The sequence below is a fragment of the Ammospiza nelsoni genome, chromosome 8 (assembly GCF_027579445.1).
Source record: "Ammospiza nelsoni isolate bAmmNel1 chromosome 8, bAmmNel1.pri, whole genome shotgun sequence".
NCBI lineage: Eukaryota > Metazoa > Chordata > Aves > Passeriformes > Passerellidae > Ammospiza > Ammospiza nelsoni.
In genome coordinates this window covers 6375186-6447274 of record NC_080640.1, presented here as the reverse complement: position 1 = coordinate 6447274, position 72089 = coordinate 6375186, and the positions used below count along the sequence as shown (strand labels likewise).

The window sequence follows — 72089 nt, the reverse complement described above, 5'->3', positions numbered from 1 at the left end:
AGAGCATTGGACTCTGCTCAGGGTGCTCCAGAGGCTCCTCTGACTGTGAGAAAGGGATTTCAGTGAGATTCCAGAGTCCTGCTGCAGCAGGGATGGGGATGGAAATCACCAGCTGGAGCTGATGCTGTGGCACCTGCATTTCGGGGCTCACCCGCAGCCAGGGTGAACAATTTCCCCTGTGCCAGTGATGTTCTCATCAACCCTCAGTGCACTCTTTAGACAGTCTCATTTCTGTGTGTATTTATAGACATTCTCTTTCATGCTGTCTGCAGCATAATTCAAGTACTTTTGTTTCCTTTGTTTCTGACTCCACTTTTTTTCTGCCATCGTTTAATAACACAGTTTTCTCTCAACATAAAAACACATGCTGCATATTTAAAGGTGAAACACTGATCAAATAAATACACCTGGGAAAATGAGATGGGAGAAGAGTTTTGCAGTCCTTGTTACTTCCTACCACCAGGCAGAGCTCTCTAGAATAAAGGCTCAAAATCTCTGCAAATATTCTACTATTAAACACATCTCATTCTCCTGAATTTGGAGGAAATATTTCTGTTTTCTGCCATGGAGAAGACAATTTTCCATCAGGAAGGACTGTTTGCTGTCTGTTTACTTCTCCAGGAGGATTTTTGAGGGTAGCATGGCTGATTAATTGAAGCACACATTATTCACTGAACTAAAATAAAAGATTTCAGATGATTGAGGTGGAAGTGGTGAAGTGATTAAATAGACTGAGAGCTGTCAGCTCCATCAATTAGGATCAGCGTCAGCCATAACCTTGAATCTCTTGGCTTTACTAGGTGCAACAGTATCATGAATGCTTCAAGATAATTTTTGGGAGTTTTTTTTGACATGAAGCATAATAAAAATACTTCAGAGACACTGCTTTGCAGTCCTGGGCAAACACATGCAAACAGTTTTTAAAGGATTTGTTATTCCCCCATTAGGCTGTCAGAGCTCTCTAAGGATAAACACTGATTTATAAAATTTATTGCAGCTCTGTATAATTTTCCTGAGAAGCCACAATAGGTCCTGCAGCTCCAGACAGCCACATCCATAATTTCCAAGAGAGCAGCCACATATCAGAAAATCATCTGAATGTTGGTAAATGTGTAAACGTACCACATATGTTTCTCAGTGCAGTAACTCAGCTGTTTCATTTCTCCCTTTTGCTCAATATTCAGCCCCTTGAGAGCTCCGACCCTGGCTCCACTTTGGCAGTTTCACACACATAAAAGTCTTCTTCGTGCAACTTTTGTGAGCCACCAGACAAAAATAAGATTTTTTTTTTTTGCTGACTTTTGTTTTTCTTTTTTTTTTGCACTGCAAGGATAAATCAGAAAACCACAATTGTGTATGCAAAACATAATCAGGCCCAGCAGCACCCAGGAGGAAAATTTAGGATGTCTCTTTTCCTAAAGGATCTTCCCCTCTAAAATCTAAGGTCAGTTAGAACTAATCAGTTTAATAATTTCATCACACCTAACAGTTTTATTTTATGGAAACACTGAAGCCAAAGATTTCAGAATTATTTACAATAGCAGCACCTATTTAGACCTGCCTAATATTTCTACACTGTCCCATCTTAAGAATGAAACATTTCAATTCAAGCACATTTTACAAGTGCTACTCAGACTAACCCTAATTTCTTTTTCACTATATTTTATTTATTGGTTGTTGACAGAGTAATCCAAATTTACTAATTGACACATTTAAAATAAGAACTGCTCCAGATAATTTTTTCAGGCCTGTGAACAGATTCCCAAAATTTTGCTTTGTAAAACATTAGAAGTCACGGGCAGTTGCCTCTCAATTCTTTTAATAACTTCAGAGCCCAAACTGAACGACAATCTGATTTTTATGTATTGCTTGCTGAGTGATCCTCATTTGAGGATTGTTACTGGGCAGAAATTGTTTTCTTCACTTGGTTTATCCGTAGAAAGTAATTACAAAACAAAAGGGAAAAAAAAGGAAAAGGAAAAGGAAAAGGAAAAGGAAAAGGAAAAGGATAATAATAATAATAATAATAATAATAATAATAATAATAATAATAATAATAATAAATCAATTATGAGGAATTATATAAATTATAGCAACAGTCTCTGGATGAGTCTGCAAAATTCAAAGGACAAGAGGAAAAGATGCAGCAAAGTCACCAAAGTTGTCCAGACATCAGATGCTGCCCAAAACAGGTTCTCACACAGAAATGGATGCAACTAAATCTCACAAGGAGTTGCACAGTTGCAGCAAATGAAAATTTTCTAGAAAAAATCGTGCAAATTGTGTAAAATTAATTATATCAGACTGTCCCAACAACTGTGAGAGCTCCCCATCTCCTGCTCACTGTGTGTTTTAATGAACATTAAGCTCTGAGCTTATGCCAGTCCATGCACATCCAGCCCTTCTCCCTTTCCAGCATTAAAACCTTCCAAAAAGAGGTTGAGAATCAGGGATGCACACTGTCCTCACTGAGAGACCTCACTGTTTTACTGACTCCTTCCTTCAGTTTGCTGGGAATTTAATTGCAGGGGAAAAAATAATAAAAAATGAACCCATGAAGAAAAGAAACCAACATGAAAAATACAGGGCCTGATTCCTGACACATCAAATTTCACTGAAAATTCAGGGGCACAAGGAATGTGTAAGAGCAGCAAAAAAGCTGAATTTCCTTCAGTTCCATGGGAGATTTATCTGCCGGTACATGCAATGCATTGAAAAATTTTGTGTACCAAAGGCTACCTTCAAAAGGACAGTGCAAAAGTGAAGGAAAAGTCAAACTAACAAAAACTGCTGTGGAGGAGGTGGCTGACCACTTTTGCCATCCATCTGTTCACAGATAATTCCCCTTACCTGGGGGCATTTTCCTGAGCACCTCTCCTTGCCCTGCTCCTGCAGCCACTGTGAGCAGATCGCTGGGGAGGGGAAATCAGAGTGTTCCCCATCACGAGCAGAAATCAGAGAGGGTACAAAGTTTCACTCAGCTTTAGATTAGTCTAAATTAAAGAGAGTGGCCTGGGGAGGGGTCCCAGCCTGCGGGGCAACCTGATAGTGAAGCTAGAATCACAGTCTATCTATGTTCTAAATTGATGGCAATGAAAATAATACTCCCTAGACACAAAAGTACACTTGTTTTCAGATTAATGCATCCTGAATGTGAGCTTTTCATCTCCTTTCTGAATGACTTAACGTGTGCTCGTTCGCCTCGGCCAGAGGCTGAACTGCGGGTTCATTATTTAGAAACTGATTTGTGCTCAAGTCCATCAGGCCAGTGGCTTTGGAAGATGAAAACTGCTTTCCACAGGCTCTCATTTTGGGAAAAGCTGGTTGCCCTGGGCTGCCAAATGCATTCCCAATGAGCTCCTCCATGTGAAATGGAGACAGCAAATACCAAACTGCTGCCAGGCCTGATCCAAAGACCTCCAGTGGCTCCTTGAGAGGGCAAATGATGAGTATGAAAAACAATTCCCTGCATGTTCCCTCTGCTCAGAGAAGAGCATTCCTATCTGCCAGAACTGCCAGATCCCAGGCTCAGATCAATTAATTCCTGGAGTGCACTGTCAATTAATATGTGTAATGGATGATAATTTCACAAATGCTCTAGCTTCATTTTGTGTTTTCCAAACTGCTATTAGTACAGAATTACATTGTTCTTTGATTAATAAAGCGGCACATTTTTTTTGTGCTTTCAGATGTTGCCATTACAATAGTGCAACTCTGTAGTTTTCTCACTTATCTGTGGATAGAAGATGTAAGATAGAAGAAAGTTGTAAAATACATCTGACAAGATGTGTTCAAAGTTACTGTCCTTTCTGTAAATGAAGAATTATTACACTAATTCAGACACAAATGCTTTGCTAGATTTAGCTTCAGTTCAACGTGGAATTGAAAAAACAAAAAAGCATCATCAGTTCATTCCAAAAGATAGATTTGGTACTGTCATAACATTTTCAGACATTCTGGCAACACCTGACTTTGCAAAGCGCTTCGCTTCTGATAAATGATGTGTTCTGAGAGAGCACATCTCGTGCATGGTCTCTTAAAAGCTCCTCCAGTCAGATGTCATTTCACATTTCTCTTTAACAATAGACTATACAAATAATTGGGATTTAATTGCAATATGTTTTTCCCTGCTATTATAACCCTGCACGAGTGACTGCATTAGTTTTGGCTGACAGAAACTCCCCCAGCACATCCGGAATCAGCTCTGTCAAACCAGACCTGCTGTCCCTGGCCTTGTTCATTCACATTCCTTGGTCAAGCCACCTTCTTTTCCCCAGCATTAGCTCATTATCTCCCTGCTATCTGTGCCTGTGGCTGTAACTCCATCCTGGACAACACTAACTCCCCATACTGAGAGCCAAAGGAAAGTCCCACAAGTTCTTTTTCAGAGCCCTGGACAAATGGCAGCTGATTCACTGATTCCTGCCCACCCAAAATGTTCTTTATACTCCATATTTTCCCTGCAAGTTCCACTCCTGGGTGTGCAAGATTGCTGTGCCATTTCCACAACCAGCTGGCTTTTGGAAATCCTGGCTTTTCAAACTCACAAGGTCACTTTGACACACGGAGAAAGCTCCTGAGTGATTTTTATTTTTCCCCTACAGTGATGATAGAGTAAATTGAAGATAAGTTGAAGAACTGAGAAAAAAAACTCTTTTTCAGTTTGTGAATTCTCCCTCCCACACTGGCATTGGTGTTCAGTCAAGGAACTGAAATCTGGGCTTGCATCAGTGGAACCCTTGCTAGCAGTAAGAACATCATGCTGCAGGACAGGAACTCAATGGCACAATTCAAATTCCTTCACTGGTAAATCACAGAATATCATATTTTAAGATCCCAAACTCTTCACAAATAAATGAGCTTAGAATATTTTATGACGTTTCTGTAAGCTATTAATTTATTGTGGTCTATTTAGTGATTGCCCTTTATTACAGGGCACATTTCACAGTTGTCTTGACTACAGAAAAAACAGGAAAAATAAACAGGCCTATTTTCATGCATTCATAAATAGAGCAGATCTAAATTTAGCTTAATAAGGGCTGTTTATTCAAGTACTAAAATGCTTAGAATGGAACACTTATAACCTAATAATCATGTAAAACTCTAGACTTCAAGGTTGCCTTGGCACGGCTCTGGTTCACCGCTCACTTTTGACTTTGCAAAGTGAGGTAAATTCACTCTGTTTCTCATCTGTGTCGCTGAAACCCTCTGCCCAGAGCACAGAACCACATCTAAACCAAGGCTTTTATGCTAAAGGCAAAAATATGTAATACAAAATTAGCCAAAACTGGTGAAAAATAAACATAAACAAACCAAAACCACTTCATTTCCATTGGTATTTTGGCTCTGACTTGGGGAAAATGAAGGTGTGTATCTCCCTCTCTTTGTGGGATTTTTTTTGTCTGCATTCCAGCATGGGCACTGGAGAGCCACTGTGAACTGAATGATCTTATCCAGTTAATTCTTTTAGACTTCATTTTAGCTAAATTTAAAATTAAAATTAGTCTCACAAATAAAAATGTTGGGATATTTGAATTCACTGGAGCTTTTGAACACTGGTTAAATTTTAAAATCGATGCTGGTTAAACATGAATTATCATTTTACTTATGAATTACTTTTTAAAAATATTACAATATAGAAGAACTGTAGAGCTACACAGCCACCCACTAAAATGAGATTTCCCAATCTAATAATTATTTGACTGAGCTAATATTGAAACATTTAATAGCACTTAAACAAAAAATGTTCAAATTTCTTTAAAAAGTAGTACTCTGATCATGAGATTTAAATTATCATATTCATTAGAGAAATCCTGTGCTGCGAGCGAAACTCTAACATTGTAGTGAACCAAATTGACACACAGAAATATATTTGCCTTAAAAAGAAGATAGACACTAATGTGGGGTATATTGGCACATGGAAATATTCTCTGTCAGGGCTACTGTATTTTTTTTTTTTCCCCAAGTTATCATTTAACTTTTCCCCCTTTATTTTCTAAATTGAAAATACAACATTTTGAAAGAATGAAACAGCAGCTTCAAACAGGAGCGGGCAGCGGAGAAACGCATCTTCACTTCCACCCAAACCAAAACACCGGCGTTTATTTTATTTTTCAGCCCGCAGACCAGAGCATCGAATTGATCCTACCTGGGAGACAGGTGAGGCAGAATAAAGGGCCTTTATGCTGGGATGGGCTCTGGAATTGCCTTGAACTTGCCAGGAGTTCAGGTGTGGCGTCCCCGTGGCCCCGGCCCCGCAGGAATGCCGCTCCCGCACCGGCCTCGTGCGGCCCGTGTAGGCCCCGGCTCCATTTCACCAGAATAACCTGCCCATTCATCCACGGCCAGCTTCAAATTGTACTTTCTCTTAACACAACATTAACTCTCAAAGGGCTGGGAATTCAGTATTCTGTTCCCCGAGCTTGGATTCCAAGTCAGTCACTGAGAACATTATATGAGCAGTAATCCCATTAAATATATCATCTTGCAAATATCTAAATCCAGTTAATTAACTTGTATTGCAAAAGAACTCCAAGATATAGCTTTCACTGAGCAAACTTACATTTTAGGTTTCTAATTATGTCAAAAATAACTTTCCTATCTCCTTTTCACTCAAAAAATTAAAGTCAACTACCAATCCATAAGCATCAGCAAAACAGGTGTCATACAAAAGTTTTTAAAATCTGAATGTTCCTTATTAAACTCTATTTTTGTGGATAGATTTTATACTCTAGAATAGAGGACCCATAAATGTTGACAAAGACTGTCTAAGAAATTTGAAAACATTTTGTACTTATTAACTAAACAGGAACAAATGAGTGGACAGGAGAAAACTGAGGTCATTTTGTTTGAATGCAGTATTGCAATTCCTCCACTTGGAAATCTGTTTACTAAAGGCTAGAACTGGAGTAAGTTTCCCATATTTTTTTATTCTTTTAATGATTCTTGACAAGGTCCTTTTCTCTACATGCCAGGCAATGTTGCAACATCACTTAAAACCAGTACTGCTTTATGTCCATAAATAAAGTCACACATGATTTTAAACACAACTCCCACCAGTTTCAGGCATAAAGGACCAGGCCCTTTATTTTCAAGTTGTGGATAATGGCAAAGATTTAAAAAATGGGGCAGAAGGGATAAACCCTGCTGTCTTGAAAAGATTGACCACAACAAATGACATATTTTCCTATTAAAATAGAAAAGAGGATATTTTAGAAACAAATCAGCCACAGTATGTGGTTGGTGTATTATTAATTGAATTCTGCCCATATTAACAAGTATTACTACTTTTTTTCCTTCAAATTATTCCTATTATGATTTCTCTTATGAAAATAATGATTCATGTTTCAGACTGGGCTGTGTGGACATGAAACAAAAGCAGTATGGAGTAAAACTGAAAAGAATTCTGAATTATTTCCCTCCAGTTTATCAGTACTTCAGGTCACAGTCCACTCACCAATTATCCAGATGGTACCCAGTCTCAAAAGAGCTAATAACTATTTATTCATCAAAGAGAAGCTTCTGGGATTCACAAAACCTCTGTAGCCACATCCTCATTTTAAACTGCCATGAGCTGTATCATGGAGCTGCAGCGTTGCTGGCTGAGCATCACAAAAAGTCAGGGATGCATGAACAGTGTTATTTACCCCCTATTTTGTGGAAACTTATCTCCCTTCCTGGCTGTCCAATCTCCTTTTGCCTTTATGGGTTTTGCTGTTGTGGTTTCTGATCTGCTGGCCTTGCTCAATTCCTTCTGCTGGGAACTCTCATTTCTCCCAGCATGTAGGACATCTGCCTCAGGGATAATTCAGAGCTCCAGGATTCCTTCCTCCAGGAATCTCTCCCTTTGATTTGATGAAAGGTTTCTAATTTTGGATGTCCTAGAGCATCCAATAACTGGGGACATCTGATGGCAGAGCTCCAGCCTACCTAACCCTCTGAGTAACTCTGTACGTGTGCAACCCAAAAGGTTCAAGTCCCCTTCCCTGGTTACCTTGAAGATGACATGATTTTGTTCCAAACTGCCAGAACAGGCTATCTGCTCCTGAAGAACAAAACATGAGCTAAAACCCATCCAGAACAGTGAGAAATCCACTGTCTGCCCTGGACAGAGCAAGTTTTAGACAGGGATGCTGAGTCAACTTGGACCTGAGATCCAAAGTCTTGGACCATTTAAGCACTGATGAAAACATCAAAGAGAATCTAATCTTTAGCACCTCCAGCTGTAGCTGCTTGTGATTTTGTATCCATTTTGGATATGGGGAATGAACATCCAGTCCTCCAAAGTAAAGAGAAAGCCTTGAGGTTATGTTACAGCATCATCTGCAGATTGCAAGTTATAAAAAAGTGCAAGTATTTTTCACCTCATTGATTAAACAGCTGCTTCATGAGTTGAAAGTGACCTTGAACAGCTCTGCTGTCTGCAGCCCAGTGTTGTTATCTGCTCTTGGCTCCTTTCAATGATTTGGACAACTCAGTGCCAGAAACTTCCCCTCACATTTTCCAGTCAAGCAACAATTAGATCAACCATAAGGCACATTTTTGTTCCCTTTTGGCTACCTTGAGAAACACACATCATCATTCCTTTATCTTTGGCCTCTGACAAGAAGGCACAGTAGCCAGGTAGTTTACTGTTCAGTATTGTTTACTACTTGAATTTAAAACAAGCAAACAAAAAACCTGAGAATTTTTCAGAAATATCAATGATATTATGACTTGACTATGAAATAAAATTTGTTCTTTCAGCTTGCCTAAATATCCAGCTGTATTCCCAGTGAAAGGGTTAATACATGTATTTTACCCTTTTTGGATCAAGTTGTTGAAAGAGGGAAAGCTTCATGCACCGCAGGAACCTGCACTAGTACCCTAATGACAGTATAATTAGAAGTATCATTGTGGTAATGATTCTTTTCATCTGGCAAGAGGCCTCCACTAAAAAAGATCTCTTATTCACTTCGTTTCACCTGCCCATTTGCTTACCTCTGCAGCACTCCTTTTCTAGGTCAGCACCAGAAGTTAATACTGGGTGTTTGACAAGGCTTCAGATTTTGTGCTCATCAAACTAATTAAAGAGAAACACATCCAAAGCCGAGTGAATTATTTTACTTTTTAAAAATGCTGCCCATTCATCTTGTTTAAAGATTTACCTGGCTCAGTGGGTTTGATTAATGAAAAGGACAATGGGGCTCTTGTCAGGGTAACCTGCAGTCACTTGGTTCAGGGTCAGCAGGTTGAGGGAGAGGCCTCCATGTCTATATTTAGTCTCTCTCTACTTTAAAAATCCAAAGAATTGAAATGTGGCTGATTTTATCATTATGCCACAGTTTGGAGGAAAAGACGAGAATTGCCTCGGTCTCAAACTCCATTCAACTTTTTTTGTTTGTTTCAGTTAAATAGCACACAGCAGGTTGTTCTGGCTGTGGATAGGTAGGATGGTTTTATGACAACACCAAAACCAAGTCTAAAAGTGGGGTATGGGATTCAAGTGAACTTAAAATAGAAATTCTTTTAAATTGCTACTGGGAAAAATTTACAATAATATATATGTTTTGCATAAACTCTGAAGGAACAAAGCAAAAACAAACCAAAAGGAGGAGATATTATTATTTTATTTTTTAAAAATGCTGCCTATTCATCTTGTTTAAAGATTTACCTGGCTCAGTGGGATATTTAAATGACAGTGAGGTTATAAAATAATCATGAATGCCTTGATCCTGTGAACATTTTGGTATACAATTAGCAATAGTATCACAAATACTCCTATTAATAGATTGGAGCTTTGATTCTGCCATAAATTGGAAACCAGATAAAAAGCCACGTTCCCATACTTCCAGAAACAGCAACAAACAAGATTTCTGCTAAAAGCCAGAGTGTTCCCCTTTGTTTCAAGGGAAGGATGCAGCTCCACCTGCCTGGCTGGCCTCTGGCTGTGTGTCCCTGTCCCTGCTCTCTGCTGATGGTTTGGGCAGGGCTGAGTTTGCCCCTCTGCTCCCCACCTGCTGCTGCTGGGAGCTGCTGCCTCCCTGTGCCACAGGCAGCCAGCAGGGATTATAATCTGCCCTCTAGTGATTCATACAGCTCACATTTGGCAACATTTAATGTTATTTATGCATTACATAATGACACCATCATTGCATAATGGCTTCATTACGCAACAGTGGCTGTGCCTCCTGCTTTACACCTTTCCAAGAGGCTCTTGAAGGCAATCAATGGACTGAGCATCCAGCAGATTGCTGATAATGGTGGCTCGTGATCATTAATAACTCCTTCTAGTGATGGGTTTATAGGCACAGAAGACACAAATCATGCCTAAGCTCCTGTTGCACAAAGCCATCTGCAAGCACGGGCTGAGCTGGTGCAAAACAACATCCAGTTGCTTCACTCCTGTGCCTGGGGCCAGAGTTTTCAGTTGTGCTATTATTGAGCAATAATGCTTAGATCCTCTCCTGAGAGGCTGAGTGAGATTTCTCTGACCAATTTAATAGAGCAGGGCTGAAACACACCTTGGCATCTTTGGCCACAAAGGTGTTTGTGGTTTGGAGGGAAGGGAGTGGTCCCCAAGTTTTAGTCTTGCAAGTACTTTTTGACAAGAAAAAGGCTTTGTAACGTGTTGCTGTACCTTGATTTTGAAAGTCTTTGAGGTTCTTTACTAGAATTAATTGCTCCGTGCCAGAAAAACCCAACAGGGCATCCTGGCAGAGATCTCCTGCCCCATGAAGAGCTTCCACTGTGATGCTGCTAACTCAGCTGGGCAGAACCAGCAGGTAAAGGCTCGTGGGGGCCTCAGTCCTTAGTTCTGTCTGTGATGGACACAGGCCCCTGAGTAGAAATAGAACAAATCCTTCAGGAACACAACCAAAAGGAGCATTTTCCACTGCCACCTGCGCCCAGAGGAGCTGTGTGTGCTTTGGTCAGGTTCCATCTCCCCCAGTCAGCTCTGACTGCAGTGTCCCAGCACAGCTCTGCAAACCCACCCTCATTCAACAGGCACTTTTTGTTCTTGAAAATAAAACACTTCTGGGCTGGCTTGATCATTTTATCATCCCTCTCATCTGGGAAATGCATTCGGATAAAGGGGCATTTATTGAACTTTCTTTTATCACACAAGTATTTCTACCAAAGAAAGATTTCTGAGATTCAACTCTGTGTATTTAAAATGCAAAATTCAAAGAAGTTTTATTGCCAGACTTTCACTTCTCAATAATTATGTCTTAATTGTTCTGCAAGTTTACATTATAATTTGTCATACATTCTATGAATTAGCATTAAAAATCCACATTCCTTCTGCTTAATAAATTGAGAAGTTGTATTTTAAATGCTACTTTTTAAATGCTGCTTTTTAAATGCAGCCATGCTCTAGCATTCTCCTTTGGTTTTTTAAATAGGTAAACACTACACTGGCCTGTTTGCAAGGGAAAAAAGATTAAAGAGAGATGAGATTGTTGAGGGAAAGAAAAGTGTCATCTTTTCCACATAGCAAGTCAGATAGCAAATATAGACAGCTAAGTGAAAGGAGATCAGACACTGAACTAAATTTTTATTGTATTACATTTGAAATACCACTTCACTTCATTCCCATGAGAGAATTTCATGCAATCTTTCACACTGTACTTCTGCAAGAGCCATTTGCAACCATCCTGCCTATGGCTTTTCAAGGCCTAAATTTCCAGCATAGAGAGGTAAATTTTTCCAGTATGTCATCAGTCAGAGTGCACCCACCCACTGAATCCTGAACATTTCCTGCAGCAGCTTTGAGATAAAGATTTCCTGATATCTGCAAGCCCTGTAAGAATAATGCTGTTTACAAATGACAAATTCTGGTGCCTGATATTCCAGGCAATGCGAAGTGTTCAAACTTCCTTCTTGACATAGTTCCATGTTTCCAGGTGTTAGGCTTCCCATTATTTAAAACAGGTAGGAAAGCAAGACAATAAATATTCATAAAATATTTAAGACATTCTCCAAAGGGCTGTTTGAGTTAACACAGGCCATAAAGTTCTCCCTTTTACTAGGTTTAAAAATGATAGTTATTTGAAGGAAATTATGTTACCACTTAAAATATTTTACCAGAAGAAGCTGCTTAGCACCATATCTTTAAACCACCAAGAAAGAAATTCCAGAGTTTCCACTTCTCCACAGTCTCCTGACAATTCTTGTTGGTGTTGCAAAGCAAAGCAGACAAAATAAGGAGTAATCTTCCCACTCTGGGTCAAGAACACCAAGGCCATCAGCACTGTTTTTGCTCAGAACCTGCTCCAGATGATGAGTCCCAAAGCTGCTTTGTGATTACCCATATTACTGCCAGCCCTCTTTGTGAAGTCCTTTGCAGTCCTTCATCTGCATCCTGAATTCTCCAGGTGGCCCTGGAGGCCAGCTCACTTCCAAAACACAGAGCCAAGGTGTGGGGAGAGTGCAGGTGACTCGAGATTAAACAAAGAGCAAGGATTAGGAAGCAGAAATCACATTTAAAGTGTTCCTGCTCTTGGTAAGACGTGGGTGTAAAACCAGAATCCATCTCCCTGGGTTTGGATGCAGAATGGGCTCCAGCTCTTGCCAGAATTTTGGGTCTGTGACAAACACTTTCAGAGTGCATTTGTTTGAAGTCTGCAGATCAAAGTCACTGCATAAACCACGCTGTCACTTATACCTTCTCAAAATTCCCAAGCTACTGAAGAACCCACATGGCTGGTGCAAGCAGAAAAAGAATTCTCTGAAACAGCTGAAAACGATGTCTGTACTTCAGGATTTCACCCTGACATAAATAGATGTAACTTACCTGTATGGCTTTCCAACACCATCAAGGACTGCTCACCTCTTGGTGGAGGAATCTTGCTATTTGTATATGTGCATTTTAGAATAGGATGAACAAATAAATGGCACCAAAATGCACTGCTATCCCTGTTTCTGACCTCCCATGATAGGGTCAGGAATCAGCTACACTGCATAGGATATTAGCTAATTAAGAGGTGGAAATGGACATTCATTCTGTGTGGTACATTATAATGCATATTTTCTGAGCAGGGACAGTCTAACAGAACCTCTTTCTGTGTTATTATAAAATACTCTAAGTTAGCAAATACATTGTACAACAGAGCACATTTGCAGCATGTCTGTTGAAGTACACCATCAAAATTGTTGGTGACACAGCGGTTGTGGCAGAGCTGATGGTTTGCCTTTCTGACTTTTGCTGGTTCCTTCAGCACAGTCATTCTGAAGGCCCCAGATGTTCAGTCTAACAACCCACAGGCCTTATTTTTGTTACAGGCCCCTCACTCTTCAGGACGGCTGTGCTTATTCCTGTAACGACAAAGTAGGTATTTCTTTCAATAACATTCACTTGCCATTAGAAAAATACCCTAATTATGAATTCAGAAGTGACAGATTGTGAGATTCAGTTTGCAAAGATGATGTCACTGGTGGGGAATTGGTGGGTAACCTCCAATTACCTCCTTGAATAAAGACATCAGTGTTGTATCTCGAGAAATAATGGCTAATGATATGTCTTCCAAAAGGAAATAGTGTTATTAATTACCTTACTGTGAACACACCACTTATTGACAGCTTTGAAGGCCATTCATCCAATTAAGTATAATGACTAAAAGCTTCATTTGGCCTTCATGGTTATACAGATGGGCTAAGAACAGAGAGCAAGATTCTGATTTCATTTATAACCTTCATAAATATTCAGAGAAAGTCACAAACACCCATGGAGCTCCCCTGGTTTCTATTGCTGTGATTAGAGTCAGACTGTGGCAGGTAATGATGGCATAGAAAGTGTTGTAAATTGATACCTCTAATACCTTGAAGACTTATTGTTGTGCAATAATACAATCTGTCATCTCTTCTGATTGTTACTAAGCACTTTGCTTCCAAGTACTTTCCTATCAACATTTAGAGGGTTTTGCTTTCCCCAGCTATCGTCCAGGCCTGCTTACATTTCAGTGACAGATGATTTAGGTGCAAACACCTCCCTGTATAAGTCACTAACGGCAATTTCCACATTTTTCCCCTCCCTAAGATAAATCTAACAATAATTTTAAACAAACCTTCATTCACATTATACTTTCCCTCATTTCTACAGATCAGCTTCTGACTGTGTTCACGCGCTGTTGTTAAGAGTAACGCAACTGGAACCAACAGAATTTCTTTGGAGAACAGAATCTGGCCTCACGTATAAAGGATCATTTTCATGGACCCATCTAGGCATCTCTAAAGTCCTCATTAACGTGGCACTTTGCTGATTAATTATTCCAATGGGTGGCAGGACAAATCCCTGTGCACAGCACAGCTCAGGTAACTGTGTCTGGGACAGCAGAGTGGCTGTTCATGTTCCTTCTGCCACCCCTGGCTTTTATCTTTGAGCAGCAACAGGCTGCTAATGACACGTGGTTATCATTTTCACATTTTGGAACATCAAAAATGCTGACAGACTAAGGTGGCAACAGTTTGCAAGCACTCAGGTAGAACATCAAAGACCTTACTAAAGGTTTAATACACACCAGCACCAGCAACAGTTTTAGATCTACCTGTACCACGGGTCTAATCTCTCAGAAATCTGATACTGATGCTCACATGACATCCAAGAAATGCTTTTTTTGTTAAGTGGAAAGCAACATTACAGCCAAATGGCAAAGTGTCTGCAAGTGCTTTGTTTCTATGCAACACTGAGGAGCCAAGAAAGTCACAACCTTGTAACAGCTGACATTGTAGAATAACTTAATACTGCCAACAGGTCTTGAGAGAATGCAGAATTATATGTAAATATATCAAGTAAATGTTTTTAAGCAATAGGTCTTCACCTTGTGCAAACAAGTTGCAGCAGAAGTATTTATCAAAAGGGTGCCTGATGCAAAGAAGTCAGATTAATTGTTTATGCAGAAAAGCATTCAGTCTGCATTGCAATGAGTACAGGCACAGAAAAGGAATGTTTCTAGAAACCACTTCCTTCACAGGAACAACTGTGAATGAGGTAAACATGGTGGCAGCAATTTTAAGCATGATTTTAATGCCTTCTGCCCCTTTGCATTTGCTGTGTTCATATGTATTGGGTACACTTAAAGCTGACACGAGGAAGGGAGAATAATTGCTACTAAGCAGGTCAGAAATGTGACCACTTTGTAGATAAATCTCACACAAGAAGGTATCAAATTGTGCAAAAACACACACTTGCATGAGTAGGCCTTGAAACCCATCAACTCAGGGACGAAATTCTTGTTTTGAGCTTGAAGCCAGTAGATATTAATCTATTTATGCTGTGTTAAATTATTTCTACTACTAAGGTTTCATACTACTAATGCTGCCTGCAAGATGGGCAGAGGGTCCCAGGGACTGGCCCACTTTGCTATTCCTGGTTATTCTTCAGAAGCTGCATCTGGCCCCAAAATTTCCAGGGCAGGGCAACCATTTCTGCCAGTAAGAAAATGGAATGCGGGGATGGAGAGTCAAAACACAAATAAACCACAAAGGAAGCAGATGGAGCCAAGTGAGAGTCTGGATGTTGGAACCTTGCAGTGCTGCAGGGCTGGTTCCACAGCAGGGCTTTGCAACCAGCCTGGATGGAGATTCACACTCAGCTGTGGTGCCAGAACTCAGGGTTTGTTTGTCTGAGACATCCTCATTTATGAGAGCAGGACAGAATGTCTGCCCTGGAACCTTCTCTGAGATTTGAATCTAATTAAGCAAGGCCTGTCAAGTGACTTCAGTGCCACCACACCTTGTGCCAAACACCAGCAAAGCGCAGTGGCTGCACAAGAGTGGTGAGACATCTTCCAGCGCTGTGTGCAGCTCCATGATGGATCTCTGACACCAAAACCAGCCAGGGACAAATGAGACATCCCCTTACCTCGGCTGGTTGACACTGAAAGCTGAAAAACAAGTCTGAGCTGCATGGCTGGCCCCCCAGGGCAGACAGAAATGTCCTGACCTCTCCATGTGTTATCCTCTTTCCACTCAGAGGAAACTGAGGAAAGCAACAATGACATTTTTTTTGTGGCAGACAACTTTTATAAAAAATCCTTTCCTTAGGATTTTTTCCTCCTGAGAAGCTGAGAGGCCTCAGGAACAAAATGTAAGCAGTGATTATCTACTCTGTGGAATGCAACAGGTGCATCTGTAATTGGTCTCATGTGGTTGTTTCTAATTAATGGCCAGTCACAGTCAGCAGGCTCAGACTGTCCGAGACACAAACCTTTGTCATCATTCTTTCCTTTCTATTCTTAGCCAGCCTTCTGATGAAACCATTTCTTCTATTCTTTCAGTATAGTTTTAATGTTATATATATCATAAAATAATAAATCAGCCTTCTGAAACATGGAGTCAGATCCTCATCTCTTCCTTCAACATAAAACCCTTGTGAACACCATCACAATTTTTTCAACACTTTGCCACCTTCAGCATTTCCTTCTCTGATTCTCTGTTTAATCCAGAGTAAAATAAAACCAATGAAACCATTTCTCATTTTAAATATCACGGGATGGCAAAGCTCACACTTGAGCTGCCCTAAGCTGGGAGATGAAAATTTTAATCACCCTAGAGAAAACTTGAAGAGGACAAGATTGCTGTGCTCCATAACTAAGCAAAACTGTCTCTTGATCCTGAAATTGCTTACATGTCACTAGCTACACATAATGAGGACAAAAGCCCCCAAAAATCACTAGGGGAACCACTTTGAATGGAACATGTCACATAAAAAGAAAATCAAAACTTATTCACCAAATGTAAACAAAAATATTTTCCAACAAGGTCTCTAGTTATGACAGCTACCGTGATGAGTAAAATGAAAGAACATTGTGAATTAAAATCTAATTTCTCTACAGTATCTTAATACAGGGCCTCATTTTATAAACTTTTTAATACTGAAATAGTAGTGCCAATTTCATGTTTTCTTTTTTTTGTTATTAAAGGTAATCATAAATACAAGCTTTTTTCAAGAGTAGAATTTAAAGTTAGCAAATGCATGATAAAATTTAGGGCTGTCTCCACAGCACAAAAAGAAGAGTGTAATAACTGTTTACCTTCCACCGTCCACAGTATTAAGGCAAGTTTTTGTAGGCTTTCAATTTCCTAAACCAACTCACTATCAAAGTGCCTTTGTAGCAAAAAGGGATGGATTTGAAGAAAATATTTTAAGTGCCAATGTGCATGAAGAAGAAATCATTGATAACAGCAATGTTGCCAACCAAAAATTACTCAATTCAGTCTCTATGCACAAAGACCTTCATCTAAAAATAAAGTTAGAAGCAAAGCACAGGAGAAAGAATCACATTTCATGTTATACCAGTGCATGGCATATTTATCATCCATGGCAGGTGTTAAAGCGTGGCTGAAACAATAGTGTTGAAAATATATTCCAATAAATTATCTCTACTGCATCACTGAGGCAGAAATTAAAATGAAAAAAGAGAGGCAGAATTAAAAAATTTGTCAGAAACACATTAAAAATAAAATAAAATCAGTGTTCTGTTGAATGTTTTTTGCCCTGAGAAAATCTCCCAGTGGAGTCAATGAGACATTATCTTGGGAAGGGAGTACTGAGCTGGCCTTAACACATTAAAAAATAAATCATATGTAACTGATGCAAGTCAGGGGGGAAAAAACGTTATGGGAAATGTTTATCTTTTCCAAATCTTTCTTGAGGGCAGTGTTAAAAAGAGGTTGATGTGATTGAAGCATAATGTCATTACTTGCCAGAGGAAATACAGGATGTTAAGAGGCTGATTAACCTGCCTTCACAGCACAGGCACGGGGCCCTAAATTTGTATTGCATTAACTTTTTGTCTTCTGAAGTTCTCCAAGTGCAAACACACAGGGAAACTCAAAAGGTGCAGCCACTGCAGGCAGAGGGTGGGATGGGAGCTGTGGGACACATTAAAGCTGTGGGACACATTGGAGCTCAGCTGAACTTTCTGCAAACACAAGGAGGGTCAGCTCCAGGAATTTCACTTAGATCCATGCTTAGTTAAAGGTAACTGAGGGCAAATTATGGCTCCTTCAGTCAGAGACTTCAGAGCAATATTGCTTCTGTCAGCATTGCTTGGGCTTGCACTGAACTTCTTGATGTGAAGAACAGAAGCTGATCCAAAACATGCACATTTATAATCTGCTCTCTATGAACTCTGTGTATAATTTTTTTTTTTTTTATGCTCCAGGATAGACCTACTGCTAAATAACTCATTTTCTGCTTTGTAGCTGACACTTTTCTTTGGTTTACAAAACAAAGTTCTGTCCCTTGGTTGTCAGTGATTCTATTTCAGGCTGGGGCAGCACTCCTGGAATGCAGCAGAGCACGATTGGGTGCTGCACCTTTGCTCCATGCAGGGCAGAGTTTCCCAGGAGCAGCACCCAAAGGTTTGAGGAGAGCCCAACTGCTCCAGCACAAAGCACCAGAGGCAAATACATGCTTGCCAGCTCATGCCTCTTGAAACTGTAAGAACAGGCTGTTCCAGACATATATCATGAGATTCCCAACCTTGCTGACACCTCAGTGCCTGTTGGAACACCAATGAATAGCATCATTACTCTTAAATTCATTAATAAGCTCACTCACTCTCAGGTGAGTGAAAAGCTGTGAGTTTACCCACCTGAATTAGAGAGAGTTCATAACTCCTCCCAGTGCCAGGAGAAAACAAACATTATGGCAAAATTATATCAAATTTTGATTCATAAATGTTAAGAATAGAAGTTTATAAAGTCAAATGGTCCAAAGCTGAGAAAAAACAAAATTAGTGTTGCCTTATTATTTACATCTGATTTTTTTCCGCAAGATGTACTGTGGAATTAAGAGCTGAAGTTACACTTCTTACCCCACCCCTCTCAGCTGGCAGGAGGAGATGAGCTTTAATGATTCAATTCTCAGAGACATTTACAGGCTCTGGGCTGTCCCAGTGTTTCATGCTTAACTCTCTTTGTTACAACATCCACATGAGTTCAATTGGTGCCTTTGCCTCAGCAGTGGATGCAGAAACTCAAAGCCCACAGTGGAGGGAGGGATGGATGGATGGATGGATGGATGGATGGATGGATGGATGGATGGATGGATGGATGGATGGATGGATGGATGGATGGATGGATGGATGACGGATGGATGGATGGATGGATGGATGGATGGATGGATGGATGGATGGATGGATGGGTGAGGGATGGATGGATGGATGGATGGAGGGATGGGTGAGGGATGGATGGATGGATGGATGGATGGATGGAGGGATGGGTGAGGGATGGATGGAGGGATGGGTGAGGGATGGATGGATGGATGGATGGATGGATGGATGGATGGATGGATGGATGGATTTTGCAGAGAAAGGAAAAAGGTGTGACACATATTTGAAGATTATCACACTGGGACAGCCTGGCTCTTGAGCCAGGTGGCTCAGACTGCAGAGCACATTGGAGTTTTATTTTAGTTTTCCCAGTCCCCATGGCTATAACCTCTCCAAGACAGCTGGCAGTGTCCCTGCAGGCTTCTCTGCCCCTTGGACTTGCAGATTCTCACCACACCCATTTATAAACACCTGCTTGGGCACACCAGTGGCTCCTAATTAAGCCTTTTCAAGTTCTCCATTGCAGAGTCCCTGAGATCTGTGATGGAGAGGATCACTTACAAACAAACCTGATCCTCTTCACAGGGACCTTCCAGAACAGAACAGCAGGGCCAGAGGATGATTTGTTAATTACATCCCCAGCCTGAAAGATGGTGGCTTTGACTCAGTTTTCCTTCCTCATTACAGCTTTCTGCATCATTGTGGCAAATCCCCAAAGCCATCACCTGCCAAAGGATACAAGGGCAAAAAGCAAGAGAAGGATAAAATGTAGGCCCTGGGGCACAGGAGTGACTCCTCAGGTCATTCACCCATCTTTTCAATAGTGAGAAATCCTCAGTGTTTTAACCCAGCACCACCATCACCCTCTTGGGGTTCAGTCCCAGCTCTAATACTCAGCCAAAACAGCAGTGCCATTGCCTTTAACACTCTTGAACACACTTCAGCATTCAGCAGCAGCTCTTGCAGGTGGGAGGCATCAAACATGATCATCCTATATTAGAGAGCTGGGATCCTGCCTTTACCAGCTCTGCACTTTGTGTGCTTTCTGCAGAGCTGGAAAAGCTTTAGCTACAAGGTGGAGTGTCCTTGTGCCCAGGACTACAACAGCCAGGGGAAAAAGGCTCCTCCTGGGAAGCAGATGGCTTGGACCCCAATACAGTCATGCAGAGAACCTGAATTTCTTACAGCTTGACCAAGCCTTCTAATCACTAAGGTGGTTTTTATCCTCCTCACATTCCCCTTTCCCTTCATTAAAATTAAATATTTAAAAGACCAGTATAATTTTAATTTTTATAAGGAAATACAGAACCGTCTTAATTAGAGAAGAGAGTCTAGCTGCGTTATTGTTTTGTGTTTGTGTAATCATACACAAAGTAGTAATACACACACACATTGTTTTGGCCAAATCAATCAAATACCAGCTTCAACATCTCATCTTGTCCTTAGATTAATTTGCATCAATCATCAGTCTGCAGTGTATTGCAAAAGCAATTTTCCACATATGCCAGTGAATGTAAGAAAACTCAATAACCACAAAGTGTGCGGTGCCAATTAAATATTTTTAAAGTGAATCTGGAGAAACAGAAGTGGTGTAATTTTCCAGCTACAGGGTGCATTTATGTCACTTGATTATCAAACCCTTTATTCCATTTGCTGTAACAAAGGTTCCAAAATTGGAGTGCGCCCATGGGAGCACCATTTACAAGATTCATTCAGAGATGTATCAACAGTTCAAGTCCACGAGGTACAGGAGAACATTGTAGAACATTCACAGTTCATAAACCCCAATGTAACAACTGCCAAGCCCTATAATATCTTGCTTTCAGAAGAACAATTCACCCCTTTATACATCAAACAGCAATTTTCCTAACTGCAGTAATTTTATATGCAATGATAAATTCGTGTGGAAATTAACCCGATAGTTTCTCAGGAAATGTAAGGCAAAGAAACTCCCCAAACTTACTGCACCTTTTTCAATATGCATGTATTATTTAAATACTTAACTATAATTGCATTTCTTTGGAAAAACTGGGTACCTGTGCTCTTGACACCAGCACAGGTCTTTTTCTCCCAGGATTAGTCTCAGTGTGGTTTGCAGGATTTACCATGACTACTTATAATCACTGGTTGAAAAATTGACAGGCAAAGTATTTTTCCAAGGAAAGTACTTTGTAGGGCTTAAGAAGCAGATATCTTGGTAATCGAATTCAGAAAGGGAATGCTCATACATGCAAAGAAAGGTCATTGTTGGCTGAAGTGTGACAGACCCAGTCTGCATTAATTTATAACGACTTGATGAAAATCCATGACTTCCCTGAATTTTGGGCTGACTCCTGACAATTGCAGATCCCAGCCAAATATAACAAGCTTTTATACTGTGACTTTCAGGCTGACCCACTTGGGACAATAAGCTTCACAAAAAGGGAGAGTGTAAGACTCAGCAGTTCTTCCTGGCTTGAACAGCTCCAAGGAATGGGACCAGCAGCAATTTGAACTCTGATTTGCATAAGACTTTGTGATATCTTGCAGCATCAAAATAAATCCTCAATTTTTTAATTACTGTAACTCTAAGTGCCCTAAGTCTTCCTTAAGAAAAAAAAATTAGTCCATCAAAATCAAGTTACAGTCCATTTCAGAAAGAGACAATTTTTACTGGACTTAAATGATTAAGGAATGCCCCAAAAGCTGGCTTGCATATCTTAAATTTCATATTCTTCGTTTTGTTTCCCACTTACCCACTGTATATTGGGATGAGTAACAGAAGTAATTTAAAAATGTTAGATTTTTAAAAAAGTCTTCCAAAAATAGTTATATTTACTAAATTCACAATATTTGTAAAATTTAAAATTAGGAAATAGTCACACAAGTTTTTTCTTTAACTTTGAAAAAGTTAAGTTACTAAGTTATTTGAAGTCCTGGCTAAATATCAGTATCACTTAGTCAAAGTCTAATCCACATTTTGACAATACTATCCTTTTCTATTGTATAAAAATGCCTTCCTTTTACCTCAGTTTATTCCACTAGTTCTGATTAGTAATTAGCTCATCCACAGCTGAGAAAAAAAAAATCAAACAGGAATTACAAAATGGAAGAGATATTATTTTCTTCTTTCTGTCTGTGTATAACAATAGAGTGTAAGAGGGAGAGATTTATCATCTCTAAAATTATGACAGATAAGGATGAATGTAAGTAAATTGATTCAATTTTCTAATTAAATACAATATTCACTTTGTTTAATAATTGAATTTAGATGAATTTATATTGTTTTCTTATATATCTAGCCTACCCAGGATAATTGATTTCAGTAGCATTAAGATTAATTCCTAGATTTTATATCCACTGGAATTATAATTTATACATAAATGAGGATATAAACATAATCCAGCCCATAATAAATGCAAATAGAAACAAATCTATACAAGAGCCTAAATAATAAACACAAGATAAAATGTGGCCTATATATAAGCAAGTTATTGCAGCCTTAAAGGTGTTCTTCTTGTTTATCTATATTATTTCAATTACTTTTTTATTATTTTGGTTTAAATCAACTCAACATGGCTTGGTTTTTGCAGGCTGCATTGCAAGTGTCTGACAGCACATCTCCACTTTTACCAGATTGGGCTGGAGGAACCTCAGTGCTCCCAGTGTGCTGAACTCCCCATTTTGCTTCTGTTTCTGGTGCAGAATTTTCCCTTTTTCCCTCCTTAACCTCATTATCTATCATACTTTAACTTTGTGCCGTTCACACTTTGAATGTGAAGCATTTGTACTTCAAATTTGGGGATTGGTTCATAGAGCTCATTAATAATATTTCCATATAGATGTTATATGTCTATGATTTTTGCTCATCTTACACTACACCCAGAGCTTTAGGGAATACCAGAATATGATTGTCCAGCTTGCCTCCTGAATTTCCTCACTTGTGCTCAAACAGATCTTAGTTCAGTCAGTCCAGATCCCTTTGTATCCTCTGACTCTTGGGTGAACACCAATTCAATGCTAACCGCACAACATTGTAATTATTTCCCAAATTCCAGATTATTATAATTTTTATCGGTCTAATATCACTAGGTCAATCAATAAATTCAATATTCCATGTTGTATTCTACAATTAAATCTATTATTAGGTCCCAGGTGACTTTTAATTGTTTTCTCCCTTATTGTTAATGAGAATGTTATTTGAAAATATACTTAGATAAAGTTTTATCCTTTTTACAAGTTTCCCTTTCTAACCCAAATTTTGAAGAATCATACAGGATTGTATTATTTTTTAATAAACTTGTTGTTGTCTTTATTGCTAATTTTGCTGCTAAATTTGCTTGACTATTTTCCATCAGAATAAAAACCAGAAAACTCAATATTACCTGTTTTTAGAGTCCATATTAGCTTGTATTAAAGTTTGCTTTTAGATTTCTGGAAGTAGTAGTCACTGATAACCTCAGCATAGAGACCATGGCTACTTTTACACTTCTCTGGGAAGTTCTGCAAAGTTTGATTGGAGTTCATTATTGAGTTCATTATTATCAGCTGACTAGAAGATGACCTAATTCCATTCCCATTCCTGACAAACACAATCCTGTTAACATAAATAGGTCATTGTAAGAGTATAATGGATCTTACATTGTAACAGTATAAAGGATTTTTTTGTTGTTGTTGTTTGCTTGTTTGTACATCTTTAAAGTTGCTACCCTGTGCAATTCTGCATTTTGAGATTAAAAAAAGAGAGCTGGTTATGTTCCTGCAAAGAAATTCTTTAATTAGGAGAGATTTCCTGGAAAGGTGATGTTGCCTGAGGGAAGCTGGACCAGCAGATCCAGTCTGAGGCCCCTTCCAGCCTGAATTATCCTATGGTAGACATCCCATCCCAGTGAGTCACCAGATATTTTTAAAACTGACTGAGAATTTCTTTCCCTCGAGTGCTTTGGTCATGAAGAAATTATTCAGCTCTCTTGGTTAGACTTGCTAATGGTTTTATTGCACAAACTGCTCCTCTGCAGTGGGCATGAAGAAGAGAGATGCTCAAATTCAGCTTTTTCTCCCGTTCAGGGCTGTGTCCTTGTGTTCCCAGGGGCAGATTTCTCTAAAGCCCCACCAGCCTGACTCCACACAAGCACAGGGAGCAGAGGGAGGTGATTTTCACCTGGAAGATCCTGAAAGAGAAGGAAAAGCTGCTGCTGTAGGAACAGCTTAAACCAGAGTCCCCTGCAAGCTGTGGAAGGCAGAGGAGATGTCTGAGGGGCTAAACAACATCCAGAGACAAGAGAATATCCCAGAGGGTGGCAGAAAGAGTCAGGGTTTGAATTTACTTCCTTTCTTGATGATTCAATGGAATTTAAGCAATATATACAAATAAACTTTCCTTGCATAAGAAAAGGTGTTTGGTGCAGTAGAACTCTTGCAGAATGGACAGCAAATTCCCAGGCACCCAGATAATTGCACAGATGCACAAGGTTTTCCCTCCAGGTGCCTCAGCCCTGCTTGCTAGGAAGCATCACTGTCAAAAACACTTGAACAACTCTTGTAGCAAATTTGTCAGTTTTGAAAACCAGTTTCTGGGTTTTTTTGAAAGCGAAACGTTCTGCAAAACAACGCATCAGGTTTTTATCTCATCCTTAAGATATTTACAATAACTTACTATTTGTTCAAATGGCAAAAATCCCTTTTAATTAGATATATTTTCTGAAAAACTTCAGAGCTACACTAGTTTTATGAGTCATTTGCTAGAAAAAACTGAGGTTTTTAAGAGGATCCAGCTGTAACTTGCCCTGAGCACTGTATAAATTCTTCAGTAAGTACTTGTGTCTGAGTGATTGAAAAAAATACCCAGTAGTTTTGTTTATCAATGCAAAAACTTGTTTAAACATATTCAGAACTGTGTTTCTGCTTTTATTGAACATAATCTCTCTGTTTCTCTTATTAAGGATGCTTTCATACAAATGATCATAATTATGAAACCATACACCTCAGAGTCACAGAGAGCTGGAGAGATGTAATGGGGGTGAGTTTTGATGTTTTCTGAAGTAGGAAGACTACAACATCTTTCTGCAGTGTTTTGCTTGGGGATAAGTTCTTTAAAGCATAGCACATGATGTTCTTTCACCCTGAAGAAAAAAAATTAAAGAGCCTTTTTTGGCAAAATAACAACCATCCTAACTTCTACACAAATCATCCAAGTAAACTGAGTCTGATCTCTTCATTCCCAGCCTTGCTGGGAGTCACCCCTTGGCCCCACTGTGTGCTTGTGCTTTCCAGTTATTGGAAGGAAAAGATAAATTAACAATGAGGGAAAGTTAAGATCTTCTAAAGAAACACCTAGGTGTGACGGTGCTTGGTTTAAATTTAAGAACACAAACAGTAAAATCTGCTCTGCTCTAGTGGGTCACTTGGTGTGCCTCAACTGGCTTATTTCTGGATTCAGAGGTGTTGTCTCCATGTTCTGCCTGTGCAAACCAATAAAATGCAACAAGGTGCCAAAAGTCTGGGTTTGCTGCCCTCACTGAAATGCACTCACTAAACATTCCTGGGATAAGAGTTTTCCTTTGCAGGCACTCAGCTCAAAAGCAAAGCTCTCACTCCAGATTGCATTGTCCTCTCTCGAGATAAAGGGAGAAACAAAAGAGAACCCCCCTGAAATTCCTGATAATTTTACCCAGGTAAGCTCCCAGGTCCCAGTGGAGACTCGAGGCTGTAACTCAACACATGATTTTGCATAATTGGGCCCATCTTAAATTGCTCTCTGCTCGTGTTGCTAACCCTGGCTCTGACCTTGGCTTTAATTTTTAACAGTTTACTTTGCTGAGGCTTCTGCCTCTCAGCTTCAGGGATGCTCAAAACAAGGACAGAGCAGCTAATAACTACAAAGTGGGCAAACAACAGAGCAATCATCAAACTTTTTTGTTCTCAGATACCATTTTTGACACCAGTGATATTAGGAACAGAGCAGGATTTAAATGTGCTTTGACATGGGAGATGATACCGGGGAAGATAAATGTTTTAAATCAAACTCTGTTTAAGATAAGCACAGCATACAAAGTAGCTACTTGACTCTGGATTTAAAAGTGCAGTTATTCTGATACATACTTAAATATACAGAACTGTCTCTGGAAAATAATTCCAATGAGCTATTATATGAGTAATGAAAACTCAACTCGCTTGGGCTGAATGCCATTTTATTTCTTATTATTCTTCAACTAATTTTTACAACTTCCCCAAGTTCATGCTCTGTACTGTTTTGAAGCCAAATACAGGTACAGGTGCACCAACAGGTAAAAGTGTTATCAAACAGCTGAGGGAAAAGCTTATATTCACAAGTGAAGCTGTAGCTGCTTAGCTGGGTGCCAGAAGAGGAAAAAGAATCAGAAAGCAACAGACTGATGCTATTGCCAGCTCACAGAAATCCTGGGCTACAAACACATTGTATTTTGTGCAACTTTAATATCACACAAGCCAAATTATTTCGTTCCAAAGGACCAGGATTTATGTTTAGCCCTAAATTTTCCTCTTTGTCAGCAAAGCTTATTGCTACTTTGAAAACAGGTGGGATAAGGGTCCATTTCCCTGGGTCTAATATAGCCATTAAAATAGGGGCAAAGTGGGAATAACTCTAAATATGGAGATTTAGTAGCCTTTTAAGCTCTTTTTGACCTGGTATAATGCCAAATTTGTGTACTAAAGCCAAGGTTTGAAAAAAATAATTACATTTATTGAGGATTCCACAACTTTATACTTAGTAAGGGTCTGGAGACAAAAAACCAGAAAGAATAAAAAGTACAGAACTGAGCCTCCTGAGTTTTGCTGCTCAGGAGTAGTGGTCTGATAACAAGAGATTCATGTTTTTTAGCAGATATGCTGCCAGCTTTTCTCACAGGAAGCAACAGGGATTGTAACCTCCAGGGGCACATCAAAATAAACACATTTTATACCTGTGGGAAGCAGGGAGGTTCACTGTTCCACTAGCCTAAATAATTAATATCCAGCAGTTGAGGGAGCTGGCAGATTAGGAATTAGGAAGGAATTGTTCCCTGTGAGGGTGGTTGCCCATCCCTGCAGGCGTCCAAGGCCAGGTGTCCAGTGGAGGGTTGGAAGAAGATCTTGGAGGTCCTTCCAGCCCCACCCACTCTGTGTTTCTATTATACAAGCTGACACCATGCACAGATAACAATATATTGCATATATATATATATTCTATTATACAAACTAATACAATGCACAGATAACAATAATCCAAGCGTTGTGCTGAGATCCTCTCCTGCTCAAAGTTTTCAGACACTGATTATGATGTCCAAGTACCAGGCTAGCAATGAGAAAAAGATGAAATCCTGCATATTTTAGAATGTCAGGATCTTATCCCTCAGTAATTCTCAATGTGCTCTAATGAGAAAGCATTGCCTCCTAAAACACTTCAGAGAAAGCATCACTCTGTACCTGGGGCTGATGTGAGTGGTTATTCCAGCTGGCCAGCATCATGCCAGTGACTCTTCCCGAGCTAGACTGCCAGCTGCTTTGCATGGGGATTTATTCAATGGATTTATTTGTATGGAAAGGACATAACAAAAAGCACTCCTGGCAGAAGAGAACCATTGCACTGAAAGATTTTAATAGTAATAATAACAACTCTGCTAACCTGACATCTCCCCTTTGTAACTGCATTACTCTCTGCTGATATGTCAGTCTTTGAACAACTCCATTAACCTTTGATCTAAAATCCACAATTTTTTTTCCCAAGACAAGTCAAAGGTAGAATAAAATAAAGAAGAGATTTAATTTTTTTTTTTTTTTTTTTTTTTTTGTATTTGCTATTTTCCAAAGGCTTGTACTTGAAGCAATTTCCTTTGGAAGACAATTTGTGTGATTTTTTTTTTCCCAGGCACTAGGAAAATCTGAGAAACCTGTTACTGTTTGTGTTCACAGCATCCATTGCTCTCCTGAAGAGTGATGCTTTACTGCAGCCAGCCAGTTATTGCCTCCTGGAAGGAAGCAGTTATTGCTTCTCATTCCCTGCCCCTGGAAAACTCAACAAGCTCATTCTCCACCTTTTATATTCCGAGAGAGCTGCTGCTCCCTTCTACAGCTGCCTTGCATATTAGCATTATCCATCTTCATTACAAACCCCTCCTCTCCCCCTAAAATTAACAATTCTCCTTCCAGCTCCCAATTGCTACAGACCATCATTGCTGAATGGTTTTCTCCAGCTATTTCTAAACATCTTAAAATCTTGTGACATTGAGAGATGCCATGACTGTGAGAGAGGCTTAGGTTTCTCACAGAACTCTCTTTTTTCCAATGCCAGCTTTTTTAAACATGCATTCAACCACAAAGCACAGCCTTCTCCTCAGTTACAGCAGCTGTTTTTTGCAAGTCTACATGATTCTGTGAAGGATTCAGGGAAATCCTCCTCATTCAGGTCTCCCCTTTATGCACATGAGCTGCCTAAAACTAATGAATCAGAGCTGAATGTTCTCATAGTTCTGTGTCAGATGAGGAAGACACTGCGTGAATTTAACAAAGCACGCCCTCAGATTTGGCAACTTTTCAAACAAGTCAGTGATGTCCCACATGACATGACCAGCAAATATTACCTTTCATTTTGAGTGCTCTCTGGCTAACACACTTCTGTGTAGTAAACCAGACAGGAATTGCAAAGATCTGTGGGCTTGCAGACAAAGAACATCCTGAGCAACCCATCCTGATTAATATTTGAAATTCATCTGCTGCTTTGCTTCCTTTCCCCTAGCTCTAAAGCAACTTTCTGGTCTTAGGGGGACACATACCTCATTCAAGAAATCTGTTCTCACCTTGCCATTTATTTCACTGTGGTTTGCTCTGTTTAGAACGTGGCTTTGAGTCATCCTTCCAAAGTTCAGGATAGTTTTCCAGTGAGCTCCTCAGAAAGTTGCTTTGATGCCGGTTTTGGCAGCCAGCTCTTGTCACATATTTCATTTGTTACTTTAGACCAAAGTCCCTGTCCAAACCAGCCCAAGAGCAGGGAAGAGGAGCAGCCTCCAAATACGGTCAGAGCTAAGCCAGTTTCTGGAGTAGTTTAACACATGGGCGTGCGTAAGAATGAGCAGAACTGGAACGAGTTTTAAATAAAGCTCTAAATAGACTGTGGTGAAATGTTCAGCACTTAAAACTAAACAGAAAATCCTGAAACAGATAAAAGAATAACCATGAGCCTGTCAGCAAACAGAGCTGTGCTGATCAACTCCAGCAATAAAATTCTGCTTAAACCCTCTGAAATCATATCCAATGAAACAAAGGTTAAGCAAAAGAGCCTTACTGAATATTTGGTTCATAAAGAGCTAATAAAGTTTATACCATTAACCAGAACAGAGGAGTTTTTTTCCAAAACAACTATATTGGACAGTTATAATAAAAATACTTACCAGGAAAACTACTCTTCAGTATCCACCAACTGAACCTCAACTCAGATCACAAAATTCTTTTGCTTTTAATTAGGATTAGTTCATTTCTCCCCACTATTGATGGATGTTCCTTTCATCAGTCTCTCAAGTTCAAATTCACACTATTTCACTGTACTCTGTGTGGGGATTATGAGGCCAATTACAAGAGGGTCTCAAACAGCAGTCACATTAATCAGATGAAATGTTACATGCATTGTAGCCAAATATAATCTGGCCACTAAGAAAAAACATTCATAAAAGTTTTTAAATCTGAAAGTATCAGAAAATACCAAGTTTTCTATCTGGATCCTGGAAATAGGAACAAGCCTGGTATTCACCTGCCATCTACTTCACAAACACCAAAAAAGCCAAGACCACAGCTCACAAAGCATCCACATTTTGTAACTTGGCCCTTACAAGTAGTACCCAGAGCCTGCTGCAGACAGATTCCTACTCTCTTGTCCTTGAGTTATTAAGGAAAAAAAGTAAATTTGATGTTATCCTGTTGGATGAAGGAGTGCCTGAAGCTATGTACCCAAATTGAGCTGCACTGCAGTTCAACACAAAGGTTTCCACAAATTTTGAAGGAAAACCTTACTTCTCCCAGAGCTCACTTTGAACTTTTACACAACACAAAAGAGTCTCTCAGATACTTTGGCTTCATGTACTTTGGAAAAGAATAATTTGAAGTCTCACAATATATCCTTACAATTTAAAATAGGTAACTGTGGTCTCTTTTGAATCATAACTTTAAAATATTGGAGCCTATATCTATAAAGGAATTAAAACTATAAATTGCATGAACCCTTCAAATTGTTTCTTGTTATAGAAGTTTAATTATTTAGTTTAAAATAGCATGTAAAAACTCCTTAAAAATAGCATATTTAAAATGCTTATCCAAATGCAATTGCTATGCACAAGGCAAGACTTTTCTTTATAAAAAGCCCTGACATTTTGTATTTTGTGCTCCAGTGTTCCTTAAAAATAAGAACTAAGTAATCTACAATTAGCAAAATATAAGCATATTTAAGCTATGAATTATAAGTTAATGAAATAAGCTGCTTTAATGGGAAAACATTTTATTAGGAAATGGAAAATACTCATAGCTGGAGAGTCAGCAATTGCTTTTAAAGGATGCAATTAAGCTGCCATTATTTTGGCAAAGCTCTGGTCTCAAAGAGGCAGATTTTCCTAATGCATTGTAGAAGTCCTTGGCAAATTACACAGTATTCATTAAATTTAAATGGAGACCCTTGATGTGTCCTGTAAAGATGTCCCAGGGAGTCAATTTTCAGGGAATTCATAATGTGAGCAGCAAGTTATCGGAGAAGGAGACACTCAGCACCACGGCAGGCCCCAGATGAATGATTTAGAGCAGGTGATGTGACACATTTTGGCCACTCCACAGCACCCTGAGCCAGACACCCACTTCAAGCAGCAGCAGAGGAAACCTGGCCAGCCACATGCTGCACAGCCCAAGTTTCCTCAGACACTTCCTGACTTTCCTAGGAATGTGGTTTGTTCAGTCCCTGAGTTTAACACCAAGTGTCAGCAGGGCTGAAAAAGCAGAAGTGACAGCACTGCTCCTGCCCAACACCTGTCCCACACCTAAAACCTTGAGAATTCATCCCTCTGATAAACTCCTATTTTTTGGAGGTTTTCACCCTGTCAATAATCTTGTTAGTAAGGGATGCTGTGTTACCTCTTCCTATCAACATAACCTGACTCATGCTGGGCAAATGATCCCTTAAAATCAGACACCCAGCCCTACCAACCTTTTATTGGTGTTGGGTTTTTTGGATCCCAGCAATGGAATCTCCCCAGTGTTTCTTTGACTCATTCCCTGCATGTCACACAGCAGACACTGTTTGGGCTGAAACAAACAAAACATCCCACAAAGTTTCTCCCCTTTTTAGTATTCAGCTTCATTTAAACGCTGCATGGCCCTAAAACCTTTTTAAGCTGCTTACTTTTAAAGTATAAACATGTCAGTGTTTAGCCACGGAGGGTATTTTTCTGTCCTAAATCATCATCCATTTATCAAAGACTGATCTACATTACTAAATGCTGTAAAAACACATTATAAATACATTGCAATAATCCCCATGTAATAGCCACTGGCTCCCAGCACTGAAAATACTGATATTTATATAAACATTACACAATCAATGCCACACAGTTTCCAGGCTGGGCTGCACTCAGTGTGGTAGCCTTCTCTCATAATTACTCAATAAGTAGTACAGAAAAAACAGCTTCCATAAGCATATAGTCTTATTTCTATCTCTTATAAATTGGTACTATTACAAAACAATCCAACAAAACAATCAAAATTCTAATTAATTAATCCAGAAAAAGAAATGTGTTTTTTAATCATCATTATTTATAACTTTACAACATGCCCAGTGTTACACAAAAGGGCAAAATATCCCAAGTGAGCTGCAGCCAGAACTTGCACAACACTCCCATAAAAACAAATCAAAATAGGGAAATGAAATCCTGATTTTTATTCTTCGGTTCCATAAAAAAATAACTTCAATAAGTACAACTGGAGAGAGAATTGTCCTTAATGATACTTCTAGTATCTAATTTCAGTAATTCTTTAACTGCTAAACTATATTTAAAATAACCTTGAAAACCTTTATTAGAGGGTTGAGATAGTTAGTAATGACAACTGCAAAGACAGCTTCATGCTGGGGAAACTGGAAGCTGTTTAATCCAGTTGGGCTCCCATATCATCAATAGGATTGTGGCTGGTGTCAGCTAACAAACATTATGCCTCTGAGGGAGGGAAATGGTGTGGCTCCCTTTTCAAAGGGGCACAGGAGCTGAGATTAGTTACCAGATGTGAATTGCAGATGGAAACTGGTATTTTACAGGCAGTGTGGTGCCTTCCCCTCCTGTCCTCAGTCCTCACACACCAGAGCAGTTCAAATCCTGTGAGCCATGGGCAGACACAACTGATGGGATCTGTGGAAGTCAATGGACAGCTCACAAACTGGCTGTGATTTCCCACTACCACCAAATCTCACGGACACCTCGAAGAGAAGAACCCTTTCTAAGTCCACAGATGTATTGACAAAGGTCCTGCTCACATGGCAAATTACCTGGGAGGAATCACATTCCTGTGGAATTCAAAGCTCCAAGAAACTGGGTGGAAGATTCACAAGGTTCCTCTCCCATAGCAGGACCTTCTCCACACCTCTTCACCATCCAGAAACCTGCTGTTGTTAGGGGACACACTTTGCTGTTTTGCTGCTTCATGGAAAAGGAGAAAATACTTCTGGGTGATGGGGGAGGATGCTCCAGTTTTCTGTTATTTTGGCTGGGTTTTTATTCTGTCAAGTATTGAGAGAAATATGTGTCATGTTCTCCATATCAGAATTTGCACAGTGTTTGTTCTCATGCTAAATGCTGCTCTGGCCTGCAGAGCCAAAGATCTCCTGGTAATACTTACACAGCCATGGTATCAGAGGAATAGTGCATTTAAAGGAATTGCAGATACCATATGAAAAAAGACATACACAATTTAAGAATACACAATTTTTTCCACTAATTCAAAGTTCTGGATACTACTGAAGAGATTTCCCTTAATGGCTACCCTGCAAACATCTGGGATATTCATTCAGAGCTGTCCCTAAGGAAATATCCCTCTGTGGTCTGAGAGCCTTAACACCATGGAGTTTAGGAGCCACATGCTTTGCATAACACAGATTAATGTCACAATTCAATAAATACTGCAGTAGTGCATTGTGGTGCTTTATTAGTGTTAGACATGCAATATTTATTTAATGAACAGAAATTAAAATATTAAGATAACATTTTCAGCAAATTAAAGGATCTGAAGTTGCAATAATGGAACAAAAATAAAGTTTTTCATGCATTCTAAGTTTATAGTTCTCACAAGTGCATATAGTTATGATTCTGTACCATTATTAAATGTAGACAAACTACCATTGATGCACAAGACAAAATAAAACCCTTAAGTTATAAGTAGAGATCCTATCCTTTACAGACTTCCTATATAACCTGGATCTTCAGCTTTTTATAATACACTGTAATACATCTGGAAGCTTCTAAGATGAATAGGAATGGCTCAACCACTTGTAACATACAGTGGTTTCCTCAATGTAGAAATTATAAAAGATAAAGCAAATGCCCACCGTGCTTTAGGAGACTGTGACCTTTTCAACAGAAACAAATCTTAAACCCCTTCATAAACAGATTAAAGTGCTACCTATTGCATATTAAATACTTCCAGTAACTGTATTGAAATTTTAAAGTTACAAATCCCTGAAAATAGGGTTTCCTACTGAAAGTGCTGACAGACCCTTAAATGTAGCATCATGAACACAGCAGAGCTATAATCCTTCAGCAAGTACTTCCAAGAAGGGCAAGTTAGTCAACATGCTCTAAATTCACCATTGTAAAAGCCCAGCTAACACCTCTATCACATCTACAACAGCAATGGTACAAAGAGCAGAAAAGCATCAGCTCACTTTACATACTTGATGTAGGACAATAATCTTTCTTTAAAGCTGGAAGCATAAATAAACCCCCAGTGCAGCAGTAAACACATTAAGACAGCAGTTCTGTTTGTTTTAAGATGCATCCAAGAAAGGGCATCCTGTACAGAAAGAAATGCAGGCTAGTATCTAATGAGCATGATTTTCATCAGGTCCCCAAATCATGAAACCTTTCTAAATACAAGGCAGCATTTCCACAGCTGGAAAATTACAAATAGTTCTTGACACAGAGACAACAGCAATAAATGCAGTTATAATCTAGAGAGAATGCTACATTCATTAGGAGGTGGAAAACCAAGCTAAACTTAAAATACAGCAGCAAGAGGTAACATACATAAATATTAAACATCTTTCTTGAATGGCTGAAAGTTTACATTTCTGACTTACAACATTAAAGTATGGCCTTCATATTTGTCCTTTTAAGTAAGCAAAATACATGGCAGAGCTGTTTCAAAGGATAATTTCAAAATATAGTGCATGCATGGATGAACTATTATGCTAATTTAGGAGAGAAAATATCAAAGTAATGTGGAGATGTTCAAAATTTTCATCCCTACATTTTAAAGGGCAAGAAAGACTGATCACAAATGGCAAGTTTTTATGGGTTTAAAATGATCTGCAAGAAAGTCTACAATTTTATCCTATGGGAAAAACAGAACTTCCTTTGTTTTCAACATACAGATTACTCTGTATGAGAAGTTTTCATTTGAAAGCTGCATGGATCAAAAATACATGTGGGGTAAAGATGCTTTTAAAAAATAATCTCAGAATATAGGAAAATGTTAATATTTTCCTTCTAAGCAGAAAATGATGTGTATGTAATCTTTCAAGAATTGCTCCAAAAGTAGCCTGTATTTTTACCTATAAACTCTATAAAAATATCTTCATAATTTTAATGTCCCATTCTGCCTCTCAGTAACTTTACCTTTTTCTAAATTGCATTTGTTGTTCTCTCCTCTTTCTTGACAAATTGTTAGAAACAAAAGGTGCTTTTATTCACTCAGAGATCAGATAAAGACTAGATAGCACATTCAAAGCTTCACTAAATTTCTTCACTAATGCACAAAAATTGATCTTTTCGCTACCTTTAATCTGCTTATCGTTCTTGGTATGCAAATATGTCAAATGATCTGCTTTTAGTCAATTATGCAGTTTGATATTCTACATTTACATTCTAAAAGAAGTGATTTCAGAGGTGCTAAATATAGTAGAGTTTCATTTTAATAATTATAAGTTGGCTTGCATGTGAGAAGTCACTGGAGCACATTCTCTGGTTAGTGCAGTTGTTAATCCTCACTGGTGGGGATGGTTTAAGCACTGTGGATACTAGAGATAGTCTCATACCAGTTAGCTGAAAATGAGGGTGGAATTCAAAACTATTGCAGAACAATTCCCCATCAGCAACAGGAGAAAACCACTGGCTGCAGCCAAGCATTTGAAAATGTTTAAGAACTTTTATGGAAATACTGAGTAACTGAAACACATCCTGGTGTAATTAGAAAATGAAAATCTAATTGAGTGTAAACCTCAACTTCTACCAGCAAGCATAGCATGAACTAGTACATGACCTTTGGCACTTTGAATATATTACAACAAATTTACAGTCATCGAGATCCTAAGTGGGTGAAAAGAACATTCACGTGGTTTCTGAGGTACCAAACTTGATACATCCTCAGGCTGACCAAAGAGAGATTGCCTGGTGTGGGATGGATTTCTGCACTGCAAAACACAAATGCAGAGCTCTACAGCTGGGCAGGGCACTCTGGCTGCACACATTTTAGGGACAGTGCTAAATGGGGATTGGGAGGTAGTTGCTAAATAAAAGAAGAAAATAAAGGAGAAAAAGCCAAAAATAAGTAAATGAAATCTGAGAGGATTTGTACAAAGAAGGTTTTTTTGTAACTAGAATACTTCTGTGCTGTCCTACAATATTAATGACATCAAAAGCAGTCAGACAGAACTTTCTCAACCCTTCCATATATAAGTAGTATTCAAGATATTACCAATTTCTGCAGTTTTAAAAATGAAAATGTATTAAAATCTTTTACAACAACAACAACAAATTAGAATTTAATTTCAAGCTTTTTTGGTCATCTCAGCAGCAGCCATGCCATGGTGCTGTAAAAAAACCCCAACAGATCAGGTGCAGAAAGAAAGGAGAAGACAATTATCTTAAATCCAAATCTAAAATAGCCTCTGTACATGTTTTAAATAACATTTTACTGTTTCACAGCAACAGAAAATCCAAGTAAGACTCTTATTAAGGAAATTAAAGTTAAAATCTATTCATCTTAATATTTTAAGGTTTCCCCTACAGTATTTTCCCATTATACCTTCATCACTATATTTTTCCAATTCACTGTATAACAGGTACCTTTTCATACATCATTTTACAAACAATTATTAAATGATCAGGAAGATATTTACTACATTCTTCTTTCATTTTTCTCAGTGAGAACTGACTTTTAGAACTATTTACATGGAATACAGATATTTTTAATGAAAAGCCTAAGTACTCTAGATGTGTTTAAGCAACAGGGCCTATTTCTACAGGCATATACTTCATTGTCATAAGATTTAAAAAGTTAAGACACATATATAATGTAAAACTCAACCTTAAATTGATTTATCGTGTCTATTTAAGTCAGCATCTCCATTTCTGCTACATTTTCATGGCAGTAGACTTTGACTGAACAGAAGTATTCATTTCTTTATTCCATGCTTGAGTTCTCCAGTACCTCTGACTCTGTGAACACTGTTCAAAGTACTTTTAACACATGAAAAGGCATGCAGTAACTTCATACAAAAAGATCCTCAAAACAACCTTATGTCATGAGTTCACTACCAAAGTTCACTCATTATACACAAAATTCAGCATTTAAGTGTAAAATAACTGGTTCCAGTGTGCCAAGACAGAAATGGCACGGGGGTTTTTTTGACATTGTTATATAAAAAAGCACATTGTATAGAATACAGCATTTACTCTGCAAGGATTGATTGTGCATCACTGTTTTCCTCTAATATGTGCAGGACTACATTCCATTGCAACAAACCACACTTAGGTTTAGTAGAGTACTACACTGGATTGAAAACAGTGGTCTTGATGGCATGCTGTAAAAAAAAGAACAATATATGTGCCTAATACCAATAATCATTCAAGAAAACATTCATAACAGCACAGGCTTCTCTGTTGAAACTGCCACATGGTGAACACTAAGCTATTATATAAACTGCATGGACATATTTATTATGTATCATTAACTCTATTTTAAGTATTCTGTACCTTAATGTAATTTCAAAAAGAAAAAAAAAGGTACCTAAGTAATCTAACATAAAACAACTTTTGGCAGCCCCTGCTAGTGTTTGGATTTTTAAAAAAAAGGAAAAACCCACGCCATTGTCCCTCCTCCCCATTTTGCTGGAATTTCTTAGGAGAAAAGGAATGAAGAGAAGACAAAATATTAAAGTGTGATCTCCTTCCACTAATGCATTCAGCAGAAAGCAGCATTTTGGAGAATTTGTCTCAGCTTTTGGAGAATTTGCCAGCTTTGCGCGAGGGTTCGTATGGCACTCTGAGAATACTGGGGGTCTCCTCCATCACTCGCACCAGCAGATTGTCAATGTAATCCTCCAGCTCTCGGATGTGGCTGTCCTTCTTCTTCAGCTGCTCCTTGTGTTTCACCAGCTCCTGCAGGACCTCCTCGTAAGTGAGGTTTCGGTATCCTGCAGTGGCATCAAAAGGATTTCCTTCCTGCAGGTAAGTGGGGGAAAACACCAGATTGCATTAAGCGGTTCAGAGTCTCCAGAAAATTAATTGGTTATTGCTTTTTGTGTTTCTCATGTGCATCTCTTGATGTGAAAAGCAATTTTTTCAGCAACACCTGTTTGCCGCAGTGCTTTTCCCTCCAGACAACTGGAGATGGGCTGCCCAGCTGGTTGAACATTTCCCACTCTGTCATCTCAGAGAAAAATCTCAGTGAGGTGGACACACAGAGTTAGTGACTGTATGAGCAGTGAGCACAACAGCTGGCAGGTTCATTTTGGGAAACCAACCCCCTTAACTATGGAATAACAAGAGAAGAGCCCTGAGAATTCAACTCCTACTGTAACTTCTCTGAGTATTTTCCTCTGGAGAGCATCACAGCAAAGCATTTACTCAGCTCTACATGACATCAGCCCTCATCTGTCTTTCACATAAATATTTGTAGTCACCAGCGGTTCTCCAGGCCTTGGCTTCTGAATCACATAATAAAACTTTCAATTTTAAATTGCAGGTGAAGGCAAAAGGTTACATCTTACTTGCACTAGAGCACTTAAGGCAGAAATAAATGTGTACCTATAAAAGACCTTGCTTTGTTTAAAGCAGGAGAGGCCCAGAATTAAGCAGTAGGGAAAACAGAATTGTTTCTGCAATGATTTCTGATGACTCAGTAAGTGCAGATATTAAAGATGGAAAAATTAGTCATCTTAAAAAGGACAACATGTAATCCTAAAGACTGTAAACGTGAATGTCTTCTTGTGTGTTGGTTTACAGAAGTATCAGCACTGTTAGACATGTTAAGCAGTATGCTTCACCTCATTCAGAAATGAAAACATTTAGAAGATATGGAACCTACAAAGTCCAGCACTTCTAACAGGGCACACAAGGCAGATTTTACAGTAGAAGCATGTCATTAAAAATTATAAAGCTTGCACAGCTAAGAAGCACACCACATAATAGTCATACTCATTCCTTTTCCGTGCCCCATTCTTTTCTTTCCATACAGCTCCATATTTGCACATTGGCACATGTCGACCCATTAAAATATGCAGCTGGGCAAAGTTTTCAAAGGAGCCTAATTAAAAGTGATGGTGCCCTGCAAATAGGCTGAAGTGTGACAGATCAGCTCTCTCCATCAATTATACTCTAACAGTAGCTCTCTAAAATATGCTTTTAAGGGTTTCTCTCTGCACTTGAGACATTAAATGTCACATTTATGGATGCATATTCAGTATTTTAAACGCACCAAGTTAAGGGATTGTAAGTAATCAGTAACTGCCACTTTATTAAAATGGCTGACCTGATGAAATTTATAAATTGGTTTGCAATCCATTTTCAACAAGTATAGAAGAGAAAGTAACTTCACTTTGTTGTCATATTCTTAGCACATTTTCTTCTACAAGAAGGAGGTAAAACTTTCTCTTTATTAAATTTTATTCTCTTTACTGAATTTTTCTCCATACTCGAGAAAACAGCATTAAAACTTATATGCCTGAAATACAGGGTTTGCCTAATTTTCTGATTTGGCAAAGAAACAGGAATAAAGTAGTGCAATGATGACTTTAATTATGCAATCAAGTTTACTGGAAAATTGTGTGTAATATATTTGCTTTAGAGATGTTTATCATGCACATGCTCCATACATGTCTTAATTATGCAAGAAAATTCTAGCAGAACTATACTAGCATTTAGAAATTAATATTGGTAAAATTAAGATTTGGTATGTTCAGCTTGAGACAGTAGGTAATATTTAAATTTATAAGGAACACTTATTTATTTACAAAAATAGACATCACCATTTTAATGCTTAAGAATAATATTATAATTAATTTTTTAAGGGGAAAAAAAGGGTTCTAAACAAGCCATGCAAAGAATTATTGTCTCAGCTACAAAACCCTGTTGGGGTACACACTGCCAGCCACAGGAAAGGACAGATAAAATGAATCCTGGCAATCCCTGATCATCTCCTCATTGTTCTAATGAGGAATTCTGCTCTGGGAATGTCATCTAAGCTACTTTCACATCTTTTGTCCTACTTACTTCATCTTCCTTTCAGTTCTTAATTAGGCCTTAAAGAGCTCATGGTGCCCTTTCAACTGGCTACTGCTCCCATTTGAACACTGCCTTCAGAGACAGGTGTTGGCATCAGAGGAGAAGACACACAAACATAATTACTAAATAATATGCACAAGGAAGAAATGTAATAACTTGGTGAGGGCTAATATTACAGAATCTAATAATAAATTACTTCAAACACCTTAGAAAGCAATCCTGAATATTTAAAAGGAAATTCAAATGGTTTCATTCAAAACTATGGTTGAGATAGAGTTTCTTCCCCACCTAATTTGTATTTTGCATTAAATGAGCACCACCTCATAATCCTATAACAGACATTTAGGATGGCTGGTATTCCAAAGGAAAAATCATCAAGGATTTCTTTTATCACCTTTAAATCCTTTAAATAAAACAATCCACATCTTATTTCTTAAAAGAATTAAACCAACGCTTTTACCAGCAATAAATTACATGATTTGCAGTAGTACATTTGCAAGCACATAGAAACTGTAATTATGGTTACTTTACAGACAATGGCTGCTAAGTTAAATCAATTTTTTGATGTCCCTTTTTGTCAGAGATTAAGTAACTGCCTGGTAGAATTCAGTTTACTATCTGATCAAAGGCAGCCTTCAAATACTCTGACATCTCCCACCAGCTACTTACATTATAAAAACTTGGGCATTTACAATAACATCAAATGTTATTACAAATCATTTACATAAACCAGCAGAAAACAAACAGTACAAAGTCATATTTGCTTGTGAAACTTGTTTTCTATATATTTTAGAGATTGAAAACAAACCCACTTTTAAAGATGTCATCTATTCACAGAACAAATTCTAGTAAGACCACATTTTCCTTCAAACAAAGACACTATCCAGGCAATCTGTGGATTACTTTTTGTTTTTTCTTAGTACAAAATTTATTCTCAGTACTTTTAGAAACAAGAGCGTTTTGAATTATACCTGCTAGCATTTATATTTTTTAGTGTTTTCATCTGTTCATTTATTATGTGCATTTTTAATCCTACAACATATCAGGTTATAATTTTAATTTTGATCTGCCTTCTAGAGACTGTCCTCAAGTCTGTAATTACAGTGATGGTAAGCTCCAGTCTGGTCAATTAATAAATCACTGCCTAATGCAGAGTTCCTCACCTGACCATTACTTCTCTAGAGTCATCTAAACCACTCCTAAATTCAGGTTTTGGGGTGTTTTTACCTTTTGTGCAAAGAACTAAATATTGCCCTCTTCATGATGTCACAGCTAAACCCCACACTGAGTGCAAAACTCTTCTTTATTTCCAAATTAACATTAAGCCTGTGCTTTTCTACTTAGGTTTTCTGGATATGTCAACAAAAGAAAAATAAAAACCTCAACATTTCCATATAAAAGGTTAAAAAAGAACAAAAGCTTATAAGCTTATACAAGTATCAATTAGCTGGCATTTGCTGATGGCTTTCCATTTCATAACTCACCGTTTTTTTCCTGAGATCCTCAGAGCCAGAAGGATTCACATTAAGACTGTGGGGAAAAAACCATACCAAACAAATATTAGCAGGGCACACTTATTTGACCAAAACATCTGCTAGAACACAGTACTGAATTAGACACCACAGTTTGAATGCATAAGAATAATCTTATTGTATAAGATTTATATATATATTATATATAATAATCTTACACAGCTACAAAGTATTTAATATAGTTTATTTTCTTGATTTTTTTTAACTTAGGAAAAGAAAACATTAGAAATTAAAGGAAAATTGAATATTTTCTTTGTTCACAATTCTTGTATTTTTTTGTATTCTTTTTGTCATCAAATTTGAATAACTAATGAAGAAATGCAAGAAAGGCAATTATGGATTTGGCTTCCTTATCTCTCCTCTTATCTCTAGACTTAGCTTGAGCTTCTAAGCATGGAGTGCTACTTTAAATGAAATATCCTAGAAAGAGGTCCCTGGGATGAGATTGATAAAATCCAACAACCAAACCCTACACACTAACACATATTCCCAGCTTTCATGGCAGCTCCTAGAGGACAAAGCTCCTAGAAGACAAAATTCCAGTCAGATCAACAGCTTAGGGCTAAAGATATCTTCTGTAAGCTACATTTATTTGGCACTTAAAACTGAGTAAATAATCTATTATTTTATAAACCTAGTGATTATTATGCATAACCAGAAAGGAAAGCTCTTTTATAATGTTGTTGATACTGATAAAAACAGCCACTGTCTAAATGTCAGGCTTAAGAAACTGTCCACACAGGCTGGTGTAATTATCAGCAAGTATCTTCAAAAATCAGGGATGCTGTGTTCTTATGTACTTGCTACAGCAGGTCTGGAGATAAAACATTCCCAAAAAATGTGTCCAAAATCTAGATATGGCTCACAAATATTATTTACTTGGTAGCACCACAGCAGGCACATTCTTTCACAGCACAGAATCTGTTTAGTTAGACTGCATGTACTGGCTTTGAGGGTGATGTGTGACTGAGAGCTACAAAAAACATATATATACATATACTTTTTTTTTTAAATTGTGAAGATTTTGTTGTATTAGGGAACATCTATTTTGTGACTGTTATCTGAATTTATAAACCACGTATTTTATGGTGTAGTAGTGGAAGGGCAAAAAATTTACGAACTAAAAATACGTAATATATATATATATATATATAAATTTGTGAACTAAAATATGTAAAATATATATATTTTATACATATATATACATATATAAATTTGTGAACAAAAAATACATAAAATATAAATGAAGGTATTTTTATGTAAAGATTTTTTTTAAATTTTTTTTTTTTTTTAAAGCAGGCAAACTTTTGCTCAGAAATAAATCCTGTAAACCATCTGAGGGTATTTGACAGAGACTGGATTAGAGGAGCAGTCCCAAGCAGACACCCAGAGGTGTCACTAAGCCTGGCTGATTCCCGTTCCACCTGTGTGGAACAGCGATCCCCAGCATTCCTCCCTGTTTGCTGAACCCCTTTTGAATGAGGAGCCTTTTTCACAGGGCATTGTCTGCCCAGCCAAAGGCAGGGTCCCTCCCTCCCTCCCAGCCTCCTTTCAGCCCCACTCTGATGTGTCAAACACATGATGAACTCGCTCCATTCATGGCTGCCTTCCGTGATCCCAGCACAAAAAAAATGAGTTAACTGAACTGGATCGAATTAGCTTGGTGAAAAGCAAGAATGTCTCTATTTAACGAAGTGTGGCGTTAATTTGGGATATCTTTCTTTTGGGACTGTTTCCTCGTGTTAGACAAGATATAGAATAATGCAGCCTGACTGCTCAACTGGGGGGCTTTCTGAAAGGTTAAAAAAGCAGGATCTTGCACTGCCTTCAATGACTTTTTAGTTTCTGTGAAATAAGTTCTGGGACTCTTTTTTGTAGCGGTAGCTTAAAATGAAAGCAGCAGTTCTGACTATGAGAAGCTGCATTTCAAAATTAGAACTATAAATCACTGGCAATATGGACTAGTTGTTTGGGGTTTTTTTAAGCAGTAAAAAACCTGCAATAATTTCTGCAAAATTGTGAACATCATAACTGCAATTTCAAAAGAGAACATCTGCGTATTTTGCAAGAATAAATTTGAATACACTTGCAAAAACAAAAATGAAAAGCTATTAAAATATTCCCCAATAAAAATCCAAAGGCTATGAGGGCTCTTGCTCATACTTTAAGGAGATTCATAGAAAATATACTGCTTTTGGAGGAAGAAGCAGGTGCTGAGATTGCATATAATAACATTTTTCTAAATCAAAGTGTCTGCTAAGTAAGGTGGGAGCTCATTAGCCTTGCTGAGCCCTGCAAAGTTCCCTGCCAGTGCCCCAGCCCAAGGTGAGTGTGAGCAGATGCAGATTCCCACCACTGCACCCCTATTTCACTGTCTGAGGGGCAGGTAACACCTCAAAAGAACATCCCATACAATTATCAATGCAAACAGTTGGTGGAGTTGTCTGTTTGGTGTATTGAAATTCACAAGAGCATTTATTTTTTAATTTAAATTTCATCACAATAATAGACACCTAAAGTTACCACCTCACTCAATTACTGGCAACAATTGTATAAAACAAACCTATAGGACTGCAGCCCATGCTGTACAAGCAGCACAAGCTTCCTTTGGGCAGCCTAAAAGCATTCTGAAATCATGGATCTGAATAGTTATAAAAAATAACATTGTTTTGAAATCGATGATCTGAACAATTATAAAAAACAACATTGTTTTCTCCTGTGTTACACTCACAGTTCATAGTGACAGTGTTAGTTATAATCCAGTCTCTGGGGTTTTTTCCCAGAGTTTGATAAACTGGCAGGGAACTCCTGCTATGGGAGAAGTTCCCATGTACACAGCTTGGGAAAAAAAAGTAGCTTTTTGGACTTTTGTAGAGTGAGGATTACTGTGAGCAGTGATAGTGAAAAACTGGCACTGTGGGCTTCGATAATTACTGTTTGTCAATTATGCCCAAACAAAATTTGCTCAGTTTACAAGTAAAAAAAGATATTTCTTTTCTAACAAATGGACTTTTCATGTGCCTTCAGGTGATGCCTCATACTGATTTTCAACAGTTTGTCTCTTACCAGTAACACATTTTCATTCTCTCTGCTCACCTTCAAGGAGCTACTAGCAGGGAGGTAAATCCTGCCAGCACAGATCACAAATCAGCTGCAGTAGGATCATGGAAGTGACACTGAGCCCCCAACTTGCACATCCCCTCTACCCTTCTCTAGGCAGAACAGATTTCTCCAACCCAGCACAATCAGTCCTGTCCCCCATTTCACCCAGCTGGGAATTCAATTAGTGTCCCTGACAGTTACTTCATACAACAGACATTTTTATCAGATTAAATCATATCCATTATTTTATTGTTCCATATTATTTTACAGCTTTGGACATAACTTTCTTTTTACATTTTTCTCTAATAGTAAAGTTTGTTTGAATTTCTGGGGTTTCGTTGGCTTAGATTTCAGTTTTAGCTCATCTGAGCTGAGAACCTTTTTCTATTGTCCTGCTCCTGAGGGGAGAAAGGGATGAGAAATAAAAATAATATAAACTAATAATGGAGACAGACATACTGCAGGGCTGATTCTGTAGAGTGGTCTGGGTTGCTATTTCATAATCATAGCAAGCATATTATTTTGTACTGTAGTGTCATTTTCTCTATTTAAAAACATTTCATTAGAACTAATTGAAACTTTTTTATGATAACACTTTTTTATGGTAATTAAATACTTCCATTTCATGTTGATAATTAACAGTTTGTATAGGAAGAATACAGTGGAGTTGAGTTCAGGATGTGTCACAAGCTCAGGTTTATGGCTGCATCTTACAACTTTATTGAAATTTAATAGCAGTTAAAAATTCAAACATCAGGTCTAGTGGCTGCATAAATATTTAGCTTCTGAATGCCTAGAGATTAAAACAATCTTCATCAAATCTTTCCTATAACTGATTTAAACATTTTAGTGCCATTTAGTCTGACAACATAATGAATGGGAATCAGACTCCTAAATTTGCTCCATGGAAAGAGTATTTTCTTAAGGACCAAAAGCTTTTCACTTACCTTTTGCTATTCCTATTAGTTACATGATAGTAGTAACTAATCTAATAGTAGTGTATACTATTAGAAATTAAAATTAGGATATTTAAATTAATCATTACTATTCAAAGTATTAAAATTTATGTTAACTTAACATTCTGTAAAACATCTATTATACCAATGAGGTAAGTATGAGCTTTCAGTTTCTTTCCTTTAATATGGAATGTCTGCATACAGGTAATTAGCAAAGCTTTGCCATACTCATTTTTCACTAGAGTTGAAATTCCTATTCCTAGCCCACTTCTTGGTCTTTGGACTGATTCTGATGTCAGTGCTTATGCATTTTTCTTTGGATTCTCACAACATATATAAAATCTTGAAATATTAGGATGCCATTTAACTTATTACTATTGCACAAGGAAATAAAAAAAAGAAAACCAAAACCAAAAGAAATGAATAAAATCAGATACAGTTAATGAAATTCAGAAACTTAGCCTTCCATAGAATATCAGCCTGCTGTGCCTGGCGATGCAGAGCTCACTTTATATTCTGAGAAGGAATGACTGTCTTGTCTGGCAGCTAAACAAGTACAGAAAAAGCATATTACCATCTATTTTGCAATTAGATTCTGGGGAACATCACTTAACACACTTCACTGCATAAATTGCTCTGCTGTCAAGCCATGTCCTGTGGCCTTTTGGAGTTTGGGTAACCCCAGGAGGACACAAAAAAAGGATCAGGTTTTGTGACTCTCACTGCCTCTTCTTGATTACTTAGAATTTTAAGTATATAAATATTTCTCCTCTTACTAGGAGTTGGGCTACAGCAAATAACTTTTTTTTCTCAAGAGACCACTAAAGAACTGTTAGACTAAAAGTTGTGCCAGGATTTCCACTGGAAGACCCTATTATTAGAGATCTCTAAGTCAACAACAAACAAATCAAACAATCCTAAAATTATATTTTACACTGAAACCTACAGATCCATTTTTGAATTATTAAAAGAGTAGAACTAATCCTTAGTTCTTATAATGAAATAAAAAAAAAAGTGCATTGCTTTTACATAGCTTCTGCATTTACTAATAAAGGAACAATAGAACAAATTATTCTTTTTTAAAATGAAATACAACAGGCAGTGCATTTTCCCTTGGGAAAGATAATATGCCTCATGCATCCTCTCAAAAAAGATTTCACATGCCCTAATGTGCACCAAGAGACATTGAAAGCTTGAAAAAATCTTGTCGTGCAGCCAGCAGGATGAACTTTCCTAACAGTATTCCTAAAACAGTCAACTCATTAGGAGTGACTGATTGCTGGTGAGGAGCCTGCAAAAGTCAAGATTAATACCAAGTATTTCTACAATATCCCTCAAAGAGTTGATGGCTCCAGCCCACCTTAGTCATGTCCCAAATGCTGTGACCACTCTTTTGCAGGAGCTTTGCAAAAGATTTCATTATTCTCTTATCACATGCAGTGATCTTTCAAATCAGATGATAACAGTCCTGGCAGGACAGACTAAGAATCGCTGCAGGACTTCTGCTTGTTTTGTAAATTCACTTTACCTCTCACACCATCAATGTATTTCTCTTGTTGAAATAATGTTCCACTGACACACTGAATTAACAAATATTAATGGTCTAGAGTACAATTAAAGCACTGTCCTAGTCCATCAATATTTTACCTAGACTGAAGATCACAGGTGACTAAAGTCTAGTCAAATTTCAGTAGAGAACTGAAAAAAAATATTCATTTCAAGAAAAGCAATGCAGAAGTACACTGTTCTTAAAATAAGACATGCTAACACTAACAGAGGAAACAAAATTTTGAAAATACCATAGTTCACCTGATGTCATTTTTTTAATAACCAAGAAATAAATGTGCTAAAATGTCTTAAGAGACGTTATTGCTTTAGCAAGTACAGCAATATCTAGAGAGCAACATTTCTGAAAAAGGCATGTGAAAAGCAGAGTGAATTGCATTGTACACTGAATTTCCTATTTGGCAGAGAAATACACAGCCACTACAATCCTTTGCTCTCATCAGGCAACTTTTGGGGTTCATTCCAATGGAGCTGTTGCCAGTAACTCTGCAAGACTGAAACCATTTAACAGTGACTTTGATTGTGCTGAAGTTATTGCACTAATAACTCACCCTCACTGGGGTTTGGGATAACAGGTTTTACTTTAGAACTTCTTCAGCTCACTCGAGATTGGCACCTGCTCTACTGTCACAGCTCAAGTGAGAAGCAGGAACCCAGAGGAACACCAGGATGTTGCAAAAGCTTCTGTAAACACCTGACCATCACACATTCAAAATGTTACAGGTATCAGCTGTGCTTCAGACTTAGCAATTTAATATTATCCAAACACATCACTGTTATCAAAAGCCTCCTGTATTCATGGCACCTCACTCATTTTTTAACAAATCTAATAATGGCCATATCAAAATGCAGAGCCATTGCTTATTTCAAACATTGCCTCCATTGGGAAAAACAAAACTGCAGTCCCTGATTTGTTTGGAGCATGTGACATTGAGGAGACAGGCAGCTCTAACAGCCACATACGATGAAGGTGGGAGAGAGGCTCAAGAAAATCACCACATTCAGAAACTACAAGCAGAAAGATGCAAAAGAATTGAAGGATTGGGCTGCTGTTTTCTTTTTGAGTTGCAAATTTGAAAAATTGCTGAAGCAGTAAAAAAATACAGACAAAAATTAAGTAATATTTTCATAATTTATGCTCCAATTCACCAGTGATTAATATTATAAATATGAGCATTATGTGTAATTGTAACAGTGAATCCTAGTATCTCACAAGTTCCTTTCTCCTCCACTATTCCATCTTCCACATTGCTAAGAATGTAACATACTTATTGTCAAAACTTGAGATAAAGTGTAAACTGTATGTAGACACAAGCTTTATCTTCTTTTCTATGAAGTATAACAATAGTTAGGTCAAGGAAATGCTACTTTAGAAGGGGTTTTTTTAATGCCTCTCTCTTGTATACATACAAGAGAGTATGTATACTCTCTTGTATGTACATACATGTGTATATACATACACATGTATATACATACAAGATATATATGTATATACACTATCTATACATATATATATACACTATATATACATATATACATATATCTACTTGTGTATATGTGTATATATATATATACATGTATATACATACATGTATATATATATATGTACATATACACAAGATATCTATATATACACTATACATGTGTATATAGAGACACAGACATTATTCGTGTATGTGTATATATTTTAAAAATATATAATGTTTAGTAGAAAGCTCCCAAACACTTACCAATCCAGTTTCCCAGATCTGGAATTTGATCTGACCAGTAACAACCTGTCAGCTTTAAATATTGGACTATTTGTCTCCCTGTGTCCAGTGGCTGAGATCTTGTTAATTACCTAAACTCCCTTTCTGTAGGTCTTGTTAATTACCCGTCTCCTGTCTCAGAGGACCTTGTTAATAACTTGTACAATCTCTCTAAAAAGGTCCTAATAACACATTAAAATTAAAGATGCTTTTCTTTTAGCACTTGTCAAGTGGTGTAAATTGAGAAATTTTCACATCAGTTTATTAGCCTGTAGTGTGGTGTCATGTATTTTCCTAAACAAAACAATTTCAGATAAACGATGCACAAGCTTTGGTTATGGCACAAAACAATCTTTGTTTTCCAGGAGCACCCTCAGTTTCTTTAACTGTGTTCAACACAAAAGCCACGTGGCTTCTGACTGCAAATTAACCTCCTGAGGGCCACAACAGCAGTAATTGTAAGAATGAGTGCAATTTAAGGCAATATTGGGTAAAAGTTTCAAAACAGAGCATTAAGAAGTACAAAACCAAAATCATTATTGGTAAATGCTGGCTAAGAGCACTAGACATTATTTGCTTAAAAATTCTTTGTTGGCTGTATGATACAAAACCTCTGGAATGAACAGATTTTGTAGTATTTGCAAAACCAGCATTTTTTGTTTTGCTGTGAGACTCCTGTATTTTTAAATAGTCAAGAAATCAGCTGATAAATATCTCTATGCCTACAACAGACAATGGAAACCCCAATCTTAACACTTAGTAACACTGTGATATCATATCTACAAAAACACTTTAAAAATACTCATTTATCCACTCAGCATTTGCAGGAGGCAAAGCATCATCCCTATTTTACAGTTTTAGCCAAAATCAGAGAACAGCTTTGCCAGATCAGAGATTAATAGAAATTAGGGGTCCATATTTTTGATTTCCATATTTGTGATTTCCTGTCAATAAGTATTATATACAAACCAAATAGGTTTTTGCTTTGCTTCTCCAAAATACTTCTAAAACCTTCATGAAACAACAATAATAAATAATAGCAATTAAAAAAATTCAAATAATCCTGGCATACTTGCTTTGTAAAATAAAAATCCTACAAGTGTTGCTGAACCACTTCTATAATTCTTGGATCAGCAGCAAAGCAACACGTGGAAGATGTACTTATCTTCATTTGTTTAATTAGTAAATAGGAGTAATTAGTGGCAGAGCATGCCGCTCTGCAGGATGGGCTGGTGAAGGGCTGTTCAGCAGCCCACCCAGCTGATGCCATGAGCTGCTGTCCTCCACATTGTTACTGCTCACTCAACATTACCAACTACAATTCATTAGGATGGACTTAAGCCTGACCCAAAGTTCACCAAAGTCACTGGAAATCTTCTCCCTAAGGTTACACGTGCCAGTCACACCACAAACATGAAGGAGCTGGGTTTGGTGGATTTTTTTGAGGGAGGAATGCTATAGGGTTGGGTTTTTTCCTTCCATTTTTCCTTGTGTCCAGCCTGGTCCCACAGACTGGGTGTTTTATGGCTCCAGTGTGCTCCTAGAATGCATCCTCCAGTGGGATTTCCTCAGCTCAGGATGCTCCATCACCCAAACCAAGGCTTAGCTAAGTGGGGTTAAATGGGAGATCCACCTGCAAAGCAGACACCTGGTCCACAACAGAACACTCATTTTGGACACACCCTAATAAAAATGTACTGCCTGGTTTACTTGCACAAATGGGATTCATCCAAAAGAGCTTAATAGCACAGTGAGTAAATAAGAAACAACCCAAAGACTAAATTCCCTGCCTACACTTTCTGCATACTGAATTTGTTACCCAGCTTCATTTATTTTGGGCACATATTCATACAAATTCTTTCTTCAGTATCACTAGTTCAAAAAATTAAAAATGGATTCCATCCGAGCAATCCTCCACAGATAAAAGGTAAACTTAAACTGTAAACTTATTAAATATGCACATTTTGTATTAGTTTCTACTTCAAAAGAAAATAATTCTATAAGATACATTTGGAAGAAAGTAAACTAAGTCTAAAAGGTTCACACAGAACATCATAATAGAACATAGAAAAAAAAAGAGCTTCTAACTTAGTGCATGCTAGATATTATGCCATAATTGCTGTTTCACAAAAAAGGTCAGAATGTTTACTGTTTTTGGCTTTTTGAAAATAAAATAATATCTATTTGTCTTATCAAAAGTTTATGTTTACATAAAAGTCAAGAACCAGTAAAAGGGACTGTCATACAAAGACAGAAACAAATGACTAGAGTCCTTCTGAATGGGCACTGTGATGAGCTTTTTAATTACAAAACAAAGAAAACAAGTCCATCATGATTACCATTAAGTTTTATATTTATCAAGATCTGCTGCATTCAAGAACTTCAAAAGATTTCACTAGTTATATCTAGCATCTGACTGAATACAGCATTTCATTTAAAAAAATTAAATGCTATGCAATTTTAATTGTTATTTGAATTATTTCTATTTAAAGGAACTTACTAGAATGGAAGTTTAACTTCTGACAAACCAAGCTACAACATAACCTTATGCTAATCCAGAGAAATACTTCATTAAATAAAAAATATTCTAAGACTGTGTATAAACATGTCATTTAAGACACTAGGAACTGACTGGACTCATAGAAGGCTCTAATCAGATAATTTGTTGAGCTCAGATGAGCTTCTAGCAACAAATTCTTTTCTACTGCAGTTGCATCTCAGTTCATTTCCCTAATTCACATCCATGATTAGTTTTGTTAAGAAAATGATTCTAAGTTTAAATCTGGAGTGCACGCATTCTAACCCATGGGACACAATAAGATCCCTCTCTTCTAAGAGAACAAGACAACAAAAACCTTTTTTTTTTTTTAAAGAAACTACTTCATGTCATTAATTAAGGAATTAATACACAGGAAAAGGTGAATCTTCTAGAACTATGTTTTCCATTTAAAACAGTGATTGATTTTACAGCCTTTAGATTCCAGTTTGAAGCATTTAAATTTCAAATGCATTTTCTACCAAATTTAAGTCATCACACAGAAATGAATGATTACCTTGAAAAAGCAAGGACTGCTAATTCCTGTCATTTATATACAAAAAAAAACAAGAATGCAAAGGAATGAAAGTTAATTAACTTCTTAAACATTTATCTATTGTGAACAGTGTATGTGGGTGGCAGTGTACATAAATATATACATATATATATTTATGCATGTATAAAGAGAGACAGGCAGCCAAGATTATCTTTCTCACTAGTATCAAAACCCAGGAAGGAAACTAAAAGTGAGTTACACTTTTTCTTAAGGAAAACAAGTAAAGCATTGATAGACAAACAAAGATTAAAATGGATTATTTAAATCAAAGTTCCTTATCAGCCCTGTAACTTAATTCATTCTGCTCAAGACATAAACTGCTGCCTTGTGCAGCAATTTCAATGCATAGAACCCAGCAAAGCTGCAGTGAGCCAAATGAATTCAGGTGAGATAAGAGTTCATGTGGGTGCTCCCATTTACAAACAGAATGTTCTTTAATTCTTGTACTCTAACATATAGAACCTAAATACTCCTTTGTTTTTCCCCCCCAAATAGTGACATCCACAGGATTCCTTTTCACTAATCCCATTTGCACCACTTTTATTTAGTCAGTTTTCTCTTCCCCTTACACTTGAAACCTTTCCCTCTCCAAACCTGACTTAGGGCAATGTAATAAATTAGCAACAAATGTTCAGGCAAAGCAGAAGACTTCAGGGAGAGCCCATTCTGAAACACAAACAAGGTCTTCCACAAACACCCAAAAACCTTCACAGCACATATTAGTAATAAAAGTCACTTCCAAACAAAGCAGGAAACGATCAAATTACATAAAAAGTTTGTGACATAGAAGCAGAAAAGCACTGATATAAACACGTATAAAGCACAAAGATTGTGTTCCTCAATACTCCCCATTTTCATTTATATAACATGTTCAAGATATCAGACTGAAATACAGCAAAAACCTACCTTGAAGATGGCAACATGCTTGTAGGCTTGAAGTTTGCCATGAACGGATTAGTGGAATCATAATCAAAACTCTCCTGATGAGCTTCCCCAAACGCACTCGGTGATTTCAAGTCACTAGAACTCTCTGATCCCCCATTGCTAAGTTTATCTGACCTCTTGCTATCTTTTTTTCCAGTCACTCTTTCAAAAAGGCTAACTTTCTCTTTTTTCTCTTTTTTAATTTCTTTTCTGATCTCGACAGGTTTGGAGAACAGACTTATGTTTTGATCCCACGTTGCTGGGCTTTCTTCAAATGGATTCTTCTGTCTTGGCAGTGTAGCAAATTTTTGGGGTAATGAAGCACTCACATTAAATGGGTCATTTTGTGCTTCAAGTGCAGTTTCATCAACTGTGCTGTCAAGTTGGTTCATTTTAGAAGTATCAACACTTAATGTCCTTCTGTGTGGAGATTTTAGACTCCCTGCAAACAATCTGTCATTAGTATATTATCAATGAGACACTATATCACAGTTTATGACATGCAGAAAACCCATTTTAGCTTAGATCTAGAAGCTTTGCAATTGAGCCTCAGTTCAAAACACTGGTGATTAACTAAGCTATTAAAAAAAAATAACAGCTGTGGCCTTGATTTCATGTTTCAGAAATGTTTATGGATAGGCACCGCAGGAAATTTTTGCTTCCTGCATGAAAATGAAGTTCTACAGAGAAGACAGCTATGACTGGTGTGCCATTCTAGAGACAATAGCATGATGTTGCATAATAACTTTGAGCAATTCAAAGTATTTTCAGCTCTTTGTATAAATCAGGTTTAAAATTTGGTGATAGTTTTTGACTTTTTAATTAGACTTATTTCTCACGAGATGCTATTTTGCCTAGAGTCCCCTCTGGAATGCAATATACTCTCAGATGAGGACAAAATAAGAGACAATGCTAAACTTTCATACATCATGAGCGATGTAAGTTATTTGTTACGCTCAGAAATAAAAATTATGAGTTACCAGCAATTAAAGAAAAAATAGGCCAGCAATATTTCTTAACATTTTGGCCTTGTAAGTGCTTCATAAACTGAAGCAACAGATTGTGAATGCTCTAACAGCAGTGAGATGTAATTTTAATGGTCGGGAGTGTTACTTACCCCCTTCATCAACAGAGCCAAAGGACTCCAGCTGACGCCTGAAAAGATGGGTGTAGCCAACGGTGCTGGATTTCATCTTCTCTGAGGAGACGTGGGGTCCTGTCAGGTCTGACATGGAGTGAGCTGAGGACAGCCTCTGAGGGCCCAAGAGGAAAGGTTTTTTTGGTTTTGATTTCATTTGCACTTCACCACTACACACCTCTAGATTTGCATCAGGCGTGTGAGTGCTTGGGATGATTGCAGAGGATGTATCTGAAAATGTCCCATCGTTTTTCCGACCCTTCATTTTGTCTTTTAGTTTAGCAAATGGGGATTTGGTTTTGTCCTTCACTGACAAATCAAACATACTTGCTGTCATGTTATTCCTCATAAACTGAATGTTGACATTGATTTCTCCTCTGTCTTTTGTTCTCTTCCCTTGTCTGGATTCTAGGGGAAACCACCTTAAAGGAGAAAGAGAGCAAATTAACTTGTGTTTTTCTATCATTACACTCCTGTTAGTTGGTTAATGCATCTGGTTAGAACAATTTAAAGTATGAAAACCCAAATCCTATATCAAAGATTCAACCATTCCTGCACTGAAAAACTTCATTTATATTTGTTTTCAAAGACAACTTCTTTGCTTATATTTGTTTTCAGCAAAACCTTCTTAGTTTATATTTGTTTCAAAACTAAATAACCAAGCAAGAGGAAGGTCTTTACAGTGATCACCTGTTTCAAAATCAAAATCAACTCTGGAAGCTGATAAAACATCACCAAAGTTAAGGGCTTCCATCTGCTTATGAAGGAGAATTTGTACTTAATTATAAATACAGATACATTTTCTTTTTTTTTTTTTTTATAGCCTTCAAGTGTCCTTTAGTAGTGTTGTATATTAATGTATTCTATGTAGCACCTACTTGATCTAGTAACCTTTTCTCCTTAGATTTTGCTCAGGTTTACACACTAGCAAACATTTTCCCCTCTTTCCTTCCTTCTAAGCACTGGTTAAGATTTATGACAACTGCAGCAATGCTGGCTAAGAAATATCTGAGAGCCCTGAGCAGTCAGCCACCATTTCAATTCTGCAACTGCCTCCCCTCTGGACGCTGACAGAAACTGCACAGGCACAAGTGAGCATGCAGGTGTATCCAACAGCATCCTCTCTTCTGCAGGTCACCAGCAGGATTAACTTCAGAAATATTTCCTTTGGAACCATGACATAAATCCCCACTCCTTGAAAAGAGATCAAAGGTGTGATCATCTGTTTCAAAAAGCCAAGTGTGCTTCTTTGCCAGGTCCAGCAAAAGCTTTATCATTATCCAAGTGTCTTATTCCTTCCCTATTGTGCTCCATTGTCCCATGGAAGCATCTGCAGAATTATGGCTCAATCTTCCCTCCACAGCTTCACCTAAATGAATGACCAACACACAATCCCTTCTCCACAACCATCACCAAGAGTCTTTCCCTATTTCAAAAGGTCACAAGGGCATATTTCAGATCCACCAGCTCCAAAGAAGTGCTTTAAAACACATTTTCAGGAGAAATCCATGCACACAGACTAACACAACAGTGCCTGACCACCAGTAACTTTTGAATTGGAGAGACTAAGAAATTAAATTGCCTATTAACACAGACACAAAATGGATTATACAGTTATACATACATTATTCAATCCTGTCAAATATAGAAAAAAAAAGGTCAGGAAAGCAGAAAAATAACCCTCAATTTATTTTCACATTTCATAAATATATTTTAAAGGTGACTGCTGTAATCAAGTTTTCAGGCAGAGATCACATGTTTTCAGTTGAGAAAATACTTCCAAAAGTGACATAACAAAAGGATAAGGAGTATTATGATGCCCCTTTTTTATGTTGCTTTGTGATATTCACAAGATTTTATACTTCATACCAAGCAAAATAATTCATCAGACCTCCTCTGTTCTTGCAATGAACAATATAAATCCAGACCAGTAGACTCAGAAGCTCAAACCAGGTGAAAGATAATTAAATCATTAGGAAAATAGCTTTTCTTCTCTTGCGAGGTAACTTCATTTATATACTTTAAATGAAATACAAAACCTGGAATATGTGTCTGAAGAAGATGGATTGTTTTTCCTTTTAGTTAATAATGCTTCAATTCTTTGGTAACTGATTCCAGAAACACTTTAAGTCATCTATAGAGTTGTTACAGAAAACAAAAACAGAACCAAAAGTCAATTGTCTTTGTGCTAACATAATGTTGCAAAACTGGAAGACAAGATAGCCTACTTTCATTAAAACTCTTCTTTAAAAGTAAATATGTTCACATATTCCCTTAAAAAATAGAAACAGTACACAGCCATAATGAGTAAGCCTCAGACAGCTCCTGGGCAGATAAAAAACCCAAACAAAAACCATCCTGGACCTGAGAGCGTCCTCCCACAGCTCCTCAGCCACACACTAAATATACACACCAGCAAAAATAAGGCTCATGAGTGGTTTGAGAAATGTAGGAGGCAGAAAGGACTTCACTTTTGGACATTTAAATTTAATATCCCAGCCTACACTGTAACAAAACATTCCCTTTTTCCCTCTCCTCACAGGGTTCAAACATTAACACTGTATCTCTGATAAAACTGGTGAATTTTTCTATGTTTCTGCTTCCAAATGATCAAAACCTTAAATTTATCCATGACACCTAACTTGTTTTAGAACAAGTACATGACATAAATTCTTAATCTTTTGCTATGGGAAAGAAGGTATTTTATTTTAAAAATTTATTTAACAATTATTGCTGTTCTTATCACCAATCAACAATGCTGTGTCATTACCAGCACTCACCTGCTAAGGGCAAATGAACTATTTTGACATTTACCTCTTCTTAAAAAGAAGCCCACAACTAAGACCTTGCCTTCATAGCTTCTACATTTCTTTTCAAAGTATATCTGGAAGAACTTGACATTAAAAATAAGTTCAGATGGGAAAACAAAGAAACTCTCCTTTCCCTAGGAAGACAACAGCAGGTCCTGCTGGAACCAGGTTCAACACTGCTACTGATTCCAACAGAATTCAATCATAAACTCTTTTGCTCCAGCAAATTTCCTCTGGTCTTCAATGGAATTTCTATTTGAATAATGATTGCTGGATCAAATCTCTGTATAAAAGACAGATATTTAATTTTCATAGGCATTTCAAGGAGGTTTCTCTGTTACCTTGGAGAGTTTATCTTGTTTTACTTATAATGAAGGTTCCATATGCTTCAGCTCATAACAAGACAATATGAGAAGCAGACTCAAATCAAGATTTTCTTCAAAATTCAAAGGCAACTAATTACTTTTTAAAACAGATGAGAACAAATGCAGGCAATGCATTTATGTGGAGCTGCACGTGAATGAGCAACTAAGACCATAAATGTTTCTTATTAGAATCTGTTTCGACAACACATGGGCGTGAGCAGCAAATAGAAAAAACAGCTCTAGAGAGGAGAGAAAAAAGAATGGGGAAATGAAGCCCACTGTTTTCAGATAACAACATTTGGGTCCTAAAACACTAAATTCCACTATACTACTGCCAATTTAAAAAATTGAAATGTATTATAAAAGCCAATAAAACTTGCTATTTTGGTTTTGTTTACAGTACTTTTAGCCACAATAAATGCTCCATTTGTCAGGCTGCCATGAGCTTATTCTATAGAAAGCCTGTACAAAGTAGGAAAATAGCCAATAACATACATGAACAACACAGGGTGGCTTTTATGAGAGCAGATGCCCTTTTACTTAATAACCAAATATTACATCCAGTCTTGCAGACAGTCTTTATTTAAACAGACCTTGTACAAAGTCTGGCAAATTTTCCCAACTTCAAAGGAAGCCCTGTTGCCTTTGGAATCACATTCATTCTTCTTGCTCTCACCTTCAAATGTTCTGTAGGGCAATGTCCTCCATACACCCTCTAATTTCAACTTTTTCCCGATGGCTTCCATCAGAACAACCCTTGCTTCTTTCTCTCACCTGTTTTTCAGGGCTTTGCCTGTCTTGCACAGATTTCTGCTAATTTTTTCTTTTAAGTATTCTACAAATTGCCCCTGTGCACGCTGACAATTTTCTTGAATGTGCAAAGAGAAGCTCAAGGTGCAAGGCTAAATAAGAAAAATCCTGCTGACCAGGCAGCCCTGGAAAGCTAAACCCCTATGAAGCAGCATGCCTACTTTCTACCCATGACAAGATCAGTTTATTCTGGCCACACCTACAACTAGGGGTGGAAAAAGCAAACTCTCCTAACTGGAGCAGTCCTACCAGTAATGAACACTCACCTTGGGGAAGACACACAGGAAGGGTGAAGGAGAAAACTGAAATAAGCTACTATAAATGAGGAAGTTACAAAACCCTGGCCTGTCTATTTAATTTAAATAACGAGTGATTTACAGACTTTCAGCTGGTTTTGTCCTTACCTTTTCTGATTTTATCTGTCCTCCAAATCTGCCTCAGAATGTGACACTTCCAAGTCTTATCCCTCTCTCTCCTTTGAAGAAGCATCACTCAGCCTCTTCTGCTCACCATGTAACAGTGAGCAGGATGGGCTGACAGCATGGGTGAGAAAAAGCACTACCTAATTTCAATTACATTTTAATTATACACTTTGACAGCCTCCAAAAACACTGGGTAACTTATCTACCAGTTTCAACAGGAATTAAGTGCTCCAGCCAGCACATTCATCCTGTGCATGACAGATGATCTCCCAACTCTGTCTTCTGGACAGTGCCAAAGATGAAAAGTATTGAAGGAATTTTCCCATCTTTCTGCTTCTCAAATACACCCCTCTGCCTTCAGTCTACCAGTTGAGTTGATCTAGTTTTGCTTTGCTGAAAAACCCAAAGAATTTTACAAAATCTTTATTTCAATTCACAAATTACTGAAGAAATTTTGCAAAAAGCCACATAATCATTACAGCATTCACCAAAGCTTCTGACCTTGATTTTACAGGCAAAAATCAGCATCCTGATCTGCTACACATTTAATGACAATTTTCTATACAGGCAGATACTTCTAAGTTTACCCCTATAAAAGACCATCAGAATCTCAATGACAGAACATGTCCATCAGCTGTCACAAAAACAAAGTTGATGTGTACTGTTAAGCTAGATACACTGAAGAAACTTGCTTCACAAAAGCCCACTAACATAAATATCCACAGCTAATTGATAAAAAACAACATCCAAAGCCCAGAACTGTCTGACATTTCCATTTAGCAGCGTATGCACTTTGTAAAATGCAGAAGTATGTTTTGTGATAAATCATTCCAATACCATACTAAGAGGCTGCCCCAAAAGTCAGCAAGTGGGAAAATTAAGGCAAGGGGCTGAGCACAGACTACACTGTGGATGAAGGGAAATTAAGAAGAAAACAAATTATTTATTAAAATAAGTGATGACACTCACAAAGATGAACACTCTTACTTTCTGGAAGCCAACTGAAATGAGATATTGAAAGCAGTTTAAAATAAACACTACAGAGTGACATTGTAACACCACAAAACATATGGGAACTGACAGCTATCACAACACCCTCACTATGGGGTTTGCTACCATCAACTGGAATCAAAGCCATTAAAGTGGTCTTAGTTTACTTTTTATTTTGGCTAAAGGCTATGTGTGAATACTTCTGTGTTAGAAACAAACTAACTGAAGGTACGAGAATTAAGGCCAGTTATTTGAGTATGTGTGCACAGAAAATGGAGAAGCATTTCAATCCAGATGGCAGACTCTGACTCAGAGTTATGACTTATTGAGAGGATGTGCAGGGATTTATTATCAAAATGTAAATGCTGGGAATTATTAAATAATTTGAAAATATCACTGTAAGTCCATAAAGCTACAACTGGGCAAAGCTTTGTTTTCTCCCATAACCATCTTTCTCTTTTGTTCCTCACTACTGACATTCCTTATGTTCTTATTTCATTTAATGAGTGGTACCACAAGACAACCCATACAGAATCTCCAGGCTGCTCTTTATTTCTGTGCCTTTAACAAATTTCTAAGTTACTACTCTTCCCACTTTTGCTTTGAGTGGAACAAGATTTTTCTCTTGCTTTAACCACAATAAAGCCATTTTCTGTTACACCCTGCCATTTCCACCACTACTGAAGCTCATCCCTTCATTTTTCTTGTTTAAACTAAATTTAAGACTAAACATGAGTAAATAATAGTGTGTTATGTTTTGTAGAAGTATTATTAAAATGGTTGCCACTCATTAACAAGCACTGAGCCCATATATTATCTATTTACTAATTGTCTGCTTGTTCATAATTCCAGATGTATTTGAAGCCTCCCTCTTGTTATGCTGCTACAGATGAGAGAGGACAGAGCAGAGGCAGTTGAAGAGAGTTTATATCCAAGACAGAAGCTGCCAAGAAAGAATTCACATTAATTTGGAAAAAGTCACTGCATTTGCATATCTTCCAGGAAGCTCAGCAGCACTAATGTCAGTGCCTACCACACAGGGGTACTGATCATGGTCAGCCATGAGTTCTTTTTGTTTGCTTGCTGAGAAGCTGGTTCTGACTCTTTTTTATTATCAACAGAAGTTGTGAAGTACCTTTGGAAAAGGCCAAATTCCTTCACTGTATTATGCTCAAGCAAGCATTTTTTTAAACAGTGCTGCAATTTGTGTGTGAGTGGAGGGGAGTGATGTTGAGGTATTATAGACCCCAGGGAGAAGAAGAACTAAATCACAAATAAAAGATGTCTCCTCCACCATGTCCATAAGAAATAACAACTCTACATCACCTGCCTTCTCAAATTTATAGCGTTCCAAACAAGTGTTACATCTTAAATCAGACAAACATACAATAAAATGAGATGTCCAGGAAAGCTCATGAAGGAATAGACAATAAACAGAGTGGAATTAGAGAGTAACAAAGATGAAGCAAAAGCAGAGGAAATAAATAACACTGGAAAGTTAAGAGTCACTGTAAAAAAACAACTGAAAAATAATTCAGTAAATTAAGACATGTCAGAAAATTAGTATTTTTTTTATTTCATGGTAACTCAAAAATTTGTTTTGATGCTATGCAAACAGATTGTGAGCAGCATTAAGGCAACTGTGAATTATAACTGAATGGAAATTATTACAAAAAAGCATATATGCTTTAAAAAATATGTTCATTGATCATAATTTACATTTCAATGGAAGAGTAGAAGAGGTATATTTATTTTGCAAGAGCAGACAGAAACAATTGCCATGCATTTCTTAGGATGAATTAGAAAATCCCGTGTGATGTTATTGCAAAAAATAAAAGCCATGTCAGAAATGTAACATTTGAAAACTTATGCTAAATACACTTCTATTAAAGTTTTTCCAAAGCTTTCTGAAGTGTTAAAAAACCTCAGTAAAATCTTTCAGCATCTGCAGCCTAGTTTTCAGGTCTGGAATAAAGAGCAGAAGTAAAAAGTCCCAGTCCATTTCCAACTACAGCAGAGATGGCAGAGACACAAATTTACCAACTTTCACAGTACAATGGGCATTTCTGCACCAGGAAAGAAAGAAAATGGACTGGGATCCTGCAGATGCTTTGGATGAAGTCTCTGGAAGAGATCTAGAGAGGGACCATCTGAGCTGCATCTGGACTTAAGTGTTCCAGCAATTTTTACTTTTAAGAATTTGAAAAATCGTCAGTTTCAGAAAGCAAAAGGACATCTACAATGTTGTGTACAAAATTTTCCCCATCAAGTTGTAGTAAAGAGACTACATTGATTCATTAATTCTTGAGCCAGAGCAAGTTTCTTAGAACACAAGACAAATCCCATCATGAGGCCTCTGCCTGAAAACTTTACTGCAGGGAGCATTTGTCTTAAGATGTGACAAGTAACATAAAAAGCTCCACAGAAAAAAAAAAAATATTTTTCCCTAACATAATGTTCCTGAGTCTGCAATGATTTTTGAAATTTATTTCTTCCAAATTATAAAACATTAAATTAAAAAAATATGTCAAAAGCCAAATGTCACACACCCCATGGTCTTCCTAAGAATTCAGAATCAGCTGGTAGCCTTCACTTCTCATACCTCCTTACGAAAAAAGCACTAGGGAATTGCTGACAGGGTTCAGCATTGTGCAGAATATTAAATATCTTTTTTGCAATACCCTGGTGACTCTTGAGTCTGTCTCTTACAGCACCATATGTACAGCTGTGTTGGAAAGAGGAAGCTATTAAATATATTAAAAAGTAGAAATATTACCAATAGACACTTCATCAAATAACTGGATCTCATTCATCCCCAAACAAAGCAAGAAATGTTAAGGTTACATCAACATAAGAAAATAACTCTGGATTTAATAACAGCACAAGCCTGTTGAACATATTTGAAAGTAAAAACATTGCTTAATAAAACAGATTAGTGTTTCTGAAACAATGAATATAGCTTTCAACCATCAGAATGTAACAAAGACATTGGACTTGGTTTTGAAAGGTGCTGGGTGTCTCAGTCCCCACACCACACTCACAGTTAGAAGGTCTTCGGGTCCAAATATATTACCCTTAGTTTACTGCCAACACAGGAATAGGAATATTTTCTATCAAAAAGGATTTAATAAAGAGGGGGGAAAAGAGCATTTTGTTTGAGATTGCATTCGTAAATCTATCCTTGAAAGTTTGCCCTTGTTCCACACACACATACAAATATTGCATCCACATCTCCAGTGAGTGCTTCAAGGAGACAGCCACGATCCACCCACATGGCACGAGGGCACACAACCACAAAAACTTCTCAAAAACATCTAAACTTAAGAATTAAGTTACTTTTTTTTGGAAGTGAGTTTTAGAAAGGACATTTTTGAGGTTTCTTTAGGTAAAGACACCAAGGGGAAAACTGGACTTTTCAGTGGCTCCTTCCTTGTAAGAATTTAAATCAGCGTTACGCGAGAACGCGTGGCCAAAAATCCCACTTGCCGCCCAGCCGCGCTTTTACACTTACATAAGACTTTTACAAGTGTGGCTGCTCGGCCCTAGAAGCCTAACACCCATCAACTTTTAATAAGATTTGCAATCTTAAATGCTCAAGTAACTTGTGAAGAAAGGACTCAGGCTGTTTGCAAAGCTTCCCCCACAGGCCCCCATCTCGCGCAGCAGAGCTCGCAGGCAGCGCGCGGCGCTCCCGGTGATTTCAGCGCTGCTCTGAAGGAGGAACTGCTCCACAGCCACATAGCAGGAGTGCCTCTCTCCCACTTCAGAGGAAGAAATGATAAATTAAAGAACACCTATGGAGCCCTGCTAAGCATAGCTTCCTATAAAAACACTGCAGATCTGAATGTTTGTTTAACTATCACAAGGACTGTGTTACTTAGCCCACTTAAAAATTTCTGGAATAATTCTGCAAGACTGACCCCAGTACTACTTTTGCTAAACCTGGTGCAGGAGCCTATGTTTCCTCTTCTTTGTTACTCACAGTAATAATGGAATAATTTACATCTTTTACTCCAGCTTCTGGACACATATTTCTATCTAGATTTACAGTCTTTACTTTTTGTAGCGTTCCTCCCTTATTCATTCACCTTGTTTTTCACCTTGTTGCTAGGTGTTGCAACTAAGGCAGCTGACTACTGACTTGCAAGATAATTACAACTAATGAGTCAAGAATTTTTAAGATACATGTCTAAAGAGCAGTGAAACTTCTTGAATCAAGCGTTAACAGAAATTAAGACCCTAAGGCTACAGGCATCACCATGTATTGCATCAAGATAACTGGTTTATCCATAAAAAGGTAAGGAATTAAAAAGTGTAATACTCCAGGCAATGAACCCACAAAAAGATTCTGCACAGACTTCTTTCCTGTCATATGGTTTGTGAACATACTGTCTTGCAAAAAATTCAGTTTACATAAACAAACACCAGGGCAAAGAGACTTGGACTTGTCTTTGGTGCTCTTCAACCTCAGCCATGCATTTAAGTAGGACCAGGTTTTGAGGTGGTTTCAGCAGAAACAGTTGTCTGACCAAGAAGCCCTGCTTGGTGTTAACCATAAGGATTTCCATCTCCAACCGCCAATGCTGCTGGAGGTCCAACCCTGGCACAGTCACAGACAGACAAGCAACACCAGTCTTTAGTGGCTTGGATGCCAAGCCCAGCACCGCACCACAGAGCCACCATCACTATGGATACCAGACTTTAACTTCAACAGCTGAGATTTGGGCACAGGAGCCTTTGTACTCTTCTGAAGAGACACCAGAGGAGGAAAGGCACCTGGAGCAGGAACTTTTTAACCGCTGCAGACAGATCTGTCAGCGTCCATGTCACTGCCAACACAGAGCTCACTTGGAGGTCTCCAAGCTGTTCTGGTTCAATTTCTGTGGGACAAGCATATCCACACCAAACCCAAAGCATGGAGTCACAGGCATGCCTACTCTCATACCTACAGTCTGAGTTACACACACATATGGAGGACAAATTACACTGGTGCCAAACACCTTTGTGCAACCATGTCCTGCCTAGGAATTATAACAACTTTACTCATTTAGTTGAAAATCTCAGAGAATTAGGTAAGTACAGTTCAACTTAATAAACTTCTACAATGCCTTTTTATAAATTCCTTTTTTTTGCATTCCAGTGCCTGAACTTCTGGGCAAACACTATTTTATTTGACAAAGGCTTATGTAGCTAGTGATGGAAGCTACCAAAAGAGCTGAAATTTCTCTTCAGTCTTCTCAGCTGAGGCCTGCTGTACAGTGCAGCCTGTGGGATCATGGCCTAAGATTAATCAGGACCAGCAAAGCACTGTGCTGTTGTGGTAAGCCTTCATTAAGTCACAGTTCATTGACCACTAAAACATAAATATAAAATATTTAAAGACACGTGGTTGAAGCAACTGAAGGAAAACAATTTTAAAGAGAACCACACCAGGTTTCAGGGCATCTGAGTCTCACGCATGGTTCAAACTGAGGTAGGAGATGAATGGGGGTATGGCCCTGTGCACAACAAAGAAAAATGCTTAGATAAACAGTCTGTAATGAGTTCATGTTACACACAAGAGTTTGTCAGAAAAGTTAATGTTATTGACAGTCCTTCCCTGTGCACAGTAAGCACTTTGATTACAGTAAACTTCTCTGGAAGAGGTCAGGCCACAATGACATAACTGTATAGGTTAAGAGATTTGAACACAGAATCAATGACAGAAATGTACTAATTTCATTCCAAAGTACTTACGTTCATAGTAAGGCTACTATTTCCCACCCTCCACAAGCGCAACTGTCCAAGGAATACAAATAATAATGAAAAAAACCAACCATCACTTACTCTGTTTTCCGCCTTTGCTTGTCTTCAAATATATCATTCAGACTTATGGCTACCTGTCCCAAAAACCTGTCCAGCCCCACCAGCGACCTGTGCATGACAATCAGGTACAGGATGTATTTTTCTGGATTCTCCTGCATGAGTAGTCCAGGGAGCTCGAAGGAGGCCTCTTCTTTCCAGATGGGATCCAGAGTCTTCTCAGCCACCGAGGTGGAGTACTTCTCCTTGCCCAGCTGGATGATGGTGTAGGCATCGTTGCTGCCATTTTTACCTTTTGGCTTCAGACCTTTGGCTTGAAGGACCGTAACTTGCACGTGAGTTGGGAACCACTTTTGGGCTTGCTCCGCCAACATCATCTCTGAGGATCGCAGCAGCAGCAATAACAACAAACGCAAAGTCTGTCAGTCCTCGAGGGACTGCGTAAGGGCACTTACGGCGGAGACACCTGTCAGGGGCTCGGCTGGTCCTTCCCCTAGCGCTGCTGGCCGCGGGTGGCCCTCACCAGCCCGCGGGTCCCCCCCTTCCCCGGCAGCCCCACCTGCGGCTCCATGGCCGGGGGCTGCAGGTCCCGCCGCAGCCCCGGCCCCGCCGCCCTCCCGCGCCCGGCCTGGCCCTGCCCGCCGCTGCCGCCGGCCCGGCCCCGCGCCGCCCCCAGGGCATCCCCCGGGCAGGGCCGCTCCGCCGCGGGGCCCCGCAGGCCGGCGGCGGCCTCCCCTGCCCGTCCCGGCTCGCTGCCGGCGGCGGTTCGGTGCCGGCGGGGGGCTCGGTGCCGGGCAGCCCTCCCTGCCTCCGTCAGTCCGCCCGTCCCCGCCGCGGCCGCCTCAGCCTCTCGCCGCGCTGCCCCCCCGCCGCCGCCCGGCCTGACGGGCCGGCTCCGCCGCTTCCGCCTTCCCCATGCTGCGGGCGGCGGCGGGCAGAGGGCAGAGGGCAGGGTTCGCCCCCTCCCTCTCCTCCCCTCGCCGCCGTTCCCGGCCGCCCGGGCAGCGCTGCCCGGCGCCCCGAGCACCCCCGCTGCCCGCGGGCAGGGCCGGAGAGGCCGCGGCTCCCCCGGTCGTGACGGAGCGCTGGGCTCCCGGGGACGCCTCCCGGCTGGGAGCCCCGGCCCGTTAATTAATTCTGCGCTATTTTTGTTTCTGGAGCGGGCAGAGAGCTTTGCAGGAGCTGTGGAGAGCAGGGTACTTGGCTAAAGGCGTCTATTGTTGTTATTTTTATTCCGTATTAGGGGCTCGGGGGTGGCCATGGAGCCAGCCGGGAGTGGTGCTGCTCTGGAACCCATCCTGCTGCCAAGCGCTTGGGAAACGTCTTTATTTTTCAGCCCCATCCACCCGCCCTGGAAAATCTGTTGGAATTAAATGAGAGAGTGAATATTACAAAATAGAAAAATATTAATAAAAATATTATACAAGATGTTTTGAGGACACATAATTTTGCTTATGGTACACCTGGAGACTGTACGTGTTTGCATGCGCACCTGTAAGTGAAGTCATGGGTATTAACGTTGTTTCTACCAAAAAAAAAAATAAAAATTAAGAGTTGCAAGTTGTATCCCATCCCTGCAAGCCATAAAAAGCAGGGAAACCAGCAGCTAGGTCAGATAATACTTCACCCACCATCCCTCACTCATGAGTCCCGGTCCATGGCTCACAAGTTACTGAGCACAGAAACCTTGGGAGATGTTCCTATACCGCTGAGACCTTCTGGAAATTAAAAACTTAACACTTAAGGCCACTAGGGAGAGTAAAGTATGATGCTACCCAAAAATACCTAATGACAAACAAGTTATTTTCCATCTTGTTATTGTCTTTTTCTAAGGCGGGATCACCAGTGTACACCCAGTCATTAGCCTGAGCCCAACTCATGTCATCTCTATACACAATTTTAATAAATATTTCATTGATGCTCAGTTTTTGGCTGGCAATGATAGCTGTCTGCATGCTGTGATAGTTAACATAGTGCTGGCGCTTCTTTTCTCTTCCACATTGTATCTGATTTTTCTTGATAGGAAAATAGATGGTCCAGTTGGAAATGGTAACTTCAATACATGTCCTGGGAGCATATATTTAGGCAAAAATGTATAAATGGATCATTTAGGATAGTAGTTTCTGAAAGCATTACAAATGCTATGGTTGTCTGCCTTGCTTTGTGATGCTGAGATACTAATGGTCAATTAAGGCTGCAGGTCAAATATAAATATATGAATATTTATTTATATTTAATTATAAATAAATGTTTATATATTTAAGAATATATGAATATTTATATTTATATTCTATAAAGAAATATCTATTTATATTTATTTATATTTATTTGGGATAAATCACCATCCTCTCACTTGAAAACCCCTTCCCCTACTCTGCAGCTGTCATTCTTCCACATCCTTCGGTATCTTTCCCAAAAGTTCCACAGTGAAGGTTCCAGGAGGAGCTGCTGTGCTTGGGGAGAGTTGCAGTATTTTGGGCTGGAAGAGCCAGAAGCAATTATGGTGCCAGTGCTCGGCAGGAGATTTAGGCCATGGGGGAAAGCCACGGGGTTCCTCTTGGAAACCAGAGAGACTCATGTACATCAGAATATTTCTGAAATTAATTTTACCACATACAAATTCTCTTTTAGTAGAATAATCTTCATTGCAGTAAGTAAAAACCAAGCATGATGAACTCATCAAATCAAAACAAGAAATGAATTTTAGGTAGGCAGAATGTATTTATTTAATAGAAATTTAAGTCAAACATTATGTCCTGCATGCTGCGTCTTAGGAAAACTTTAGTGAGTTTTTACAAGAGGCAAGTTTTCCTTGCCTTTTATTGGTATTCTCTAACTTCTTGTTATTGTCTCTTTCTTAGCAGGAGCTGACTGGAATACATGTGCACACAGCTAAACAGGGGAAGGTGGAAGAACTTTTGTACTGCTGCAGACCATATATCAATGCAATACCCAATCTGCCTTTCCTGCTTTCAAAAATAAACAGATTATTAGTCCTCTACTCCTTATGTGCAATCTGGCATGTGAGAAGAGGAGTGTGAACCTTTCCCCTTTCTCATGTTTCTCCTCTCTGCTCAGCTGGTGGAGCAGGCACTGGGGAGATGCCCCCTCAACTCCTCCACCCCTGTGCTTGAAGAGAATTCTGCTCAAAGGTGCACCAGATATATTTTATTCCCTCTTACACCCTCTGGGGTCAAGCTGAAAGCTGGCCTTTTGATTTTGTCCTCTTTGGAATAGGGTAATTGTCATCTTCTGGAATGTAGCGTGGGATATAAATGACAAAATATCTCAGAGAAATAATGATATCTCCAGCAGCACAGTGTCCCCTGGCACTATGTTAGAGCATTAATCCAAAAATGAGTCAGATTTTCATTCACTGAGCCACCCCAACTGCTCAGTGCATGTATGCACTGTAGGTTTTGCTTGTCACTGTCCATGATTTAGTGAATATTACATTAGAAAATCCATTTTATTTCCTATGCACCATTTTGGTTACAGAACTGTACCATTCCTTCAGTGCACCATAGATATCCACTGTTATTCTGTAATAACAATCTTTTACACTCACTGTCACTGCTTTATCATGCTTTCTGTCCAAATCCACTCACTCTGAGGATGTCTCATCATGAATTTCTAGTCCTTCGTTTAGTTTAGAGGATTTTGAGCTCAAAATATTGTATTTGGAGCTTGCAGTCAAATGTAGCTCCTTTGTACTACACTGTTTTAAAAGGGATTTCTCCCTGTGGATGGTAGGTGGCTCCTCTAGTGTTCTGTGCCCTGCCCCTTTTCCCTGTTCTGCCACCCTCTGTGTAGCTTTGGGAGAAAGATGACAAAAGCAAGCCCAGAATTCTTGCTGATGAAGAAAAAACCATCAAAGCTGGAATATGTGGCCTCAGAAAATTGTTTCTGCGTTTCTAATTTGAAATAGATGTCCTGTGTTCCTGGTGGATACTCCAACACCCCATCTCCTTGTAGACAGCAATGAGAGTGAGTTTAAAAATCAATTGTTAATCACAGAACAGCAGTGGATATGCATGGTATATTTAATACAGACCCCTAAAGCTCATCTGTGCCATCTATCTCTATTACATGTTCTTCCAGTCATTTCTGACCCAGGACATCAACACTGTTGTTTTTTGGGTTTTTTTTTGTTTTTTTTTTTTTTTTTTTTGTTTTTTAAGAGAGAATTCCAAGAAATATGGTGGATTTTTTCTATGTCAGTAATTTGTACTTCCCTCTCATTTCTCCCTCCTGAGCCTACAGTACATCTGATTAAACATGAGCCTTGATATTCTGGCTGCCCTTTCAAAAGGAAATGCAAGTGCCTGTGCCACTGAGACAATTCCATATTCTGCTTCTTATTTCCAGTTGTGTACTTGCTAAAGAGGATCAGAGCAGTTGTGTTTACACTGGTAAACTGTAGCAGGTAATTTGGTGATTTAATTTCTCCCTGATTTCTGTTTATGAAGTAGGAAACATTTTGTTGTTTTTTTCTAATGAAAATGCTATCTCCTCTTTGAAATTATTTGCTGAATAATTCTTAGTTGGCAGATTGCAGGCGTTGTGTTTGCTTTGAACGTTACATTGCTGTGAGGAACAGGCTGGTTTTGTCTTGACATGTGACAAGCTTCTGCTTCCTGCCTTGCTGAATAACTTTCAGTAGCTGTTGCAACTGTCCAGAATATTTTCTGGAAAGACTGTGCAATTTTTGAGACTGAACATTGTTGCCTGTTAGCTTTATCTTAGCTGTCATTATTTTTTCAATTAGTGACTTCTTCAGGAATTCACTAGAATTAATTGACTGCAGAAATCAAATAGCTAGGCTCAAACTGCTGTGAATTGGAAAGTTTTTGTCAAGCTACTGATTTTGTCTGCTCTCTTGGTTTGAGAAGAATTAATTATGCTGGAAGTATTTTGATGTAATTATTGAAATCTAGAAGAATATTAATGGATTTTCTATTCTGGTCCCAAATTTTGCAACCGAAAATGTTCAAGGTTTGCTGAGGTTGGGTCAGTTAGCCACTGTCCTGCTCTGAGGGATTTCTTTTACCTTTCACATTCACTCTTGTGGAACATCTCACAAGGATGAATACTAGGGCTGAATTTTCTCTGGTAGGTTTTGAAATCCCTACAGAAACCTCAGTGGTCCTCAGCTCTCAGGTGCTCCCACTGTCATTTCTTCTGTGTTGCTCTCTCCAGCCATCTGTGGGTTTATCTGCTTGGGATGCAGTTTGTGTCTGCCCTGCCTCACTCTTCACCTCTCTTTCTTGCATTAATGCAAGGAATGGGGTGACACAAGAACCAGCAAAGGAAATGTGTCTCTGAAAAGGGGAGTGGGGGCTTGAAATCAGGCAAATGCCACAGAATTGTCCATTGTTCTGATAGACATCCAGTACTTTCCACTGGAAATCTGGAGGCATGGATATGGAAGTCCTGTGTGCAATATCAGACTTCAAATAAATGCCAGGTACCACTAAGAGTGTTGGAAGCATCATCTTTTTTTGTTCATTTTTAGCTGAACATGTTTCACAGCCTTTCAACACTCTCATCCATTGTGAAGTTCAAAGAGGCTTAAATGCTGTAAAGCAGTCATCAAATACTATAATTAAACTTGCCAGTCACCCAGGTTTGCCCCAAACTGCCTGTGTCTCAAGATGTTAGTCAGCTGTCTGCATTAGATTTCAGTTCAGCCTTTTAAAAACATGAAAACACCTCGTTCTCAGCAGCTTCTGCACAAACCATTGTGCTCTTCTGTCAAAGCTTCCCCGTCATGCAAACTCCAGCACTTCCAACCTGAATGGCCATGAGGTACATCCTGCCCCACACCTGGTAGAATTCAGAATGTCATCAGCAATACCTCCACAGGGGACAGCACCAGGGACACAAAACTCTTTCAAAACTAACCTCTAAATGCCAAATTCAGATTTGCACTTGGCTCACCTAAACTTCATGGAAACCTCCAAACTGACCATTGGAGAAGTACCTGTTCAAAAATCATAGAAACACAAACTGAGGCTCAAAACGAATAGTTAAATTAGAGATGGAAATTGTCTATATGGCATCTATTTTTAGTCTTAAATATAAACATTTTTTCTTGGTTTTGGTACATGTCTAATGACTGAACATCTTAAAGAACTTTTATGCTTTGGAAATAGAAATAAGTAATACAGGGAGAATCAATGATAATTTTGTAATCTTTGCAGAGAATAATATTTTTTTGTGTTTGACTTAAACCTAAGAAACATTAAAGTAGAAAAAAACAACTTCAAAATTATGACCTTTCTGGTTTCTTAATGAACCAGGGAAAAAAAAAAGAAATTTTTTTATCATTGTTTGAGTATGAGGCTTCTTCAGAGGTACTTTTCCTGTGTTTAATTAACTCCTGCATTTATTCTCTAGGTCATTTATTCTTTATGGGTCTCCAATGATCTGAGAGACCATTACCTCACAAATTCTCCAAAGTTATCAACTTCCTTAAGGAAAATCTTGGCAAATACCAGAAAATTTTCTTCTATAAAGAGTCCTTTATGAGGTTAGTTCTGAACTTCTCTAATTGTTTTCCCTCTCTAAGACCTCAAATGGCTTTCTAGGACCCACACATTCAACATCATTAGGCTCTCATGTGAGGACAGACTAAATGGAATTATTTGTACAAAGATTAAATTGTTATATTTACATCATTTATTTGTGCACCAAGGTAGCAGTCACATCAAGTGTGTGAAACACCCACCCACCTTCAAGCATGGTGTGCTCCTTTAAATGAGTGAGTAAATGAATGCTCATTGAAGTATGGTCTTAACCAAACACACTTAAACTTCCTGCTCATCCCCAAGACTTTTTCCCAGGCTTAGCTGCCCCCAAAATCTCTTCCCAGGGATTTTGTTCTACCAGAGGACTATCCTGTGTCTCTTCTGTTGTTGAAGGGTGTAATGGAATCCACCTGCAGTGCTGAGGCAGACATGATTAATCTGCATTTAACCACAGGGTCTCAACACTTCCTGTGCGTGCATAACAGGAGAGTTCTTCTTCCCTGATGGTACAAAAAACCCACACCCCA

General features: G+C 38.5%; 1 protein-coding gene across 1 annotated transcript; it reads right to left on the bottom strand.

Moving 5' to 3' along the window:
- Positions 1-33172: 33172 nt before the first annotated feature.
- On the bottom strand, positions 33173-65570 carry RAB11FIP2 (RAB11 family interacting protein 2). The gene is made up of 5 exons (XM_059476559.1): positions 65057-65570; positions 53813-54255; positions 52678-53137; positions 41260-41305; positions 33173-37714 (listed from the first exon to the last, which is right to left on the bottom strand). The coding sequence occupies exons 1-5, from the start codon at positions 65407-65409 to the stop codon at positions 37487-37489; spliced, it is 1530 nt and encodes a 509-aa protein (XP_059332542.1). The 5' UTR covers positions 65410-65570; the 3' UTR covers positions 33173-37486.
- Positions 65571-72089: the final 6519 nt, after the last annotated feature.

Excerpts from the sequence above, each read along its gene's own strand:
- RAB11FIP2 (XM_059476559.1), bottom strand. The coding sequence starts at position 65,409 with ATGATGTTGGCGGAGCAAGCCCAAAAGTGGTTCCCAACTCACGTGCAA. Across the intron at positions 54,256-65,056 it reads AAGCAAAGGCGGAAAACAGA|GTGGTTTCCCCTAGAATCCA; the intron begins GTAAGTGATGGT and ends TTCTCCTTTAAG. Across the intron at positions 41,306-52,677 it reads AGCATGTTGCCATCTTCAAG|TCTTAATGTGAATCCTTCTG; the intron begins GTAGGTTTTTGC and ends TTTTCCCCACAG.